A 72089-nucleotide genomic window follows, 5' to 3' on the forward strand; every position below is an offset into this window, starting at 1 on the left:
AATAAAGTAAAAAATCTTTAATATTTATAAGAACGTTTGCAATCTCCCATGCAGAGTTATCTGTCTTTGCTCCCTCTCTCTGCGTGGGACATTGAATGTTTTGCTGGAAAATATGAATGCCCACTCAAATTCAATCTATTAGAAAAATCGAATTATTACAGCAGAGTGTCCACCATGCACTTGTACAGCACTATAATTAATATAGTGCAATAGAATGATAAACAAATGGATAAAAATTATATATACCTGTAACTGTAATTTACAAATATTAAAATAATGTATAACAAAAAAAAAACAGTTTACTGATTTGTATCACTTCTACGATGAGGTTGAATTTATCATCCACGCACAGAAAAAATATATATTTGTACTTTAACGTCACTTTCAGTTAAAGAGATGTGATTTTGTTTTCTTAGACAAAGAAAAGAAAGAGTGCTTGTGACCGTCCACTAGAACTTGCGGTCACCCGATGTTCAGTACTTCAGTACTTTGATTAATATCTTCAACCTAAAGATGTTCTCAAAAATTGATAAAACATAACAAGGGTTTTATATTTTTTATAAATGTCTTGTTATTTTTATTTTATCTTGATTCATTTTGAGAACTCAAACCGTATCAATGACATACTGCACATTAAAAGATTTTTGAAACTGGGAGCTACATGTATCAATACAAAACATGACTTTCTTAATTTATAATTGGTAGCAGGAAAATTACAGAAGAATTTAAGCCTTCCCTTTCGTGTTAAAGTCTTCACAGTTTTCTTTTCGTTATATAGGTGCTTGTATTTTAAGAATTTTGACTAAATATGTTACGTCGATTTCAAGGCGAACAAGATTGCATCAATTCAAGATTGTTCCGCACTTTGAGGATAATTTGGATTGAATCACATGAACTTCATGCCTCGCAACCTATTAATAAAAAAACCGTTTCGCTTTAACAGTAGCCGAGAAAAAGGGGACCGATATATCTAAAAATGGCAATATTTAACGGAAACTGTCAAAACATATTTTAGAATGATAACATTTAGATTCAAAAGAATATATTTGTATGAAATTTTATATTTTTAACAGAAAATTTCTTAAATAATGATGTACAGTAAAACCCTTTTATGAACATTTGGCTTAATTGTGTATTTAGCTATATTTATCGAACCATTCGCGTTCATAACTAAACGCATCGAAGCTTATCGTTTATACCGTATATCCAGTAATAATATTCATTGAATTTATGACTCTCCGTTCGGAAAATAGGTTGATGTTTCTAGTTTATACGACGATATTCGTTGAAATATTGAACAAAAAGATAAATTTATATCAACAGGCCGTACGGTGACCTATAGTTGTTTTAATGTCTGTGTCATTTTGGTCTTTTGTGGATAGTTGTCTCATTGGCAATCATACCACATCTTCTTTTATATATATCAACAACTGTGGAATAATGTATTGATTATAAATGTACTTTGTCGGTAAACGTGAAATTTATTTGTACGAGCTTTAGAAACAGGACGAAAAGCGAGGCTTACCGAATTTTCTCCTGTTTCGCAGCGAGAACTAATAGATTTTATATTTCTGACAATGTACATATATTGTTTACAATTTACACCTGGTATTTGAGCATAAGTTGTTTAAATCTTAACCATTGTCTTTGATTTTTACAATTATTGAAACGCGGACTCGAAGAAAACCCCAAAATGAAGATTACCCAGAGAGAAATATATTACCGATTGATCAACATGGAAACGGGTAGCAGGAAAATTTATTTGTACATGTACAAACAAAGTAAAAAAAAAAATTGTTTATCTGTTATTTGTATACAATAAATAGCTTATTGCAGGATAAAAGCGAATTACTTAACTGTAACCATTTTTTTTTAAACTGGTGAAAAATTAAATGGGGTAGAAAAATAAATAGATTAGATGACTATGCGGTATGGGTGTTTTGTTAAAGGCCATACGAAGATCTATATATTGTTATTTATTTCTTTGTCATTTGGTCTCTCGTGGAGAATTGTCTCATTGGCATTCATACCACATCTTTTTTTTTATAGATAGTCAGGTTTTTTCTGAAATTCAAAAGGAAAATTATGTTAGGATGACCATTTAAGAAACAAAATTATTTATTTATTCTTATAGACAACAAAATAAACGATATGCATATCACTTATAAAAAAAATGATAGAAGAAAACATTTCAATTTATTATAATATTTATTTGTTTGTATCGTTCTTGATGACACGGTTCGAAAAGTTACCGGACCAAATACGGATAAATGAAAGTCATTATCTGGAGTTTCAAGTTGCGGGATTTAATTTCGAGTATGGCCAGTGAAGGTGAAACAAGGCTGATAACACTTTCATTAAAAAAAAATATGTGTATGCGTCATTTTTGTAGATTACAGGATAATAAAATTGAGAATGGAAATGGGGAATGTGTCAAAGAGACAACAACCCGACCAAATAAAAAACAACAGCAGAGGGTCACCAACAGGTCTTCAATGAAGCGAGAAATTCCCGCACCCGGAGGCGTCCCTCAGCTGGTCCCTAAACAAATATATACCAGTCCAGTGATAATGAACGCCATACTAATTTCCAAATTGTACACAAGAAACTAAAATTAAAATAATACAAAACTAACTAAAGCCAGAGGCTCCTGACTTGGGACAGGCGCAAAAATGCGGCGGGGTTAAACATGTTTGTGAGATCTCAACCCTCCCCCTATACCTCTAACCAATGTAGAAAAGTAAACGCATAACAATACGCACATTAAAATTCAAAGAAAATAAACAAAATGACAATAATACATAAATAACAACAGACTACTAGCAGTTAACTGACATGCCAGCTCCAGACTTCAATTAAACTGACTAAAAGATTATGATTTCATCATATGAACATCAGGCACAATCATTCCCGTTAGGGGTTTAGTATCATACCATCATAACATATATAAGAAGAACATAACCCGTGTCATGCCAACAACTGTTTTTAGAATAAATGTGTTTAGTTCCGATGCAAAGACCTTATCAGTGACTCAATATTAACGCCAAAATATGCAATCTTTAATGACTTGACAACAGTATCGTAATTATATCCCTTCTTAATAAGTCTATTCAAAGGTTTTGTAAGTTTCTGAGGTGAATACTGACACCTTTGTGCTTTATAAAGAATATTTCCATAAAAAATTGGATGTGAAATACCTGAACGTATTAGAAGTCTGCATGTTGAGCTATATTTACGAATGATGTCTTTATACCGATGATAAAATTTGGTAAATGTTTTGACTAGTTTGTGATATCGAAAACCCTGGTGTAATATTTTTTCAGTAATACATAAATTTCTCTCGATAAAATCTAAAACATTGTTACATACACGAGCGAATCGTACAAGTTGAGATATATAAACACCGTAAGATGGTGACAAGGGAACGTCACCATCTAAAAACGGATAATTAACGATAGGAAATGAAAAATTATCCCTTTTATCATAAATTTTAGTATTCAGCTTTCCATTAGTGATATAGATATCAAGATCGAGAAAAGGGCAGTGGTCATTGTTAGTATTAGCTTTATTTAAAGTAAGTTCAACAGGATAAATTTCATTAATATACATACTGAAGTCGTCATTATTGAGAGCCAAAATATCATCCAAATATCTAAAAGTATTATTAAATTTGTTAATCAAATGTTGTTTCGATAGGTCTTTGCTTATTTTTGTCATAAATTGTAACTCATAACAATACAAAAACAGGTCCGCAATAAGTGGTGCACAGTTACTCCCCATTGGAATTCCGATAATCTGACGATATACGGAATCCCCAAAGCGAACAAAAATGTTATCTAGTAAAAATTCAAGGGCATATATAGTATCAAAGCATGTCCAATTAACATAGTTTTTTTGCAGTTTTTAATATGAAAAAAAAATCTTAAACATTTGTAGGTTTCCTTAACTGCTACACGAATCGTGGGAGACGTCATTACATTTGTAGCATTAATCTATTACACGTTTCTCGCTAGATGACAACCCTACTTGGAGGGTAATAACAAATCATCCTGGTCTCTTGTGAAGAGTTGTCACACTAGCATTCGTACCACATCTTCCTTTTTATATCGTATTGTTCCTTTCGGTGCACCTCTTGAAAACTAAAGTCGTGTCTGTGTATTTGTTATAATTTTCAACAAGTAAAGTAAACAAATTTTCAAAGCATGGATGCATAACGCAAACTCTTGCGTAGAGCAAAATAATTTCCCATAAAACTAGATACATTGTATGTATATATAGCATTTTTACACCAATCAATATAATTAATATAAAAATCCACAGTTTGTTAGAAAGGTCAAACTTTTAATTTTCTTCATTTTCAAAATGCATATCATTGATGCGTTTTGTTTTAATCTTTGTCAAAAAAGCGTTTACCAGAACGTAATAGGTGTTTGCACATAACGTAATAGGTGTTTGGACATAACGTATTAGGTGTTTGCACATAACGTAATAGATGGTTGGACATAATGTAATAGGCATTTGCACATAACTTACATGGTGTTTGCACATAATGTAAGCGGTATTTGCACATAACGTAATAGGTGTTTGCACATAAGGTAAACGATGTTTGCACACAGGGTAAACGATGTTTGCACACAGAGTAAACGATGTTTGCACACAGGGTGAACGATGTTTGCACATAAGGTAAACGAGGTTTGCACAAAACGTATTAGTTGTTTGCACATAATGTAAAAGGCATTTGCACATGACGTAATGAATGCTCACAGAGAGTATCAATTGTTCGGCAAAACGCATATGAATTATACCATGATGTATTGGGTTTTTCACTGGAGATACATATGTATAAACAAAACATAATGCCAAGATACTATAATATCATGAGATTTACATAGTACAAATGTGTATCAAAACAAACGCTTTAGAACATTTGACATAACAATAACACTTGAGACAGGACGCAATTATTAACTGACTTACGTAAAAGAAGAATAGACACAGCATAGATAAAATATAAGAGAATGAAAAGGTGGTTGATCATAAAGTTTCGAACTATTCACAGAATATATAGTAGTTACAGCATAATGTAATGCATATTTTACACAACAAAGTTTAGCAATGACATATCATTTGATTTGTGTCGAACCTGCGACATTAATGTCGCAGAAGTGAGACAAAGCAAATCTTTATTCAGTCGTCGGTATTAATGGCGTCGGCGTCTTCGTCTTTTAGATTGTTATGTTTCTCATTATTTGTTCACATTTATCATTTCGGGATCTTACATAGCTTACTATGCGGTAGGGGTTTTGCTCATCGTTAAAGACCATATAGTGACATATAGCTGCATACTTCTCAGTGATTTGGTATGTTTTGGAGAGATGTCTTATTGGCTATCATACCACATCTTCTTACTTTCATATAAGTATAAAGAAAGAAGACGTGGTAGAATTGCCAATGAGACAACTCTCCATAAGAGACCAAATGACACAGAAATTTACAATTATAGGTTACCGTACGGCCTTCAACAATGAGCAAAGCCTATACTAGCTAGTCCACTTTAAAGACCCCGAAATGATAAATGTAAAACAATTCAAACGAGAAAACTAACGAACTTATTAATGAACAAAAAATAAACGAAAAAGAAATATGTAACACATCAACAAACGACAACCACTAAATAACAGGCTCCTGACAGTGAGCAGGCACATACATATAGAATGTGGCGGGGTTAAACATGTTAGCGGGATACTAACCCTCTCCTTACCTTTGACAGTTGTGTAACATTACAATATAAGAATGAACTATAAAAATCAATTGAAAAAGGCTTAACTCATCAGAAAGATACAAATAGAAATAATACACAGAGTGGACATTACCGGGAACTTGTATATCCCAACAACAAAAAGACACGACGCACAATTCTGAGAGTTTTGATGTGCAGTAAATAAAACTTGTTTGTCCTGATAAATTTGTAAATCTCCATTTATGTTATAAACCGTGTATCGTAGAGGAGTTTTCTTTTAGATCAAGATAAAGCATCTACAGAAAAATCTTTTTTTTAAATCTTGAAATTTTTAGAGTCAACAGCAATCTCAGGCAAAGAGAGAGGGTTCCTGGGAATCTTTCACGAGTTTAGTATAGTACTGATTCCATTTGAGAACTAAGGAAAATGAACGGCCTGACTAAATGGTGGGGTATATCCCCCTTATGTCAGAAATATTATTTGCTTGTACTTTTTTCTGATATTTGACTACCTTTTCATACAAAATAACTCACACAACCGAAGCACATTAAACAAATGAAATATGGAAATCAATTTAAAAATAGACCTATGTTTTTCCAAAATAGTCACGTGTGTTTACCTCATCTTCAAATAAACAAGTTGTCGACTTAATCAATGAACAAGTTGAATTCATCATGTCGACTTCTTATTACTATGTCATTACATTTATATTAGCAAGTCGACATTGTAAAGCAATTATTTCTTTATCAATGACTACCTCGAAAAAAGTAAAAACACAAAAATATTGAATTTCGAGGAAATATAAATAAGAAAGTCCCTAATCATATCATTCAAGATGCAAAATCAAAAGCTTAAACACATCAAACGAATGGATTACAACTTCCATATTCCTGTACAGGCATTTTCTTATGTAGATTTTTTATACATGGTTTATTAAACCTGGTTTTAAAGTATCTAAACCTCTCACTTGTATGACAGTTTCATAAAATTATATATTGTAAACGTCGTGTGAACAAAACAAACAGACATAATAGATAAAAAATGTCAAAAATAGGGGTACAGTAGTCAAAATTGTGTTATAACCTTAATGACTATAAAAACAAACAAATATGTAACTAAGAAGCACAAAATGGCATATACACCAAGCATATTAGCAAAAAATGGAAGACAAGAATAAACAAATTTAACGTACAGTGGGGATCGCTTCTAACTTCTCATCAGAACTGTCTGAATAATCTGTCAAAACACGGTTCTAAACTGTCCTAGAACATTTCTACATAGGGTAGCACTGTTCTATGTAGAACTCTCAGAATCAGATTAAGGTAGGTAAAACTGACCAAATCAGTTCTAGTTAGAACTTTCATGATCAGATTTAGGGTAGAACTGTTCTAGTCGTAGAACTGTCAGTAAAACTGACCATATCCCTTCTAACAATAGAACTGTCAACAGAGCTGACTAAATCAGTTATAACCGTAAAACTGGCAGCAGAACTGTCTAAAACTGTTCTAACCGTAGAACTGACCAAAACCTGTCGGGATTGTAGAACAGTTCTAAACAACGTCACCTCAGTTAGGATATCTCACTGGTCACCATTCAGTGTTATAATTAACGAGAAATGTTAAAACAGTGCTGTGATAAGAATATTTTAATATATATCAAATTCTTTTGTCTTATTTATATTTAAAACAAAGAGTTCTTAAAACTGTTATATGGATAGAACTGAATAAATAAACACTAGCCGTAGAAGTGACCAAATTAGTTCTAATCGTAGACCTGCTCTAGTCGTAGAACTGTTTAAAACTAGGGTAGAACTGTCAGTCAGTTTCAGTCAGTTCTAGGTAGAACTGTCTAAATCAGTTTTCGGTAGAACTGACCAAATCAGTTCTAGGTTAGAACTGTTCTAGCTAGAACTGTATAAAAGGTGTCAGGATGACAGTTCCACATACTGTCCTAGAACAGTTCTCCTGACAGATGAGAGGTTTGAAGTGATGTTCACTATAGTACAATGTATATATATATGTATAAAAAAAACACGCAAAAAGACATGTAGACAAAGCACACCAGCAAAAACGAAAGACAAGAATACAAAAATGGTGTACAATAGTAAATTATGGGATGTCTATAAGTACAGAGCCATGCCATATGCATATAAGAAACACCAAAAAGACACACAAAGACAATGGACATGCTTATAAGAGTTCCCGTCTTGCAAATAGTTGTGTAAATCACAGAAACACACCATAGATACATATAAGTCCATGTTATAATCGATTATAAATCTGCAATGACACTAACAGACAAACACTTTCAATAGTAAGTTACATTAGAGGAATAATTTCAAACTAATTCTATACATATAAAGAAGATCTTGTATAATTGCCAATCAGACAAATATCCACCAAAATTCAAAGAAGTGGATGTAAGCAATTAGAGGCAACCGTACGGTGTCCATCATTAAGGGAACACACTTATTCTGTTTAGTCGGCTGTGAATGTCCCTACATCGAAAATATAAAGCAATTTCAATTTAATAAAACTTACAGCCTATTTTATAACAAAACAATTTACGAAAACAAATACAACATGAACAACCAGCAACAACTGAACTACGGGCATCTAACCTCGGAAGTTTACAAAAAAGAATATGGCGTGGTTTAACATTATTGTGATCACTCAACAATCCGCTAACCTGTGACAGTGGTCTTACAGCACAATATACGGACGGTAATATAAAAACAATTTGCTTAACTAAAAAAATGGTATGAGTCACAAAAGCAACTTGTTTAACCTGTTTAACCCCGCCATATCATGTATGTATGTATGTGTCTGTCCTAAGTCAGGAGCCTGTAATTCAGGGGTTGTCGATTGTTTAACCTGTTTAACCCCGCCATATCATGTATGTATGTATGTGCCTGTCCTAAGTCAGGAGCCTGTAATTCAGGGGTTGTCGATTGTTTAACCTGTTTAACCCCGCCATATCATGTATGTATGTATGTGCCTGTCCTAAGTCAGGAGCCTGTAATTCAGGGGTTGTCGATTGATGATGTGTTACATATTTGTTTTCCGTTAATTTGTTGTATTCAAATATTGCCGTTTGTTATTTCGTTTGAATTGTTAATCAAAGTAATACTCACAATATAAGTTGTTGTTTGAAAATGAACATTTTGTTATGAATCAGAACACAACCATTATACCATGAATTGTCGATTTTATATCATGTTTCTCCAAGTCTCAGGGGGTAGTAAAATAAATTGATACTGGGTCCACTCAAGTAACTTTCATCATTAAATTATGGACATTTTAATATCTGTTAGTAAATTATTTATACGTTTATTCAAATTTAATGGGAATATAAGAACAAATGATATATAAGAGTCTTCTGGTGTTCTGAAATTCAAACTTTTAAACTTCTTCTAAAATATTATTTCAGAGCAAAACGTGTACTCTTTTACACAAGTGGTATGTCCAAAACGTATGACTAAAAGCAGAAACATATAATTATAATTTTCAGCGTTTCGAAGTATAGAGGAAAATTAATGTACTAACGGTTCTTGCAAAAAATGTATGTATGGACACGTGATAATAATTATAGTATCACGTGAATGGTCACTTTTCGCGGATTTATTTCCCTTTTAGATCATCCTCTCGCCAACTTCGAACTGGTGAAGATGAACACCGATTTAGACGATTCAATTAAGGCAGTTATTCTACATGAGATGAAAAATGCAGTTTCCTCTTTACAGCAAGATCTTCTAAACAGCATAACTACAGTGATGGATAGTAGGCTTTCATCTTTCCAGTCAAAACTGCAACAGTCACAGCAGAAGATTTCCCAAACTCAGATAGCTAAGCTTGAAGAAACCATGACTGACAATTATAGTTTTCAGCGTAAAGGAAATGAAAACCAGTATCGCCATGAGGTGAAAGTGTTAACCAAGTTGAAATAAGCTAAAGCTAACCTGAAAGCTAAAAGAATTAGGAATTGATTCAGTGCAGACAGCAAAGATAAAGATTGTTGAAGGTATTGACTTATTGCGTGAAAGGCAAAAACTTATAAAACTGGCCGACTCTTCCTAGTTTGGATGGAAAGTCGTCAGTGATTACGTAGCTAATCCAATCGCTGACGACTCAGAAGACGAAAAGAAGATGATGAGGGCTCAGTCTAGAGCAGAAAGAAAGAGTAAGGCGGAAAAGTTAAGAAAGGCAAACCAAGACTAACACCTTATAGCAGAAATCTAGTCTTGTGGGCGATCGGTGATCGGCATTTATAAATTGTGTTTGATATATGTTTTGTTATATATTAGTATAGTGTGTACTACATATTATATGTCTCTGCTAAAAACAAGAATACGAGAAAGGAAAAACGTGGTGAAGAAAATGTAGGACCAATAACTTAAACAGTACAACTAAAAAAAAGTCATCGTTATTATAATCGATGACTGACGAATCAAATTTAACGCCAAACTATATTATTCCACTGCATGTTGATTTTGATAGTGAAATCAACATTTGATTGGTTGAAATGTTCACACGTGACGTCGAACAAAACTTCATATTCACCTCTGAGTATCATATTCCCCTTGACATGTCGGAACTAAATCGTGCGATGTTTCGCGCGGTTATGTACATAACGTCTTGACTTCTTATTTTCTAAATAACTTAATCAAATATCATTATCCCGTACTACAGAAGCACTGGAATGCCATGCAATAAAAAATTTCAACTTGTGCGCACAAGTTACCAACTTTCGCACACAAGTTACTCGTGATCTTATAGACATGCGCTGTTTTACTAAAGAGACGACTTTATGGAACGCCGTAGCTGCCGAATACAAACATATGTTTATATACATGAATCCACATACTTTTCAATATCTGCACATGTTTTTTTCTATGTATACACATACTTTTCATATATATGAACATAGTTTACTTTATATGCACACACTTTTCTATATATGCATATATATGCGCATATTTTATATATCTATTTGCACATAGTTAACCTCACATGCATATACTTTTTTTTCTATATATGCACATACTAATTCTACATATGAATATACAAATGTAGTTCTGCATGTGAATACTTTTCTCAGTATATATGAACATAGTTTTCAATGTATTCACTGAATTCAACACGCCATTAGTGGTAATAATCCTTGTGTTGAATTGTAATACAAACGACTCATACAAAATCCAAAGTTATGGCATTAAAACAAGTGACTATAGATGAAGACAACAGCGCCATACCATCATACATACCAAAATAATATTGCATTCATATATCATACATTATTAAGAAATTCTTAATAAACATTCCTTTTATGATATTGGAACTCTTAGTTCAGTTTGAAAAAAAACCAGAAAAGCATAATATGAATTGTAATTCTCACTTCGAAAAACTATGTTCATATATACTGAGAACAGTATTCACATGCAGAGCTACATTTGTACATTCATATGTAGAACAAGTATGTGCATATATAGAAAAAAAGTATATGCTTATGAATATAAAAAAGAAGATGTGGTATGAGTGCCAATGAGACAACTGTCCACAAGAGACCAAAATGACAGACATTAACAACTATAGGTCACCGTACGGCCTTCAACAATGTGCAAAGCCCATACCGCAAAATCAGCTATAAAAAGCCCCGATATGACAATGTAAAACAATTCAAAAGAGAAAACTAACGGCCTTATTTATTTAAAAATGAACGAAAAAAAATGTTAATATGAAGTTAACTATTTGCAAATATATATTAAAAAAAAATGGTAAACGATGTGCATATGTAGTAAAAGAATAGGAAAAGTAAGTGCATATAACGTAAACTATGTTCATATATATGAAAAGTATGTGTATATATAGAAAAAAACATGTGAAGATATTGAAAAGTATGTGCATTCATGTATATTTAAACATATGTTCGTATTCGGCAGCTACGGCGTTCCATAAAGTAGTCTCTTTAGCAAAACAGCGCATATCTATAAGATCACATGTAACTTGTGCGCACAAGTTGTGTAACTTGCGTGCACAAGTTGTGTAACTTGCGCATACAAGTTGTGTGACTCGTGCGCACAAGTTGTGTAACGTGGTCATCTAATTACCTATTAAGGTGACATCGAAGATTGCCGAAGGTAATATAACCTGATATAATTATAGACATATTCATAGAAAGCAAACTTGTGCAATTGCATTTTTTCAAGGTCTGCTTTGTTTTATAATATAGGTAAAAAATATACGTTCACCATCGTTTTTGTGTATCGAATCAGTCAATCAATTGATTCTGAGATCTCCCTTGTTTCACTTTCCATGTTGACATTCGTTTCCTTTTAATAAACTAACACGTCTACTTCATGCGTAACTCATCATTAGCTAAGGGTATAAAGTGAAGGTCATATGAATGCAGATACAACGAGGTCGAATTATTCACTTGCAAGTGAACAATTCATTAGCGATGTTTCTTATTCTATTTTGACGAGGTTGAACCATACAGGCTGCTATAGGCGAATTATCATTTCCATATGTCACTGTTGTTAATGATTGAACTAAACAAAAACCCATATATTTTATTTTTATTCATATCTCTTAGCTGATACCCCTTTAAATGTATAATTAACTTAGTTTGACGGCCGAGATGAAATTACGACTTCTGTATCACGATTAATACCGACATTTAAAGAATTACATTCTACCTACACGATATCGTCGATCTAACGACCACATTTTGACAAGATAAGGCTACGTAATGAGTAATTTGTTTTTAATTTCAGATCTTAAATTCTGACCAAATAACTTGATGAAATCATTCGTTAAAAACACAAGTTATTTGGCGGGGATAAGTAGATTAAAAGTAAAATCACAAAAATACTGAACTTCAAGGAAAATTCAAAACGGCCAGTCCCTAATCAAATGGCAAAATCAAAAGCTCAAACACATTTAACGAATAGATAGCAACTGTCATATTCCTGACTTGTTACAGTCATTTTTTTGTGGATTGAACCTGGTTTTATAGCTTGGTAAACCTCTCACTTGTACATGTATGACAGTCGCAACAAATTCCATTATATTGATAACGATGCGTGAACAAAACAAACAGACGCAATATGCAAAAAAGCCAAAAACAGGGATACAACACTGTGTTATAATATCAATCACCACAAAATCAAACAAATATTTAACAAAGAAGCACAAAAAGGCATATATCAAATTTAACAACCTCATTTATTGCTTTTTATTTTCTATTTTAAATCCAACCATAAAGGATTGCAAAATTTAAAATAATACTTGTACCGACTCATTACCCTGAAAGACACATGGTTAAGTTTACATTAACACTGAACTAGAATCGCCCGTTTGACGTACAGTAATTGATCAGAACATTAAAACGTCACACAGGTAGAGATATAAAATAATATTGTCGTTCAAAGTATGATCACAATATAATGTAAAGTTCTTTAAGCCATATCCTCTGCAGAATATAAATCAGAAATTTCTTTTGTTCTTCATGACGACTGTTTATATGCTTATTTGTAATTTCTTCTAAAACGTAGCCTTGTCATTATGTATCAAAGAAACAAAAATGAGCATATAGTATTAGCATTTAGCCAATATGCAAGACAAGCATACAAAAATTATCATCATAGAACGTTATAAAATGATGTCGAGATGTATAAGTACGGAGCCACGTCATGTGTAACAAAGAAACTGACAAAAAGTCGCACAGACAAAGCACATTACCAAAAATGAAAGACAATACAAAAATTATAAAACAATAACACAATTATTATGTACAGAGTCATGTCAGATATCATAAAAAAACAGACCTAACAGAAAAAATGTAATATTAATAAACCACTGTTACAAAACGAAGTAAACCATGTCAATCAAAGAAACTCAAGCTAGGGTGATCTGATAGGGGTGATCCGCCTCATATTACTCCTGGTAGAACAAATGAGCTGGGATGGAAAACAATTAATTTGCTTTTTGACTTGTAAAAACTTACTTGCAAGACAGCAGTCACTGAGTGTAACAGCGAAAAAGAAGAGGAAGATATCCTTTTCGAATAGATTAAGACTGTGCGGTCTTTCATACAAATTAGAATTAAACAATGTGTTCATAGTACACAGATGCCCTACTCGCAAATTTGACATGAACATAAGGAAGAATATATCATAGGGAACATGTGTTCTAAGTTTCAGGTTATTGGACTTCAACTTGGCTTCATCAAAAACTGCCTCGACCATAATTTATAACTTTAAGCGGGACAGACGGACAGACGAACTGTAACGTGTAACCGGGCGATCAATGGATCCGTATCTGAATAATTTAGGATTTCAAGTGTTCAACCTAAATTTGCACCACAACAAGTTGTCCTATTTAAAACATTTAACATACCCTTAGATGAATTCACAATGTCAAATATATAAGCTACACAATGCACATAAACTAAATTACAAGGTGAAGTTCCTCATTCACTTTGTATAAACACAATGCCTTATTATAGAATATATACACACAATGTCACTATGCAATCACTTTGCAACATGTATTAAGCCTGAGTATTCACAATGTCACTAATATATCACTATGCAACATGCATCAGACACTTTATTACACAATGTCACCAACGGATTACTATGCAACATGCATCAATTTATATCACACAAAACGTATAAACACATTATCAAATATATACAACATCTATTAACAATATCCACCAATTTGTAATATCACCTTTGAATATTCAATAAACCACTATAACACAGCGACACAATAACACTTGCACAATGCTTCAATGCACAAGGAATGTATATGAACACAGCTCAACTCACACACTAATTATCACTATGAATCCGAACGAAATGAATATATTCCAAACTGGTAAGATTTAAACACAGTGCACTTTCACTTAAACACTTCCACAATATAACAACTTGCAACACCAGCAAGATTTCACAATGTATTCTCACTAATACACGTCACAATGTAACAACTTGCAACACAAGCAAGTATACACCTTGTACTTTCACTGTACAATAACTTATTATATAAGTTCACTTTATAACACAATCACTATTCGAAATATTCACATATAAATCCAAACACTATAATTTATATCCTTTGAATCACTAAAGCCACTCTACTTACCAGTTGGAATATTTAATCCTAGTTAACTGTTCAATGGTCCACATAAAACTGACGAAGTTTCTCTGTCTTGAGCTGCCTTATATACTACGATATGGAACGGTCCATTATACGTGAAGGGGTGAAAATCAAGACTATACCAAAATTAGGGGTGTTTTAAGTAATAGATGGTGCTCCAACTATGGAGAAACTTGTATACATATAGAAGCACAATTAATAAGGAAAGACAACTGGAATTTCACATCGAAATAAATAAACTATGACCAATTTTTGTTACACTACCCACGCCTCAAAAATCATGCGTCCTCGCATGACTCCTTGAATACATCTAACATGCTGATAAAACATCTATCAAATTGGTCATTTTTCATACCCAAACTCTTACCATAGTGCAGTCACTATTTCCATTGGACATATCTTCTGACCACAACGACGTCAGGCTACCCTTTTGTCCATCAGGTCTTAGCTGATGACATCACAAGGCACAACCCGTAGAAACAAAGTCTACATATGTCCTAATTCCAGTCAGCCATATCAAACATATTGAACTTTCTTCTATGCACAAACAATATTCACAGTATTTCTCTTTAATTTCCGAATAAAACAATTTAAAACTTTCTATTTCAAAATATCCCTGTTTCCAACATTAACCTCCTTCCTCATTAACGTCTGTAATTTTGAGCGTCACTGCCAAAGATTAATTTTAAAGGTCCCGAACAAATTTTGCCTCTGCAGCGGCCCCAAAGAGCCTACTCTTAACGAAATCTGCAGGAGGGGTCTTTTACATGCACAGGGCGTGACATTTGCCTGTACATGGGGCCTCGGATTTAACGTCCCCATCCGACGGACTCACAATAATAAAAACACCAAGAAGAAAACATGGCAGAATGGTATGATTTATTTCAGTCATTTCTTTTGACTGAATAAAAATAAACACAATGTAGCAACACAATCATATAATAATCAAAGTCAAATTAAACTATGAAATCATGAAATCACAAATTCTTCATTATTCACTTAGGAACCTTCTTTTCAACAACTTTCACTTGTTTGCCATCTTTCAGATACTTTGTAATTGTCTTGACGTACACAGTCTTCATATCTTCTACATTACAAGTACACTGACATCTGTGAGGTATTGTATTTGATCCCAGAGTCGCTGTATTAATACTGGTTATACCAGGCATTGTCTTGACAAGTTTTGTTTTTAGATCCTGTACTGTAGTTGTTTTCCTTTTCTTTGGTGCAATTATAGGCATAGGATCTGTTTTCTTCCTGAAAATTCTTCCCATGTTCACACTCTCATCTATTTCGTCCACAGGCTTCTTTGGCTGACTAACAATAACTTCACTTGGTTTATCAACAAGTTCTAGATCATCATCATCCTCATCACTGGAGATATCGTCATAATCTGTAAACAGACTCTTTGAGTTGTCCAACTTTACAGTATCTACAAAATTTTCTCCTTCTTCAGGTTCTGTAGTTATTTTTGTTTTATGTGTGTCCATTGTTTGAGTTGATGACTCACTTTCACTTACAGGTTTGTTGTTGTTTTCATCTTTACTTTTATCTTCAGAGACAATCTCACTCTCAGTGTCCTCGGAATCATCCTTATTATCTGTACTGCAATGAATCTTCTTAAAGTGCCTGGTGAGATTAGCTCTCTTGTTTGTGTTGTATGAACATAACTCACAGAACAGCCGTGAATCTGTACATTCAATCAAATGGCGGTTTCGGTCTTCTTTATTTCCAAATTCAATTGGGCAGAATGGGCATTGAAACTTTTCTTCCAAGGCTGGTGTAAACACCACCTTCCTTGGTGTTTTCTTGGTATTTGGCATGATGTCCTTCTGAAAATACAGCAATAAGAACACACTATTAATCTTTAGAATAAACTATAAAACAATACCAACTATATACACAATTTTATAGACATCATGAAGACTAACTTTATATATATATATATACACTTAAGATACTTATGAACGCCTAATCACCACAGTAATCTTTCATCCATACAGGTTTGAAACGCCTTCTCTTTTCAGGCTCATGACTACTTTCTTCCAAACACTTTGTTCCTAAGTCACTTGTCACAATCTCTTCTTCATTTTGCATGTTTCCCCAACCTTCCGTACTACACACATCATTAACTGTTTCTTGTTCCCGACCGTTCTCACTTTCTATTGCCTCGTCTCGGAGCCTTTGCATATTCTTCTTGCGGATTCTATCAACATGAATAACCTGCTCCTTTCCTCTATAAGCACAGTTTACTCTGTATGTAACTTCTGTACACCGATCTATTATCTTAAATGGACCTCTCCAGAATGAAGTAAACTTCGGTGATCGTCCACTTTTTCTCACAGGAAAATAAACATACACTTCGTCATCCTTTTCAAACTTTTGCCATGACAGCTTTAAGTCGTGATATCTCTTTTGTCTACGCATTGCTGTCTCTGTATTCCTTCGTACTATTGAATGAGCACTTTCCATCTTTTCTTTCATTTTCCAAGCCCACTTATTGGTTGGTACTTCTTTTTGTGCCTGTGGCATCTCGTACATAATGTCAAGTGGAGTTGAAACTTCTCTACCAAACATCAAGTAGTTTGGCGTATAACCTGTTGTCTCATGTTCTGCACTGCGATATGCCATCATGACATAAGGTAGATATTCGTCCCAGTCATCATGATTGTCGTTCACATATGCACTTAACATTTTCGCAAGTGTTCCATTGAATTTCTCCACCATCCCGTCGGATTGGGGGTGATACGGGGTTGTTCTTGTTTTCTTTATGTTTAAAACTCTGCACATTTCATGAAACAAGTTGCTCTCGTACTGTCGTCCCTGATCGGAATGAATGTATGCTGGCATTCCAAACCTTGTTATTACTTCTTCAACTATCAGTTTTACTACCGTTTCAGCCTCCATATTCGGCATCGGAAAACTCTCTGTCCATTTTGAGAAATAGTCTGACACAACGAGGATATACTTGTTTCCATTCTTTGTTTCCGGTAATTCTCCAAGTATGTCTGTTGCTATTCTCTCCATTGGGAAACTGCTTTGAACTATTCCCATTGGTGCCCTTTTTGTTGGAATTGGTCGTTTCTTTCTAGAGCAAAAATCACAACCCCTGATGTACAATCTTACATCTGATTGTAATCCAGGCCAGTAAAAGGTAAGTCGTATTTTTTCTAATGTTTTTCTTGTACCCAAATGTCCTGATGTTTTATCATCATGACATCGCTGAAGAAGCCAGCGTAAGGAGCCATGATCAGTCCTAACTACGAATCTCCTCCCGTAAAGATAGTGTTTATAATGTTTTACAAAGTTTACAACTGCTAGGAGTTCTTTTCTTGTTACACAGTAACGTCTTTCAGCCTTGCTTAATGTTCGGCTAGCATAACCTATCACAACTTCAGATCCTTGATCATTGAGTTGTGATAAAACGGCACCAATTGATTCATTACTGGCGTCTGTATCTAAAATAAAATCCTTTGTGAATTCAGGATGTGCCAGAATCGGGGCTTTTATCAAGTGGTTTTTCAAAATGTCAAAAGATTCCTGGCATTTAACACTCCATATATAGGGCTTTCCTTTTTCTGTAAGAACGTGTAAGCACCTGGCTATACTTGCAAAGTTTTGTATATACCGTCTATAATAACTGCAAAGTCCCAAAAACGAACGTATTTCAGTCACATTGCTTGGGATTGGCCAGTTTTTCACAACGTCAATTTTTGAAGGATCTGTGGCAATCCCCTTTTCTGATATTACATGTCCCAAAAATAATACCTCTTTTGCACACAGAGAACATTTCTTTGCTTTAAGCTTAAGACCAGCTGAACCTAGCCTTTCAAATACTCGATCAAGATTAACTAACATGTCACTAAATGTTTTTCCAGCTACAATTACATCGTCTAAGTAAATTAAACAAATGTCCCATTGCAACCCTGCTAGAACTGTTTCCATTAATCTTTCAAATGTACTGGGTGCACAGCATAGACCAAAGGGCATAACTTTGAATTGAAACAAGCCTCGTCTTGTAGCGAAAGCTGTTTTGTAACTATCATCAGGGTGCATTTCCACTTGCCAGTAGCCTGAACATAAGTCCAGCGTTGAGAACCAGGCACTGCCGGCAAGTTGTTCCAGGGAATCGTCAATACGAGGGAGAGGATATGCATCTTTTACCGTAACCTTATTCAATCTCCGATAATCAACACAAAAGCGATAAGATCCGTCCTTTTTCTTTACTAAAACAACACCTGATGCCCAAGGACTATTAGATGGTTCAATAACTCCTTTTTTTAGCATATCATCAATGTTCTTATCAACTTCCTGGCGTAAATGCACTGGAGCGCGCCTAGGAGGTTCTTTAACTGGTTGTGCATTCCCAGTATTGATTCTATGTTTTACAAGATTAGTGTGGCCTAACTCCTTATCAGATTCAGCAAATAAACCTTCATATTTGCTGATAAGTACTTTTAACTGATCACTTTGTTGTTCGTCTAGATTTTCACAAGCCTTCTCATATAAAGCCTTCAGATCCGAGCGAAGTTCAAATGATTGCTTGTTTTTCAAATCCGACTGGGTGTTTTCACAAACAGATTCAATCTTATGTACTTGTCCAATTGTTGAACCCTGGTACACAACCTGCGAGTCTTGCTTCATATTCAGTAACCTAACAGGAACACATTCATTAACTTTTACTAAAGTTCTAGCTATCAAGGGCCCATCGTTTTTCGCACTGTTTTCCGGTGGTTCAATAACACCCTCAAAACTATTCAAATTATATCCCCCAGGAAAACATACCTTTCCGTTTACCACCAATTCTGAGGAGGGGGGAATACTAACTGTTTCTGATGACACAACCCGATAGCAACCTAAGGGTCCCTCAAATATTAATTGTATCTCAGATTCTCCTAGAAAAAGCCTTTCAGACACAACGTCCAATACGCATTTGTTTGCCTTAAGAAAATCTAGTCCAAGTATTCCTTCGGCTTTGATATCCGCTACAAGTGCTTCAAACTTGAATGTCTCCTTTCCAATTAGAATACTAAAATATCCTTTACCGTACAATGTCAAAAGTCCACCATTGGCTGATGTTATGTTTTGGGATGTTTCATAAAGTTCAACCTTACAATGCTTTGGCAAACTTTCATAAAATTTGAAGGATACAATAGACAACGTTGCTCCTGTATCAACAAGAAATTTACAAGATCGTTTGTTTAAAATTGTATCAACATACATACCGGCGTCTTCAATGATTGAGACCCTTGATTTAGCATTATGATTTTGACCTCTGTTTGTATGTAATCTTCTTGTTGTATCCCTTCGCGACGGACTTCGACATTCCGCTTGAAAGTGTCCTAGTTTACCACAATTGAAACACTCTTTATTTCGTTTATAGTTTGTTACCCATCTCTTATTGTCAAAACTGTTACCTGAACTTTTCATTTTTTCTAATTCACTTTGTAAGGTTTTTATCATTCCCTCCATTGTTTTCATTGACATCTCTATTTTTTCCATAGCACCCGTGTGTGCTCGAGAATTGATATCAGTAGAATCAATGTTTTCACTTTGATTTGTAGACCGCAAATGACCACGATTCACTCGGTTGCTAGTTTCAGCTTGGTTAAAGGCTTCTAATTCTACTGCTAAGCGAATAGCTTCATCTAAATTAATGGGCCGTGATTGCTTTATTTTCAATCGCATTTCTGAATCAAACAATCCATCAATAAATTGATCTTTTGCCAATGTATCGCGCACTTCACGCGGAGCTGTTGGGTATGCAAGGTTAGAGAGTCTCCTTACTGCTTGTCCCATTTCAGGCAAAGTTTCAGATGCCTTTTGTTTCCGTTCACGAAACTGAACTCTGTATAGCTCTGTTTGACTAGTCGGAGCAAAACGTTCCTCAAGTGCATTTACAAGTGTCACAAAATTACTTCGCACATCTGTGGGTAGATCGCCTAATACTGCTTGCGCTTGGCCTCGAAGTGAAACTGCTAGATAAAGACCCTTCTGATTTTCGGTCCAATTATTAACTAATGCAACCATATCAAAATGAGACTTGTAGTCTATCCATGAACTTATCCCGTCGTATGTTGCCGGTTTGCACTTAACACCTTGATTGTGGGGTTCACTATTTCGACACTGTTTGTCGATATCTGTTATCTCATTTTTAGTATTTACATTACGTTCACGCTTTTCGGCACAACTATTGTCACTTTTTAAAATTTGTTTATTTGCACTCAGAGGCAAAGTATCTTTTTCAGAAAAACTATCACTTTTACTCGGTAGACTTTCAACAAAACGTACTTTCGGTTTTTCAGTCCTAAACACTACCGTATCTCTTGTTAAAACATTCTCCTCACTACTCATATCAACACCACTTACTACTCCTGAATCTTTTTCACTTTGCGTAATAGTAGATTTAATCTTATCACTCTTGGGCGTTGAATGCATAAAACTATGTTTCAAACTGCTTTCTAATCTTTCAATAACATTGTTTAATTGTCCAATATCTGTATCAAATTGATTTTGTGCCATTTTATATTATTGAACAGTACTCACCTTATGCAGTTTTCTTCAACTTTAATTTGTATAATACTTCTTGTAACTCTATCTCTACTTTAACTACAAAAAGAACAATAACACTTATCTATAAAATATTCACAACTGGATCAATCAATATATATGTATTTACATTAACGATTTAGACACATGAAATCCCACCGCTTGCCACCAAATTTGTAACGTGTAACCGGGCGGTCAATGGATCCGTATCTGAATAATTCAGGATTTCAAGTGTTCAACCTAAATTTGCACCACAACAAGTTGTCCTATTTAAAACATTTAACATACCCTTAGATGAATTCACAATGTCAAATATATAAGCTACACAATGCACATAAACTAAATTACAAGGTGAAGTTCCTCATTCACTTTGTATAAACACAATGCCTTATTATAGAATATATACACACAATGTCACTATGCAATCACTTTGCAACATGTATTAAGCCTGAGTATTCACAATGTCACTAATATATCACTATGCAACATGCATCAGACACTTTATTACACAATGTCACCAACGGATTACTATGCAACATGCATCAATTTATATCACACAAAACGTATAAACACATTATCAAATATATACAACATCTATTAACAATATCCACCAATTTGTAATATCACCTTTGAATATTCAATAAACCACTATAACACAGCGACACAATAACACTTGCACAATGCTTCAATGCACAAGGAATGTATATGAACACAGCTCAACTCACACACTAATTATCACTATGAATCCGAACGAAATGAATATATTCCAAACTGGTAAGATTTAAACACAGTGCACTTTCACTTAAACACTTCCACAATATAACAACTTGCAACACCAGCAAGATTTCACAATGTATTCTCACTAATACACGTCACAATGTAACAACTTGCAACACAAGCAAGTATACACCTTGTACTTTCACTGTACAATAACTTATTATATAAGTTCACTTTATAACACAATCACTATTCGAAATATTCACATATAAATCCAAACACTATAATTTATATCCTTTGAATCACTAAAGCCACTCTACTTACCAGTTGGAATATTTAATCCTAGTTAACTGTTCAATGGTCCACATAAAACTGACGAAGTTTCTCTGTCTTGAGCTGCCTTATATACTACGATATGGAACGGTCCATTATACGTGAAGGGGTGAAAATCAAGACTATACCAAAATTAGGGGTGTTTTAAGTAATAGATGGTGCTCCAACTATGGAGAAACTTGTATACATATAGAAGCACAATTAATAAGGAAAGACAACTGGAATTTCACATCGAAATAAATAAACTATGACCAATTTTTGTTACAGAACGAAAGGACGAATGGACGAGCGAACGGACCCACAGCACAGAAAACATAACGCACCTCTACTATCGGGGCATAAAAACTGAATGTGAAGATGAATACACGTGAACAACCAATCTGCAAAGCCCCCACACACAAATTGCTAAATACATGTCAGCTGACAATATAAAGCAATACGTAAATTACATCTCGCTACGGAGAATATTTTCTGGTTACACAGATTCTGATTGACAACAAACCGTATCATGTAACAGGGCCGTAACTAGCGTTCCAATTCAGGGGAGGCAGGGGTTTGGGGGCCGCCGATTGAGGCCCCTAAGCCCCCCGCCGATTTTTCTCTCTCAGTAAAATGGCTAAAAATGACCCGTTTTCCTTCGATTTCCTTTCATTAAGAAACATCAGTATTGCTTGAACCTGGAAGCAATTTTTATGCAAAAAGAAGCTGAGATTGCTGTTCGGTGTGAGCCAAGACTCCGTCTTGAAGGCCGTACTTTGACCTAAAATTGTTAACATTAAATACATTGTGACCGCAGATTTTTTCTCTCAATAAAATCAGTGGCTAAAAATGACCCGTTTTCCTTCGATTTCCTTACTTTAAGAAACATCAGTATTGCTGGATCCTGGAAGCAATTTTTATGCAAACAATAATCATCTGTATTTAAAGATATTTTTGTTGAGAAATCAAACTGGTAAGTTAAAAACAACCATATAAAGCGATATCATAGAACGCAAGATATCTTTTTTATCAAGGACCTTGAATTTCAATATTGTTGAAAGCTCAACAGACATGTATATAACTACAACCAGGGACTTTGAAAGTTTCTATACTAGTATATACTTAGTATAGAAAGTCCCTGCTACAACGAATGGGAGTGTTTAACTACTAAGGCATTGATCAAAATGTTCTATTACGATCGGGAGACGTTAAAAAAAGATCCAACAGCTGATTCAGCCGATTCACAATACAAAGGGAACTTCCTCTGCTTAATTGAGCCCCTAAATAAATGTGAATAGTTAAGTTTTATTCAAAATTGTCGAAAGCAAAGTTTCATATATCTGTTCTCGTACGAATACTAAATAACAGACGGAAGGCCACACAAAAAAATAAAATAAAACAAATACTGAAACGGTTCACTATCGATCGAAAATCCGGAAAATGACATATATCACGTATCATGAGAACACTGTTAAAACTGTAAACTTAGGTTGTTTATAATATAAATTCAAGTTCTTCGTGTACATATTGTCAATATTTCATTTTATTACTTTAAAAAAAGATTTGGTGTAGAAAATTCAGGGCAGCAACTGCCTCCCCTGCCTCATAGGTAGTTACGGCCCTGTGTAATTTTCGGTAAATCTTTCGCGTGTTGGTCGTAGTTGTACAATCGGGATTTGTATAGCCATTTTAAACCCTGTTCAATTAGACTTTACTATTTAAAATGATCATGATAAAAAAATATATTGCAGTGAGTAAAATATTTAGTAAACTTTATTGTTAAACACTAGCATGAAAACATAGATGTATACCGGATTGTGTTTACAAAAGATATCTTCAAGACTGGTTCCCTGACCGTCATATGTTTGACTCTGAAGTACCCGTATTTTGCAAGGGAGATAACCTGCCTACATATCTTCGTGCTTTTACATGGTTGAAATATGAACAAAAAATCATCTTATTTGGTATACATAGCTATCCAATAAACTCCATGATTTATAATATATATACATGGTAGTCAAACCCTGTCTTTTGATAAACTTCCAGTCTCTAAGTAAGGCGTATGTAGGTTCGTAACCAGGAGAGGATACCATATAAGGTAATACATCCGTGGGCCATTTACAGATAAGAAACCCAGAATGGTGTCTCATTTCTATACCTAAAGCTGCTGCCACTATTCCCAAGTAACTATCCTCTGTAGGAATAATCTTCACATATAATACTCCAATTGCTAACATTTTTACGGTTTTCATATTTGTCAAAATTGTTCCTCCAATTAAATGTGATGGTAAATAAGCGAACGGATATTCCTCAGGTGAAAGGTAAACTTTGGAATTATTATCTCGCTGTGGTCTCTGAAAATTGACTTTGTGTCCAATCATTACTAAATCTGATGGTGCAATCTGGGAAAAGGCAATATCATACACATTCATTGTGTTAACTAACCGATCATCATCTACGAAATGTATAAATTCTGGTTCAATATTAAGGTCCAATAACCATAACATGGAATATATAGTCTTATAAACAAGATTTTCGTATGTATCAGCAATATTGAGCTGAACAATATCATTATATTGTTTTAATTCTTCTTCAATGAATGGAGTCTCAATGTCTGTATAGCCAATTATGAAAACTATTTTTGTACGTAGTTGTTTTACATTTCCCCAAGTCTTACGTATGACATATCGTTGACCAAAGTTCAAGACATGTGATTTAACCACAAACATCATTTGTAGAGAATCGCAAGCTGTATTATCACAGAAATGTTTTGAAGGGTCGATCTTATAAGCATTGTCCTTGACGAAGGAATTGAAGGGCTTTACATTTGTATTGCCTGTCTTTCGAATATCGTTCATTATTTCCCTTGAATTAGGCATAAAAAAATCCATTTCCATATAAGTCACATTCATGCAAAGCATTGAATATATCCACAAAAAGAAACAAAAACCAAACAAAAACACTAGAATTCTCAGGAATCTGAAAAAAAACCAAGCATGTTATAGATTAGATAATCACAAAGGTAGAATACGTTAGTGTTTGCGTAGGACCAATCATCGTTATAATAAAGCTCCTTTTTGCCTCCAACCTTCATTTAAAAGACAGAATTGATTTAAAAAACTTATACAGTAGCCAAACCGAATATTTATGTTGAGGGCCCTAGATACATGTATAACCGTGGATTTTAATTTACTATCAAATGTCATGTTCAGTGGTGTGGTTTCTCGTTTTTTTTCTTCAAATAGTTAAGACCGTTGGTTTTCCTGTTTGAATGGTTTTACAATAGTCATTTAATTTTTGGGGCACTAAATAAATTTTTGTTCGGTATGAGCTACGTCTCCGTGTTGAAGACCGCAATTTGACCTGTAATGGTTTACTTTTATAAATTATGGACTTGGATGGAGAGTTGTATCATTGGCACTCTCACCTCATCTTTTTATATCTATTTATAGTTATAAAAGTAATACCAAATTAAATGAGATTCTGGTCTTAAAGACAAGTGAGACTGCCAATATAGATATCTGATATCTACTATGGCTTATCGTCACAATGTAGACGCACATCCAGTCCAACTTCGTTTGCCGTTTTTTTCTCTTTCATCCGGGAACAGCATATCTAACAATGTATATGTTCCTGTTTATGATTGCTTATATGTTTTCTGATGGGGTTAGTGTTGTTCCATCTTTAGTTTTCTGATGGGGTTAGTGTTGCTCCATCTTTAGTTTTCTGATGGGGTTAGTGTTGCTCCATCTTTAGTTTTCTGATGGGGTTAGTGTTGCTCCATCTTTAGTGTTCTGATGGGGTTAGTGTTGCTCCATCTTTAGTGTTCTGATGGGGTTAATGTTGCTCCATCTTTAGTGTTCTGATGGGGTTAGTGTTGCTCCATCTTTAGTGTTCTGATGGGGTTAGTGTTGCTCCATCTTTAGTGTTCTGATGGGGTTAGTGTTGCTCCATCTTTAGTTTTCTGATAAGGTTAGTGTTGCTCCATCTTTAGTTTTCTGATAAGGTTAGTGTTGCTCCATCTTTAGTTTTCTGATAAGGTTAGTGTTGCTCCATCTTTAGTTTTCTATATTGTATCTGTATACTATTGTTGTCGTTTTAAGGTTTTTTTTAAAAATTTCCCGTGAAACTGTCAATTCGTTTTTGGGTTATGAGCTTGATTGATAGAAATGCACGCCTCTTATTTAGCAGCCTGTTTCTCAAATATGAAGGCCCGGTTTGGTGTAGCCAAAATTCCGGTCACCAGTGCAGTAAGGTCTGATGTATAAATGTAGGTATTTTGATCCCGCTTCTATAAAATGTTTTGACATGTGAGGTGATATTGATGTCCATGTTTAATCAATTAATCTGACATTTTAAGGCATGTACAAAATATGACTTGTTCTTCTCATAATCGTCAATAGCATCATTGCACACAGTACATTTGTCCGTTTGTTTTATTTTACTTTTAAATAAAAATACTTTCATTCCTTAGATGATGTGTTTTATTTTATATTGGAACCAATGAAGTTTTGAGAGTGGTGTGTTGTAAAAATATATATACGTCTAGTATATCTTTCGTGAAGCCTTTGTTTTATAGAATAATGTTCTTTTTTAGGAGAATTGTCAAAAGATGCATTATTACAAAATAAAAATTGAGAATGGAAATGGGGAGCATGTCAAAGAGACAACAACCTGACCACAGAGCAGACAGCAGCCGAAGTCCAACTTTGGGTCTTCAACGCAGCCGGAGGTGGTCCTTAACTGGCCCCTGAATAAAATTTTGTACTAATAGTTCAGTTAAAATGGACGTCACACTAAACTCTAAAACATATAAATGAACTAAAATTTAAAAAAAACAACATACGAGACTAACAAAGGCCAGTGGCTCTTAACTTGGAACAGGCGCAAACATGTGGCGAGTTAAACATGTTTTGTGAGATCTGAACCCTCCCCCTATACATCTAGCCAATGTTTCACATTACTTCATTGCTGTTTAACCCATTTAGTTTACTTAATGGCAATTATGTGCAATGTAGCGCACATAATAGGTAATATTTCTCCGAAACTAATACTCACATGGTACAAATACATTTTTTGATTGGTGCTTTCTTTATCCTTATCCTTATCATGCTTTTCGTCTGCTGAAAATGAAAAGTAAACTATTCTTCAAAGAAATGTATATAGCATTCTGTCTGATTTTTATAGTTGACTTCGTTCTTATGTTGTACTGTTATACCACTGTCCCTGGTTAGGGGGAGGGTTGGGATCCCGCTAACATGTTTAACCCCGCCGCATTATTTATGTATGTACCTGTCCCAAGTCAGGAGCCTGTAATTCAGTGGTTGTCGTTTGTTTATGTGTTACATATTTGTTTTTCGTTCTTTTTTTTTTTTTTTTTAAATAAATAAGGACGTTAGTTTTCTCGTTTGAATTGTTTTACATTGTCTTTTCGGGGCCCTTTATAGCTGACTATGCGGTATGGGCTTTTCTGATTGTTGAAGGCCGTACGGTGACCTATAGTTGTTGATGTCTTTGTCATTTTGGTCTTTTGTGGATAGTTGTCTCATTGGCAATCATACCACATCTTCTTTTTTTTTTTTTATATCGTATGCATTCTAAATAGAAAGAATACGGTACTAGAAAAGGAACGAAATCTAACAACCAAAACGTAAGGGAGTAACCATTTAACTCCAAGGGAGGGTCAGACATTATATATGTTTTAACATTTTATTTTAGTCTTTTGACGCCTTTAATCCTTTTCCCCCGAAATATAACACTTTGAGGTACATTTGTATAATAGGGAAAACCTGGATTCAGATAGTTTTTTTGGTCAAATTATGACATGAATATAGGATGAGGGGCCTGATTTGGGGGGGGGGGGGTCTCATCACGATTCACGAGTTGATTTTTCTGTCAATCACGATTCACAGAAAATAAATTTCCATGATCACGGATCCTGAAAATACAAAAAAAAAACAAACGGGAAAATACCCCATCAGACTCCTCAAGGCTGACGTTGTAATTCAGATGAATGATATATAGATTTTTGGTATATTTTGAAGTTAGCTGTAGTGTTGATTCCCAAACATACTCTCACAGACGAACTACATATGTGAGAGCTGGTTCTGGGTCTTTACATGATGGGGGAAACTAGCTGTGTCAATGACTAGGATGGTGCATGGCATTACTGCCGATGTAGAGTCCAGGCCGGGATCGACTGACAACTAGAATATCAAGAAACTCGCTATTCATTTAATAAACAAAACATCAAAGTAATTACAATAAAATTTTAAAGTACAATTTTAAGGTTGAAATAAATTGAAAACAATAATAAAATACTTCAAACAATTCTAATTAATAAAACATCAAATAATAACAATAATAATTACTGTTAAATTAAACCTTTGAATTGAAATATAAGTTACTTATAAACTTTATAATATATTTTTTCCAAAATAAAATTCAACACATGAAGAAACAATTTTAAATCTAAATCATTTTTAAAACCAAGAGACTCACCTACAATATCAAGAAACTGGCTATTAATTTTATAGCGGCTTGATCAGTGTATAATATACTAATTTCTGAACTTATAGTAACCTTTAACTGACTGTAGCAAAGAGGATTACAAAATTAAACAGGTATAAGTGAGGATTAAAAAACAAAAGCATGCAGGATAACAAAAGAATTTATAAGTTATTACCAAAAATAAGAATGCATAGGTATAGTTACAAAACCAGGCCAAAACTACAAGTTACATAAACATGTTTTTTTTCTTTAATTTATTATTTAAGGTAGCAGTGTATATAAAGTGCGAATCCAGCTAGTTCATTTTCACTGTCATATGCGGGTATGTCTATTGTAGAATAAAGGATCATGGGAAAACTGTATTTGTTTACGTTTTGAAAATACCAAATTAATTGATTTGAAGGAAAGTTTTTACATATTTTCATTGTGATATGTCTTTATTATGTACAAACATAGCATTAAAGTTCAAATAAGTGTTATAAAAGCAACATAATATAGCATATCGGTTTTTGAAAGCGATCCATTTTAACTATAGATGCGATGAATTATCACTGTTAGTGCAGTCATTTCTGATGTGGAATTTTCGAAGATGCGAGGAATTTTTATTGTAGAATTATGTGATAAATACACTTGAAACAAATGAAAAAACTTAGTTGATGACTTTAGAATTTATGATAAATGTATTTTCAAATTGAAATTCAAAAACCTCATTCATTCTTTATCAAATATATAGCTTTTCAAACTTGTAACAAAAACGCTTATCAAAATGTCATATTGTATTCTTCAAATTACGTTTTTCCTTGATTTAAAAAAAAAATTAAAAAATATTTCTGTATTTTTTTTAAGTCAAAGATTGATATTGCGGAGTTTAAGTGCAGTCTGTGTAAAATAGAGACGAGTACATTTGAGGACGTTATCTTCCACGTAATAAATACACTTGCGAACAGAGAAATATGCATCATGTAACGCAATGGTGACAGAAAAGCTTATAAAAGATTAACTTTCCCCAGTTGTACCCTCAACTGCTTCAATTTCCATATTCTGAAAAAGACAGATTTGGTAGAACAAATGTTCTTGTCTCGATTGTTGCTTGCATGATTTTAACTGTATAAGGTGAAACGGTATGTGACATAAATTATCCACAGTCATTAAAACATGAAATGTAAGGTGTAGGCGAACTTTTTTGTTTGCATTGGTACGTGAAGTAGAGCACCCTTGATACAAAAAAAAGTATCCGTACTGAACAGCTCGATACAGGAGGAGGATTTAGGGGGACAGGGGGTTGCCCCCTTTTTGGGAAAACATTTGGTTACATTTATATGGAATCACTGGAGCGGGCCCCCTCTTAGGTAGTCATTGGACCCCTACTTATAAAAATTTCTAGATCCGCGAGTGGATACTACCACAGAGGTCAAACAATGTACATTTGGGTAATTGTACACAACATGCATGCTACAATTCATGTTTGATGATCTTAGACCCTTTGGACCTCTATGTGGTCTATTTCGGTAACTTGGTAAAAATCCCCAAACTGGATACAAGGTTAGATTCAGCATGTCAAAGAACCCCAAATATCCATTAGGTCTTTTGTCTATAAAAATGCATGCATGGGATACATTTGTTATTGAAGGCATGACTGTAACAATAGGATGAAGATAAAAAAAAATATCTTTTTCTGCGGTCTCATTGCTTATACTATGCAGTTCTCATTTTTTTAAATTTTCCGTGTCCCGCTATACTTTATTTCTCGTTTTCACGACACAATCAATATTGTTACTCTTATTGGAGTACTGTTAAACTGTGACAAACACATTAATGTTCCGTCTGGTGAAAGAATATTTCACTCATATAGACTAAAATTGAGAATGGAAATGGGGAATGTGTCAAAGAGACAACAACCCGACCAAATAAAAAACAACAGCAGAGGGTCACCAACAGGTCTTCAATGTAGCGAGAAATTCCCGCACCCGGAGGCGTCCTTCAGCTGGCCCCTAAACAAATATAAACTAGTCCAGTGATAATGAACGCCATACTAATTTCCAAATTGTACACAAGAAACTAAAATTAAAATAATACAAGACTAACAAAGGCCAGAGGCTCCTGACTTGGGACAGGCGCAAAAATGCGGCGGGGTTAAACATGTTTGTGAGATCTCAACTCTCCCCCTATACCTCTAACCAATGTAGAAAAGTAAACGCATAACAATACGCACATTAAAATTCAGTTCAAGAGAAGTCCGAGTCTGATGTCAGAAGATGTAACCAAAGAAAATAAACAAAATGACAATAATACATAAATAACAACAGACTACTAGCAGTTAACTGACATGCCAGCTCCAGACTTCAATTTAACTGACTGAAATATTATGATTTCATTATATGAACATCAGGCACAATCCTTCCCGTTAGGGGTTCAGTATCATACCATCATAACATAAATGAGATTAACATAACCCGTGTCATGCCAACAACTGTTTTTAGAATAACTGTGTTTAGTTTCGATGCAAAGACCTTATCAGTGACTCAATATTAAAGCCAAAATATGCAATCTTTAATGACTTGACAACAGTATCGTAATTATATCCTTTCTTAATAAGTCTATTCAAAGGTTTTGTAAGTTTCTGAGGTGAATACTGACACCTTTGTGCTTTATAAAGAATATTTCCATAAAAAATTGGATGTGAAATACCTGAACGTATTAGAAGTCTGCATGTTGAGCTATAATATAAAACAAATGTTTTGTGCTGATGTTCATGTAATATTTGCCACTGAAATTTTTGCAAAAATGAAGAATACAAGTAGAAAAAAAATACTGGTCATTATAGTTCAGAGCTAGGTTCGAGTTCAGAGATCAATGTTATCACTATCGACAGTGATAAAGGGAGATTGTCGGATCCCGATCAAGACTGAAAAGGACAACCAGTTTTTTTTAATTCAAAGGTAGCTGATTAACTCTTGATTCTTTGGTTCTTTAATTCTTTTTAGCCAATATGATATAGCAGATAGTGCTTAATTTGGCACACAAATTCAATCAATTATTTTCAAATTTACTATCATTAATCAGGATTGGCAAAAATAGGTGCATTTACCACAATGAAAGATAAATGTGATAAAAGAATATACAATAAAAAAAAGAGAGGTAAAAAAAAGAAACCACTTACTCTTACTCTTAATTTCATCGGATCTCAAAAACCAGAATTTTTACCCTATCTAAAAGTATAGCTCAGAAGTTTTTAAGTGTAACCTGAGCTTTAACTAGAAATCTTACTGGAATAAATATTCGAAATCAAAATAAAACTTAAACTTTAACTCAAATTTTAACTGGATCTCGAACCTAATTTGGTTTGATTATGTAGCATTTCTACCGAAAACGGTGTCATTGAGGGCTTTTTTTTTTAAGTGCCGAGTTTGTGGCTTTTTAAACACAGCATTTCAGTTTTTATCTTACTGGTGCAAATAGACAATTTAGTGAATTTGTTCTGTTTGTAATTTAAAGGGAACGTGTTACTTTTCAGCCAAGATACCCCCAATCTTCCGAAGTAGAAGATTCTTAATCTGCAAGCCGTAAATTATTTCTTTACAATGTAATACGGCATGAGGCACACACTCGTATTCCCAATGCAGCAAATGCAATTAAAATTTTTTGATGGCTTCAACATTGACAACTACTTTAAAATAAACGGTTACTGTATGTCTAACAATGAATAATCAAAATACCTTGAAAAATGTTATTATATTTTGTAATGAAAAGGTTTAAACCAATAGTTCCAAGCATTGCAAGAAATGCTTCTATGCTAGCAGCGTCGTTCTATAAGCCAATACTTGATAATACGATTTTTTTCCGTTGTAGCGGAATTAAAACATCGGTGACCCTCCCTTTGTTATTTATGTTTTTTTCAAATCTCCCCTGAAGCTACAAATTATGCAGAAGTTTGAAAGAAAAAACATTAGTAGATTTACTGGAAAAGAACTTTTCAATCTTTAAACTCATTCTTTCAAATTTGTACGGCAAACTATTAAACAATATTAACATATTTACTAACCTTAAAAGACAATCCAGTCTGCTTACTAAATCTTAAATCTTATGAACCAAATAGTTTTGCACGACTTTAGATAGCAGAACTAGACTTAAATTGATACATGACTCAATACAAGTGTGGACACAGATGAGTGTGGATAGTATGTTTGGATGTTTGAAGTGTCTTATGACAAAAGGAGTTCTATGTTTTTCGTATATGGTGTTATTAACTGTGTTGCACGATGACAACTAATCTGAGCATTAGGAGTGTTGTGTATTTAATATTTATTTCATTAGTTTTTATGCTAAAGACGGGCATGGAAGAGATAGTAATTGCATTAGTTACCAAATGATTATGTTAGAATATGTTCCACATGTTTGATTTTGAATACAATTTGTAGCTAGAAGAGCAACGAATGATATATTAATTTTTTCATGTGTTTTTTTTTTCTAAACGAGATGATATCTAGAAAAAAGTAAAATCACAAAAATACTGAACTCACAGGAAAATCAATTCGGAAAGTCTATAATCACATGCCAAAATAAAAAAAAAACGCATCGAAAACGAATGGACAAGAACTGTCATATTCCTGACTTAGTACAGGCATTTTTAAATGTAGAAAATGGTGGATTGAACCTGGTTTAATAGCTAGCTAAACCTCTCACTTGTATGACAGTCGCGTCAAATTCCATTATATTGTCACCGATACGTGAACAAAACAAACTGACACAATAGGTAAAAAGGTAAAAAAAATAGGGGTACAGCAGTCAACATTGTGTTATCATCTAAATCACTACAAAACAACAAATGTAACGAAGAAGCACAAAAAGGCATACATCAAATTTAATATCGTTTGAAATTCGCACAGGTAAACATGAAATAGTTTTGTCGTTCAAAGTATGACGGGATACATAAATACAGTCACGTAAAATAGATATAACAAAAACAGACTTAACAGTAAAAGTAATAATAATAAATAAAATAATCGTGTGGTTCAAAGTATGATGGGATATATAAGCACAGAGTTACGTCAATCGGATATAACAAAAAACAGACTTAACAGTAAAAGAAATATTAATAAAGACAAATAAAAGAATAGAACAAGGACAAATGAAAGAACTATAAAACACGTAGTTAAGATGATAAACAACAACAGTACGCATAATCTATACATCAAGACCATCGTGTATTATTTGTGAAGTTGATACAGAATATTTATCAACAAGGTCTTGGTACCTTCCGATGAACTTTTTTAGAAAAAGGACGAGACGTTCTTTGACATACCCCTGGTTCATCAACTTTCTACTCAGACACTGATGACGTTTTACAAAGTCTGAATAGGAGCTGCAAGCTCTTGAATATCGAATAAGTTGGGAAATATATATCCCATATGCAGGTGAAGTTGGTATATTGCTACTAAGGTGGGGGGAATTTATAATTTTAAAATAAAAATCGTCTCGTTTGTCATAAATTCTGGTACTGAGATGACTGTTTAAGTCAAATTCGAGATGTAAGTCTAAAAATGAGGCGGAAGAAGCCGTGTCTGTTGTTTCTTTAATCTCTAGTTCTGAAGGATATATTAATGGAACCCAATCAGAAAAGTTCGGATTGTTTATAGAAAGAACATCATCAATATTTCTGAAAGTAAAATTAAATAATCTGGCTTCTTTGATCTTCTTGTTTTTGACAAGTGTCTGGAGGAACTCCGATTCATATGAAAATAAGAAGAGGTTGGCAAGAAGAGGCGCACAGTTTGTTCCCATAGGAATGCCGATAATCAGTTGTTGGAAAAGTTTACCTCAAAACTCAACAAATATGTTGTTGATAAGAAACTCCAGCATACTGACCACTTGTTCTTCTGTGTAGCATGTTTTACCTTTTTGTTTGTCACTATTAACGAAATATGCCTTATGGAATCCCAAAGTAATAAATTTATAGCGTATGCTACCATTTTTATGTTGAAAGGCATTGTGGATTATTTCTTTTAGGCAATTTTTAAAATTTCACATGGGGAATGGTGGTATACAGGGTTGAAAAATCAAAAGTTTTGATAGAACTAATTTCAGAAAAGACAGATATTTAAAATTGTCTAGAAGCTCTTTAGAATATTTAAGAATCTACATATGGTTAATACCACTACGCGAGTAAACAGTTTCACAGTATTTCTGAAGACCCTTTTTCACTGCGGAAAGAATTTTAGTCAATCTAATGGACAATTCTTTAGTGGAACATGAAGATGAGCCAGCAATATACCGTTGTTTGTACGGAATTTTATGAAGCTTTGGTATCCAATACAAACAAGGTAAGTCCTCTGATTTGGTGTTCAATGTAATGTTTATTGAAGCCATGAAGGACTTATGATTTGCTAAAATCTCATCCTTGTCAAATGATATGTCTTTGTATGTGGGATTACCTGAGTGCTCCTTTATACCCAATTCTTTTACAAGACATTCGTAGTAATACGATTTACATACAAAGACAATATTATTTGAAGCACAACAACATACTTATCATGAAGAGATGATAAATTTCATGGCCTCTTTGTTTCTGAAAATGGACTTTGGTCGATCGTTCACACAGTTTTTCAACTTGTGAATGCGACGTTTTATCAGAGACCTGATAGTTTTAACCCATTCTGACAAAGTGTCCAGTTCAACTTCTTCTCGCTTAGCCCATGCTCTGGCGTAGTCCTCAATGGAATCCATAATTATTTTGAAGTTATGGTTCCAATTGATGTGTTGGGGTTCTCTAAACTTAGGACCATGAGAAATCACCTTTCGGAGATTTTCATGTTGAATTACGTTTAGATCCCCAGTTATAAAATGACCAGAGTGGTTGTTATTATAAGGCGAGTGGGAACAGTCACATGTCGGAGGGTTTTTAGTTATTGTTCTAAGTCAAGGTCCTGCAATGCTTGTTAATAGTTAAATATTTTAAGTGCAATGGCTAGATTTGAGACCATAATATAAGGAGCCTGTAATTCAGTGGTTGCCGTTTGTTTGTGTGTTGCATATTCGTTTTTCGTTTATTTTTTTTACATAAATTAGGCCGTTAGTTTTCTCGTTTGAATTGTTTTATATTGTCATTTCAGGGCCTTTTATAGCTGATAATGCGGTATTGGCTTTGCTCATAGATGGCCGTACGGTGACCTGCAAATGATAATTTCTATGTCATTTTGGTCTCTTGTGGAGAATAGTCCCATTGGCAATAATACCACATCTTTTTTATATGTATTTGCTTACTATTTGTATGTTTCTATTTAAATTACTTTGTGGTGGATCGTCAGTATCATTAGTAAAAACAATTGTTTATATGCCGAATTGTTCCTCAGATTAGAAAACATTCATTAGTTTTTAGTAATGACAATGCCTGACATGCATGATGCTTGGGGCTAGATGAGCTTGGAAGTAAACCTTTGTGTTGATTTTTATCAATTCTTTGATAATATCTCCTCCAAAGCTGGTCGAAGCAAAAAACAATTTTGACCAATATGAAAATGATTTCACCAAAAGAACCTTTGTGAGCATGCTTCAAAGACTCATAACTGCTCCAAAACTAATCTGATAGAATTTCAAGCATGTCAAGTGGATATTATCAACATCTACTTAATTAGTCTTAATATGTCAAAATATCTAAAAAGTTATAGTATTCAAAAGGTATTGCACAATTATTCTCTTTTCATTTTTTTTTTGTTATATGGATACAAATATAAGTGATACATGTACCAATACAGTATTTGTTGTGGTATGAAAGTGTAGTTATTTACATTTACTGTAACAATGTTAATTCATACAAATCAAGAAATAAACAAATGAATGAAAAATGTTGAACATGTACAATGAAATATAGTTTTAGAAATCGATTAGGCCAGAAAGGACTTGTAATTTTTTTTTAACATAATTGAAGGACCATTTACACTCAGGATACTTTAATAAAACACTTAGACAAAATCCAGTGATATACTTTGTACTACAGGTCCTTCATTAACATCCATCGACCAAAACCATATCTCAATAACATGCCATACTACATGGTTGGATTAGAAGTCCTGATAAAGACATGATTTTTTTTTATCTTATTTTAAGTCTATATGCACAGGTTCAAACTTTCTTGTGGGATAACCATTCAGTATCTAGCAAACCAATTTGCTTCATGCACATATTGATATAGGTTGAGTGCCCCTCTGTTGGAAATAAGAACCCACCTCCACCTACACAAATGTAATTTTAGTCAACTGATGAAGAAACATTAATCAAAGAGCTAAAAGCTTTCAGGAAAAATGACGCCACTGTCTCTAATATTGGGATATTTTTTATGCAAGTCTTGATTTTTACATACCGTAATTAGTTTAACAATGCAACATGTCTCGAAAGCATATAATTGATATTCGTATATCGATGTGTGTGTGTGAAGTGAAGATGACAACTGGCTGGTATTTTTTAAGACAAATGAATAGGTCAAGACTACCTGAATTGTACAAATAAATACCATAGAAAGGCTTGTATATTTCTCACTGCTTCATAGTCCGAACCCCCATCTCCCCACAAATTTTTAGGTAAATAATCTTTTTGTTACTGTTATAAAAGGTCTAATAAAACTTAGGTCATTTTAAAGAATTCTAGTCAAACCGGCACCTGGTTAAATTGGCACCCGGTATAGTCAAATCGGCACCTGGTTAAATCGACACCTGATATAGTCAATTCGTCACCCATGTTAAATATATATTTTTAACAGTATTTTAAGCAAAAAGAGTAAAAATAAGAAAGGGGTTACCAGAATTTTGTTCAGTATTTAAGCAAAAAGAGTTAAATACCTAAGGAAGGGATTGTCCAAAAATATTAACTTTCACATTTATGGGGGTTCATGTACATTTTGTATATATTTATTTTTCTCAACTAAATGTGTATTTTAATCATATATATGAGGTATTGGATATTCTTTATGCATTTTTTAACCAGTGGAGCATTTTACAGGATTGTTGGTTTAATGCTATATAAACTTAAAATTTCCTGAAAAAAGACACCTTAAATTTGCTAATTATTTGGCATGAAAGTTTGATTTATTGAAAGGGACTCATAGTTTTCCATTTTATTTTTCTAATTGTCTCATTGTTAAAACAACAGCTTGGGTAAGGGCTTCGTTGTTTACCTTTATACACAACAGCATATTAACTATGTACTTGGTAAAAGTTATTAATCAATTGAATAGAAAATATTATAACAAATATATTTGGATGCCGAATTGATTTCAAATAGGTGCCGATTTGACTAGATGCCGTTTAACCAGGTTCCGATTTGACTTTACCTTTATACCTTTATACCTTTACCTTTATCGTCGGGTCTTAACATAAGCCAAAGGCTTTTACTGACCCCTCATCTTGGATTGTCGTATACATATGATTTCTCATCTCATAATAATATATTTATATATAATATATTACACTTATATAAAAAAATACTTATTTAGGTGTGCGCAGCTGAAACACTTAACACGAACATACGAATTTAGTTTACGTGAAAGTTTGTCTGTAACGACCACTGTTCACCACGTACCTACGATAGACATTTAAACTGTGGGGTCACCAAAGGTTTCTTAACGCCTTTAATTATAGAATAATTCGAAAAATTAATCAGGAATAACCTTTATGTTTTGATTTATATAATTGATATAAATCAAAACATCGTGTTATTTCTGATTAATTTTTCGAATTACTTTATTAAGGTGTTGAGAACCTTTGGTGACCCCATAGTTTAAGTGTCTTTAAAAAGTACATAGTGAGCAGTGGTCGTTACATACAAACGTTCACCTAAATTGTCCCAGTCAATGGATTAATTTAATGTGTCAATCAATGACCACAGCCTCACTGTTTTGAATTTCATTCTATATGGGATTCCAATTTTCGCCATTTAATGCAGACTTAAAATTGGTCAGAGTCTTTGCCGTCACCGTTAAATCTGACAGGTTATTCCACTGATCCACTACTCCAATTGAAAAAGTATTTAGTCTATGTGTGGTCTTACACTGTTTTTTTTTATATTTTAATGAGTGACCTCTAGTATTATTAGATAGTGCTAAAGTAAATAGGCTCATCCAGTCGATGTCATCTATACCATGCAACGCTTTGTAGACTTGTATCATATCATTCCTATCCCTACGAGATTCCAGGGTTGGCAAACCCAATGAAATGACTTGTACATTTCAAATCCTCTGCGATCGTTTGCGGTATTTTCTTGAGAAAACCTGTTTTCCATCATCACACAGAAGTAGAAACTGCTTAAAAATGATTCTAGAACGCTTCATGATTTAATTCACTTAAAAAACAATTTTTTAACTTGCGATGTTTAAACAGGAAGTTTAAAAAGCACGTGTAAAGGAAGAAATTAACCGGTGAGAGTCGAAATCCGTACAGATATCACTATATTACGCCTTTGAAAGTAAAACAGTTCCATCTTCTTGTAAAACAGTCTTAATTATACCTATCACATTAATGTTTGAAGGGTCTTAAGCTTATACAACCCATATAAGTCGGTATGACGGAATGAACAATAACCGATTACGTTTTGTAGTTTACAAATTCTAAGCTGCTTTAGGGTTGTCTTTTTTTACTATGATTGGATCGTTTCAATCTAGCAGATACCAGTTCATTTCAAATGCATTGAAAAGAAACGAGAAATTTGTAATGAAAGGTTTAGTTTTTATATTAATCAGTTTTAATTTGAATTAGATAGAAATAACTTATCAATATTGATGACTTAAAATTATTAGTTTGAAAAATGATGAGAGCGCCCTCTACAATATCAATGATGGCGGAACGTTAACAACCACCTCGCCGCGAAATTGAATGTGTTCTCTTATTTCTTACTTATTGTACTTTATAGTCCGCAATCCCTATTGAAAGTCCAATTTTGGAGAATAAAACCGCTGACTATACAAGCCTTTCTATGGACAGGTCAACATTTTTGTTGTAAATAAAATAAAGTATGTAAATGGTTCCCTTCCGACTACAACACTTTGTTCGAGTGTAGCGGAATACAAGCAGATACCAGTCAGTTTGTAAAATAGTAAATATGAAACCGAGTGCGGTAGGCGGAGGCAATAATCGACTTCCTGTTGTTCTGGTCAATGGTATCGGAACAATGCCGCTAACGCGTCATTTTCCAATAAACCACTGTTACAAAACGAAGGAAAGCATGTCAAACAAACAAACGCAAGCTAGGGTGATCTGATAGGGGCTCATATCACCCCTGGTAGAACAAATGAGCTGGGATGTAATTTGCTTTTTAACTTGTAAAAACTTACTTGCAAGACAGCAGTCACTGAGTGTAAGCGAAAAAGTTGAGGAAGATATCCTTTTCGAATAGATTAAGACAGTGCGGTCTTTCATACAAATTAGAATTAAGCAAGAATGTGTTCATAGTACACAGATGCCCTACTCGCACATTTGACATGAAAATAAGAAAGATTTTATCATAGGGAACATGCATATATGTGTTTTAAGTTTCAGGTTGATTGGACTTCAACTTCATCAAAAACTACCTCGACTGTAAACTATAACTTTAAGCAGGACAGACGGACAGACGAACGAAAGGACGAATGGACGAGCGAACGGACCCACAGACCAGAAAACATAATGCCCCTCTAAAAAACTGAATGTGAAGATGAATAAACGTGCACAACCAATCTGCAAAGCCCCCCAAAAATTGCTAAATACATGTCAGCTGACAATGTAAAGCTCGCTACGGAGAATATATTCTGGTTACACAGATTGTGATTGACAACAAACCGTATCATGTAATTTTCGGTAAATCTTTCGCGTGTTGGTCGTAGTTGTACAATCGGGATTTGTGTAGCCATTTTAAACCCTGTTCAATTAGACTTTAATATTTAAAATGATCAAGATAAAAAAAAATATTGCAGTGAGTAAAATATTTAGTAAACTTTATTCTTAAACACTAGCATGAAAACATAGATGTATACCGGACTGTGTGTACAAAAGATATCTTTAAGACTGGTTCCCTGGCCGTCATCTGTTTGACTCTGAAGTACCCGTATGTTGCAAGGGAGATAACCTTCGTGCTTTTGAAAAAAGATACCCGAATGACGAACATGGCGGAATAAAGAGAACAGATGGAAAAGAACATAACTTCAACATCAAAGAAAGAATACAAACAGCTAGAAGAACAAAGTATGCACTTATGGGTTCTGGTGTGCACGGTACAAATGGACTTAACCCTGCAATCTCATACCAAATATATAAAACCTATGTAATACCAAGATTAAGATATGGTCTAGAAGTACTACCTTTAACAAAATCAAATATAGAGGAACTAGAGATATTCCATAGGAAAAACTTGAGGCACCTACAGTCACTACCAGAAAGAACATCAAATGCTGTGGTACTGCTACTACTTGGAGCATTGCCTATTGAAACTGAAATACATAAAAGGCATTTATCACTTTTATACTCTATAGTATCATGTGACAACAGCAAAATTAAAGATGTTATGATTAGACAAATTGCCACTAACTATGACAACAAGAAAAGTGTTTTCAGCAGGATACTGAATATACTTGAGATGTATGATCTTCCTTTCATCAACTATTTGCAGAAAAACCTTCCAAAAAGAGATATATGGAAAGAAGAAATAAAGAAAAAAGTAAACCAATATTGGAATGCTCAATTAAAATATGGAGCTCGTAATAAAACCAGTCTAAAAAATATGAATATAGAAAATTTAGAAATTGGAAAAACAGCTCAAGTATGGAATCTACAAAATCAACCAAGACTTGAATTAAGAAAAGCAATTATAAAAGCCAGAATGATGACGGGAGCATATATCTTACAGTCAGACAAACACAAGTTCACACACTTTGTAGCAGAACCGTTATGTCAGCTGTGCAATACAGAAAATGAAGATATTATTCATATGGTTACCTCGTGTCCAGTGTTAAGTACTATAGGAGAGAAATACTATGTAGAGATGAAAATGGAAATATTGGATAGTATTGATCAATTAAATGGAATACTTTCTGCTGCAATAAGTTGGAAATAACACAACTGATACTGGATTGTAATAATTTCAAAGAAACATTGAACATAAGTAGTGAACTCATGACCAATATAGAAGAAAAATGTAGAAATCTATTATTCCAACTTCACGCAAAGAGAATAAAAGTACTGGATGCATTAAACAAAAAATAATATGTGCCAATGAATATATACATAGTACATGTAGTGACAATTATACTAGTGTAGAGGTTTGAAACAAAAGCCTATATTCAAAGTGAAAAAGGACATTGATGGATATATTCTGATAATAATATCAACATGAAGGTGAAAATCACCCGTTTGCAAGCACAACAACAATATATAATGATCATGATATTGTGAAAGTAATTTTAAAACAACAAGTGAATCAGATAAAGTCTTAATTTTTAATATCACCATCATGGCTTTTAATCTTTTTTTAATAATTCTTTTTTTTGTTTTTTTGTTGTTTTTTTTTAATTTCCTTTAGTCAATATTATTTTGTTAATCCTTTTATCCATTTTAATTTCCTAATTTTTTTTTATGGTAAACTGAATAGGATTTTGTTTTTACAGAATAAACCATTGAAATTTTAAATGGTACAAACATCTTAAAATATAGCACAAAATAATTATATTAAAATCATAATGTATTTTCAATATGAATTTTGTTTTATCATACTGAGCAAAGTGGGATATCATATCTAGATGAAATGAAAGATATGTTTTAGATTTTAAGCATTGGCTACTATTTTGATATTTTAACAAGTTTTGTTTTTGTTTTTTTTAACATAAACTCCCTATATAATTTACACCCATGTAAGCATCTATTATGTAGGTAATTTTATTGTCAATGGCATGAATAAGAAACACACATCATCGTCACATGTAAATAAGATAAGCATATGATAATAAACAAGTTAAAAAGCAATATCTGTATATATAACTTTAAAAGACACAACAACAACAAAACAAAAAAGTACATATAATAACAAACATACACATAATGTGCTGTACATAGTTGTAAAGAAAGAAACAAAAAAAAAATATCCACAAAATTACCCTCATATATACTCTAATATCATTAGAGGTGTTCCTGTCTATAGGAAGCTTATACAAAGAAGAAAAAGGCGGACCCACTTTTCTAGCTGCAGAGGAAAATTGTGTTATTTTACTGTTTAAGTCATATCATTTTATATACACATTGTTTTATTAACACCACCTCTCCACCAAAACAATCGTTCATGTTACCTGAACATTAAAACCATCATATTTCACTTGGAAAGCTACGAATCGTGTGTTAAACCGGCATCTACTGACGACGCCATCTTGAGTTACTTGGTTAATTGATATTTACTCATATATACTCCACATTTATTGTGTCTTCGTCTTACATGACCTTATAAGCAACCCTTACAGAGAACATGTTTTTACCTTTTAACAGATTTTATAGCATTTTTAATTGAACCTGTTAGTTCTGGATATTTTTAACGATTTTAACGGTTGCGTTTTACTGCTCATAATTTTTAACTCGTTTAACCGTGTGTAGTTAATTACCTTTCATTGACATCCATAGTACTACCTCATGATATATATCACTCATTTCCATCGATAAGTTAATAAACAACAATGGAGATAGCAAGAAGAAGGGATGAAAGAGGCAAAATAAAACGTTCTGTGTATACCCCTGCCAAGCCAGCACGTAAAGTTGTATTTGTTGCCTCATCAAATGACAAGTCATCTAATGTCAATACAACTGATCACTCAGCTGAATATGCTCTAAATAAAAACAAAGCAATGCCTCAAATCGATCATTCGCAGTAGAACCTGTATTTAGTCCTGGTAACTTAGTGCTTACATTCACTGCCGGTGCCTATGAGGAATTTCAAATCGTGTCCTTGAGTGTGCTTCAGGGTCAGGGGCTCTCGTTAAGAAGGACTAATACCACCGACATAAACAAAGCAGTAGTCTCTGAATATCTGTCGTTGTCAATGATGTACAGAACAAACTCTATGTAATAAACTTTTACAATACCTCGTCTAAAGTAATTTTGAATGGTAATCAGCTACATATGTCAGTTTTTATTTCGTCAACCCTACCTCATATCTTGAATGTATTAGACCACAACGAGGATTTCATAACATTTAACAGTAATAAAATCAACGGTACCAATTTTGTTGCACCAGATGCGCATTTCGACAATACATGTCTCTTCAGTGATGCTCGTGGTCAAAATATTTGAAATCCAAAGCTGATATAAAAGACGAAGAGCTATAATCCAAAAGGTCCAAAAAGTATAGCCAAATTCGTGAAAGGAATCAGAGCTTTGCATGAGGGAGATACATTCCTTAATTTATAATAATTTTTAATATTGTGTAACAGCAAATTTTAATAACACAAAAAATCCGTATTTTCATGCCAGTACCGAAGTACTGGCTACTGGGCTGGTGATACCCTCGGGGACTAATAGTCCACCAGCAGAGGCATCGACCCAGTGGTAGTAATAAAATCAACGGTACCAATTTTGTTGCACCAGATGCGCATTTCGACAATACCTGTCTCTTCAGTGATGCTCGTAGTCAAAATATTTGAAATCCAAAGCTTATATAAAAGATGAAGAGCTATAATCCAAAAGGTCCAAAAAGTATAGCCAAATTCGTGAAAGGAATCAGAGCTTTGCATGAGGGAGATACATTCCTTTATTTATAATAATTTTTAATATTGTGTAACAGCAAATTTTAATAACACAAAAAATCCGTATTTTCATGCCAGTACCGAAGTACTGGCTACTGGGCTGGTGATACCCTCGGGGACTAATAGTCCACCAGCAGAGGCATCGACCCAGTGGTAGTAATAAAATCAACGGTACCAATTTTGTTGCACCAGATGCGCATTTCGACAATACATGTCTCTTCAGTAAAATCAGACAATGTTGCACAGTATATTTTAACTCAAATCAGGCTAGTTGTACTCGAACAACAGACATTAATACTAGTATTCAACAAGATCAGTATCAACAATCTAAACAAAATAGTGCTTCCGAATCTTTAAAATCATTAATAAATGCTTCTGATCAACAACAAAATGACTACTGTCCTACATGTGAAAATCTTTGTAGTTCTGGCGATAAGGCAGTTGAATGTGAGAGCTGTAATAAATGGCTTCATTATAATTGTGAAAATCTTACTGTTAAGGAGGCTGATGAGATAGAGAACAATTTATCACTTCAATATAAGTGTAACAGCTGCAAAACTTTAAAATCACTGCAGTCAGATTAACTTGTTTCTCAGTTAAAACATGTTCCGGAAAACACTGGTAATCAACCAACCATAAGTATTAAAATTGAGAATGGAAATGGGGAATGTGTCAAAGAGACAACAACCCGACCATAGAAAAATACCAGCAGAAGGTCACCAACAGGTCTTCAATGTAGCGAGACATTCCCGCACCCGGAGGCGTCCTTCAGCTGGCCCCTAAACAAATATATACTAGTTCAGTGATAATAATTTCCGAATTGTAGACAAGAAACTAAAATTAAAAAAATACAAGACTAACAAAGGCCAGAGGCTCCTGACTTGAGACTGGCGCAAAAATGCGGTGGGGTTAAACATGTTTGTGAGATCTCAACCCTCCCCCTATACCTCTAGCCAATGTAGAAAAGTAAATGCATAACAATACGCACATTTAAAATTCAATTCAAGAGAAGTCCGAGTCTGATGTCAGGAGATGTAACCAAAGAAAATAAACAAAATGACAATAATACATAAATAACAACAGACTACTAGCAGTTAACTGACATGCCAGCTCCAGACTTCAATTAAACTGATTGAAAGATTATGATTTCATCATATGAATATCAGGCACAATCCTTCCCGTTATTGGTTTAGTATCATACCATCATAACATATATGAGAAGAACATAACCCGTGTCATGCCAACAACTGGTTTTTTAATAAATGTGTTTAGTTCCGATGCAAAGACCCTATAAGTGAATCAATATTAAAGCCAAAATAAGCAATCTTTAGTGACCTGACAACAGTATCGTAACTATATCCCTTCTTGATAAGTCTATTTAAAGGTTTTGTTAGTTTTTGAGGTGAATACTGACATTTTTGTGCTTTATAAAGAATATTTCCATAAAAAATTGGATGTGAAATACCTGAACGTATAAGAAGTCTGAATGTTGAGCTATATTTACGAATGATAAAATTTAGTAAATGTTTTGACTAGTTTGTGATATCGAAAACCCTGGTGTAATAATTTTTCAGTAATACATAAATTTCTCTCGTTTAAATCTTAAACATTGTTACATACACGAGCGAATCGTACAAGTAGAGATATATAAACACCGTAAGATGGTGACAATGGAACTATTAGGTCACGTTCAGAAAATAGCGATACTTCTACAAACCTGAGTCATCCCACTGTCGTCCTGGATTCCACTCCGCCTCGTTTAAATAACTGTAATGTATATCCTATTCCTGTGACCATCAGTGCCACCCCAGCAACATGTAATAACACTAACATTTTAGAAGAGGAGATAAAAAATTTAAAATCTCAACTTGGACTTAAAGATAAGCAACTTAAAACCAAAGAATCTCTCATCTGTAAACAAGATTCTGAAATAAAATTAATGAAAAAAGAATTGGCTACTAACAGAGCCCTCACTATTAAATTAAAGCAGAAGATAAAAAGGATCTTGAACGTTCCTTATTGATACAACAACAAAACCCTAGCAATACGGTACATGAACCATCTGCGTTTAATCGAGAAGATAACTCTTGATCATATGCCATGGAACAACGTGTGCGTTCATTAGAATTTGAACTACTTAAACAAGACAATAAAATTTCAAATTTAGCTGATAAATTCATTGACTTTAAAATAGATAATGGACGTAAACAACCGAGAACAAGAAAGAAGAAACAAAAAGTGATAAATAATCAAACGGCTGACCAGTTTAAGTATGAGAAACCTTCAAATGACTCTTGTACAAACATTTTATTTGATTCTGAGCTTGAAATGCGTGATGACGAGACAGGAGATAAACAATCGCCCAGTCATAGTATATCGTATACTGAACAGTCACCTTTTTTAGGCTATACTCGTGCGCCGAAAAGACACCTGCCACATATGAATTATTCTCCACCAAAGAAACCTATGTACCACCTTCCTCCGACAAGACATCCGAATCATGTCCGTCAACCAAATGTCCATCGACAATACCAAGCGATCCCAAGATTTCAGATCCAGAGTCCACAATTTCACCCATCGAATCAGTCAAGAATTTAACTACACATTTGTTAAATATTTTATCTTTTAACATTGAAGGCCTGACCTCTAATTTAGTGTATCTTTATAAACTTATTAAACAATTTGATATCATCTTACTTCAAGAACACTGGCTCTATAGCCATGAGAAGGATAATTTGTATACTAATTTTACCGATTTTAACTATCATATAAAATGTTTTGACGATGGAATTATTGATGATGTAGTTGACAGAAAACCCGGGTATGCTGGGTTTGCAATTTGCGTAAATAATAAATATAGTCCATATGTGTGTGATAGTCGTGTTTTACGGGGTATCCATAAACCAAAACTGCCTGATGGAGGTAATAGAATTGCTGCAATACGTTTGAACTTTGATGTACCTCTGGTGATAATTTCTGTATATTTACCTTCTCGTAGTAATAATTATAGCCGTGATGACTATCTTTCCGTATTAGACGAACTTATCGAAATTGTCACAAAATATATAGAGACTAATGCTTATATTTTAATTGGTGGTGATATGAATGACTCAATTTTCAGGAACCATCCTACAGATAATGATTTAAAAAACTTTCTACGTAATAATAATCTACGTATTCCTGACATCTGTGTTGAGTGTAGTACATTTTTTCATTTTGAAAATCGTGATGAGTCACAAATTGACTATTCTATTCAGAATTTTGATATTATTAATACATAACTGTACATATAGCCGAGAATCAGCTAACACTTCTACTCATGATCCGATAATGGTATCAGTTTTAATAAAAACTTCAGATAAACCAAATGCTATTCCAAAAAGCAAACATTTGCAGCGTATTAACTGGAATAAGATTGATAAATGTGAATATCAGAGATTATTGGAATTAAATTAACAGTCAAAAATAACTGAAATAGATAATCTTTCAATTGAAAACTTTGATGAATTTGTCATCTCTGTCTGTGAGATAATTACCCAAACTGCTGATTCGCTTTAACCTCCTAATAGTAGAAAACGTGGGAAAAATAGTAGATACTGGACTCCGAATATGACAGATATTTTAAATCGTAGTAAATATTATTATTGCATGTGGAAACAAGAGGAACATCAGATAAACTAAGCATCCATTATCAACAAATGAGAGTATTTTAAAAGAAACTTAGATCAGAACAAAGGAAAATAGAAACTGCTAAGAGACAGTCCAAATTTACTGATATTATGTCGAAATCTGATAGAAATGATAACAATTTCTATACTTTACTTAACAACCAGCGAAACTTGCGCTCTTCTGTGACATCTATTTTAAAATATGACAATAAAATAATTAATACTGAAGAAGAAATTTTAGATACCTGGGCTTCATATTATGAAAAGTTAGCCACTCCGGTCGATAACCCGGACTTTGATAATACATATAAACATATTGTGGAACAGGACATATCAGCCTTGACCGATACGTATACTGAGAATAGAGATACTCTGGCCCCTGTCTCAGAAAAGGAGGTGGTACAAATTATTAATTCACTTAAGAAGGGTAAGGCACCTGATGCCTCTAGAGTAACATGTGAACATTTAAAATTTGGTGGGAAGACTCTCTCTTACGTTTTAACATCTATCATAACATTCTCATTTTCAAACCATATTATTCCAACTATATTCAAAAATGGACTTGCTTGTCCTGTTTTCAAAAAAAAAGGGGAAACCGAAAGAGGATCCTGGCTCCTACAGGAAAATTACTATTACTAATCCCGTTGGGAAATTAACTGAAAAATTACATCTTGTCAGGAATAAGGTCAATATTTCCAACATACAAAGTCCGTTACAGGAAGGCTTTACTCAAGGTGAAATGCCACTCGTGGCTGCTCTTATTCTTACTGAATTACATACTGAGGCTAAAGAGAATGGGAATCCACGTATTATTGCACTCACAGATGCTAAAGGTGCTTTTGATGTGGTGTGGCATGATGGTCTTCTTGGTGAAAATAACAAAGCTGGTCTATGTGGTGACAACTGGCTTCGTTTTAAAGACTGGTATAAAGGGCTGAACTCTAATATTAAATGGCAAAGACGAACGTCCAGAACTTTCCTGGAATCTCAAGGTGTCAGACAGGGTGGTGTTTAGTCCCCAACCGCTTATAAGATTTTCATAAACTCTCTTCTCACTACACTCGAAACCTATCGTATAGGTTCTCATATTGGCTCAATCTACATAGGAGTGCCGACAGTCGCAGATGATGTCACCTTAGTTTCAAACCGTCCATACGAAATACAGACTATGTTGGACTTACAAACTTTTCATGCTAATAAATTCCGTTATCTCATTAGTAGTCAAAAATCGTGCGCACTTAATTACAGATGCGCTGACTCTTATGACTGGTCTATTAACGGTGAGCTTTTGGAAACTCCGGAAAACGCTGTTTATCTTGGTATTCAACGTGATATGCTTTCCCGTCAAGGCACTAAAGAAGTTGTACCTGGTCGCATTCAACTAGCAAGCTTAAGACAGACTGTTTACTCACTGATGGGTGCTGGACTTTATGGTCTAAATGGAGTCAACCCTAAGGTTTCACTTCATCTTATCCGCTGCTATGTGATTCCCAGGCTTTTATACGGACTTGAGGTCATACTGCTTTCGAAAACAGATATTAGTAATCTTACAACATATTTTGTGAAGCTATTAAAACGTATTCAACATTTACCGGACCGTACAGCAAATGCTGCAGTTCTTTTAATAATTGGACAAATTCCTATTGAAGCGGAAATCCACAAAAGAATTCTTGGTATTTTGTAGACACATTATTGATAACGATAACACTGTCGAACATGATTTAGCATTCCGTCAACTTGCAATGAAATCCGAGTCATCAAACAGTTGGTTTCGTAAAGTAGTTATTATCACTGAATTATATGATTTACTGTCACCTCATGATCTACTTGTCAGCCCTCCTTCAAAGTCAAAATGGAAAAAACTGGTTAACTCCTCGGTAAACTACTACTTGATAACCAAACTAAAATCTGAAGCGTCAGAAAAATCGTCTTTAAATCTTTTAAACTATGCTGATGCTGAATTGGAAGCATTCACCCTATGGATCTGAACCTTACTCTACCTGACGTGCCTGCATCAAATCCAAATTAACAGGCAATTTATACGTATACTCTTCAATGTGATAAGTCTTAATTTAGTTAATGACAAATTAGTGCAATCTGTTCGCTATGTGGAACTGAGGAAGAGAAGCGGTTACATTTTATTTTGAGATGCAGTAAATTAAATAATGTGAGAAACAGCTTTATACAGAGTCTAACAACTGTTATAAAAGATGTTGTATCTTCTAAACTTTACGATGAACTATTTTGTTCCGAAATTAACACTTTACAGTTAATTATCGACTGCAACTGTATTTCATTTTCTGACTAGAGGAGATATGTTTACAGTAGAGTGCATCACTAGAGGACTATGCTTTGAGTTACATCATGTGCGATCAAATTTATTGAGGTAGTACTAACGAATCGATATTAATCAGCTTAATGAATAAGTGCTCAAATGTGACAATTGTTAATTTGAAATTGGGCAATGAACACTTTAAGTCCAATGACTTGCGCTCCAGTTTCGGACACGTACATATTATTGGAATGTATATTTTCTGTGTTATTATGAGTGTAAATAGAGGTGGTGGTTAATGTATATAAACAAACAATATTAGTGCATTGAACAATTTAAGGATATTCATACTGAAAAGTGGGTCGCCTGATATAGGCGGAACAGTACAGACTAAAGTAAAGTAAAGCTTTTACATGGTTGAAATATGAACAAAAAATCATCTTATTTACGAAAATACATAGCTATCCAATAAACTCCATGATTCATAATATATATACATGGTAGTCAAACCCTGTCTTTTGATAAACTTCCAGTCTCTAAGTAAGGCGTATGTAGGTTCGTAACCAGGAGAGGATAACATATAAGGTAATACATCCGTGGGCCATTTACAGGTAAGAAACCCAGAATGGTGTCTCATTTCTATACCTAAAGCTGCTGCCACTATTCCCAAGTAACTATCCTCTATAGGAATAACCTTCACATATAATGCTCCAATTGCTAACATTTTTACGGTTTTTATATTTGTCAAAATTGTTCCTCCAATTAAATGTGATGGTAAATAAGCGAACGGATATTCCGCAGGTGAAAGGTAAACTTTGGAATTATTATCTCGCTGTGGTCTCTGAAAATTGACTTTGTGTCCAATCATTACTAAATCTGATGGTGCAATCTGGGAAGAGGCAATATCATACACATTCATTGTGTTAACTAACCGATCATCATCTACGAAATGTATCAATTCTGGTTCAATATTAAGGTCCAATAACCACAACATGGAATAAATAGTCTTATAAACAAGATTTTCGTATGTATCAGCAATATTGAGCTGAACAATATCATTATATTGTTTTAATTCTTCTTCAATGAATGGAGTCTCAATGTCTGTGTAGCCAATTATGAAAACTATTTTTGTACGTAGTTGTTTTACATTTCCCCAAGTCTTACGTATGACATATCGTTGACCAAAGTTCAAGACATGCGATTTAACGACAAACATCATTTGAAGAGAATCGCAAGCTGTATTATTACAGAAATGTTTTGAAGGGTCTATCTTATAAGCATTGTCCTTGACGAAGGAATTGAAGGGCTTCACATTTGTATTGGCTGTCTTTCGAATATCGTTCATTATTTCCCTTGAATTAGGCATAAGAAAATCCATTTCCATATAAGTCATATTCATGCAAATCATTGAATATATCCACAAAAAGAAAAAAAATCCACACAAAAACACTAGTATTGTCAGGAATCTAAAAAAAAAACCAACAAGCATGTTATAGATTAGATAATCACAAACTTTAAGGTAGAATACGGTAGTGTTTGTGTAGGACCAATCATCGTTATAATAAAGCTCCTTTTTGCCTCCAATCTCCATTAAAAAGACAGAATCCATTTAAAAAGCTTATACAGTAGGTTAACAAGCCAAACAGAATATTTATGTTAAGGGCCCTAGATACATGTACATGTACATGTATAACCGTGGATTTTAATTTACTATCAAATGTCATGTTCAGTGGTGTGGTTTCTCGTTTTTTTTTTTCAAATCGTTTAGACCGTTGGTTTTCCTGTTTGAATGGTTTTACAATAGTCATTTAATTTTTGGGGCACTTCATAAATTGCTGTTCGGTATGAGCTACGTCTCCGTGTTGAAGACCGCAATTTGACCTGTAATGATTTACTTTTATAGGTTTATATGGACTTGGATGGAGAGTTGTGTCATTGGCACTCACACTTCATCTGTTTATATCTATATATAGTTACATCAAATAAAAGTAATACCAAATCAAATAAGATTCTGGTCTTAAAGACAAATGAGACTGCCAATATAGATATATATATGATCTCTACTATGGCTTATCGTCACAATGTAGACGCGCATCCAGTCCAGCTTCAATTGTCGTTTTTTTTTCTCTCTTTCATATCTGGGAACAGCATATCTAACAATGTATATGTTCCTGTTTATGATTGCTTATATGTTTCCTGATGGGGTTAGTGTTGCGCCATCTTTAGTTTTCTGATGGGGTTAGTGTTGCTCCATCTTTAGTTTTATGATAGGGTTAGTGTTGCTCCATCTTTAGTTTTATGGTTGGGTTAGTGTTGCTCCATCTTTAGTTTTCTATATTGTATGTGTATACTGTTGTTGTCGTTTTAAGGTTTCTTATATTTTTCCCGTGGAACTGTCAATTCGTTTTTGGGTTATGAGCTTGATTGATCGAGTTGCACGCCTCTTATTTACAAAAAGACGTCATTGAATTATTAAGTTAATACAAACAAAGATAACAGGAATAAACAATGATACTTTTATGTCTATGAAAAATAAAGAATGAATATATAAGAACAAATCAATTTGGTGTATTTACTGTCTTCTGATTGGTTAAAATTATTAGTTTTATTTTCAATATTGTCAATTTTTATGGCCACGCCCACTCTGACGTTGTGTATTCATACGCCAACATGTGTGTACGTTGTTATTGTTAATATAAATAATATAAAAAGTTCTTTGAGTCTTATTTTGTATGAAAATTTATTTATAATGAATGGCAATAATTTATTTTGATTTTATTGAACCATAAAACTAATTTTTGACTCTTCACATTTTACATAATCCGCTTCGCGGATTATTCAATGTGAAGAGTAAAAAATTAGTTTTATGGCCCAAGACCACAATTAATGACCCCGCTTTTCGTTGTCCACGAATATACACTGTAGGTCCTTTTAATTAGAGTGTATTTTTCCTTAATTTTTTTTCTTTCCTTTCCTCACTCATTCCTTAAATCTTTTTGGGTGGAAATGAAAGAAGAGAGGTCAAATAAATTTTTGGAGGTTGTACTTTAACTGATTTTGATATGGAATGAGTGATTAGGTCAAGTGCAAAAAGGTGATATTTACAGTTTTCGGAACATCTCTTGACTTGTCAATAGGGGTATGGATGTGTATTGGCTAAATTTGTAAAAGTGATTGCTTCAATCTTTCTGAATTTTGGATATATATTTGGACTAGGACAATACATTACACACACAAAAAATTGGACAAAAGTGCATGGTGCAATTTTTTTAATGATGCAAAAGGTTATAAAGAACTGATAGAGGAATTAATTGTGGTCTGTGGCCTTATGGTTCAATAAATTCAAAATAAATAATAGCCATTCATTAAATAAAACAAAGGGTATCGGGGTGTCCATCCATGCCAAGATATCAATTAAAAAAACAAAACACACACAAAAAGCAAAGGAACAGCGCTTTTATCGCTGTATTTCCTTAAATCACAGTGCGGACTTCAACACGGAGCTTAAAAAAAAATCTCACTTCACTGCAAGTTTTAGACGGATCTCATCATTGGCAAAAATACTTAGGAAGGACATTGTCAGACGTTACACCTCATTATCGGGCAAGGTTAAAAATGAATGGAAAGTAGTATTTATTTAAAACAAAATAGTTCCCACGCATAGTTGTAGTCTTTAACTATTTAGCATATATTTCAGTAATTAAGGTATAGAGGACTGGTGATCCTTGTAGAACACACAATTTACTGATAATTTTGAATGTACACAAACATTATGAATGAATTCTAAAAATGTTTCTCAAATATGAAGGCCTCACACTGGTTTGGTGTAGCCAAAATTCCGATCCCACTTCTATAAAATGTTTTGACATGTGAGGTGATGTTGATGTCCATGTTTAATCAAAAAATCTGATATTTTAAGGCATGTACAAAATATGTGCTCAATATCGTCAATAGCTTCCCTGCACACAGTACATTTGTCCATTTTTTTTATTTTACTTTTAAATAAAAATACCTTCATTCCTTACATGATGTGTTTTATTTTATATTGGAAGCAATGAAGTTTTGATCTTGGTGTGTTGTAAAAATATATATACGTCTAGTATATCTTTCGTGAAGCCTTTGTTTTATAAAACAATGTTCTTCTTTAGAATTGTCAAAAGATACATTATTACAAAACAAAAATTGAAAACGGAAATGGGGAATATGTCAAAGAGACAACAACCTGACCAAAGAACATACAAAAGCCGAAGGCTAACATTGGGTCTTGAACGCAGCCGGAGGTGGTCCTCAACTGCCCCTGAATAAAATTTTGTACTTATAGTTCAGTTAAAATGCACGTCACACTAAACTTGAAGTAAAATGGAAAAAAAAAACATACGAGACTAACAAAGGCCAGAGGCTCTAAACTTGGAACAGGCGCAAACATGTGGCGAGTTAAACATGTTTTGTGAGATCTGAACCCTCCCCCTATACATCTAGCCAATGTTTCACATTACTTCATTGCTGTTTAACCCATTTAGTTTGCTTAATGACAATTATGTGCAATGTAGCGCACATACCTATTGTATATCAATAGGTAATATTTCTCCGAAACTAAAACTTACATGGTACAACTACATTTTCTGAGTGGTGCTTTCTTTATCCTTATCATGCTTTTCGTTTTGCTGAAAATGAAAAATAAACTATTCTACAAAGAAATCTATATAGCGTTCTGTCTGATGATGTCGTATCCATTCTAAATAGAAAGGTTAAGGTACTAGAAAAGGCAGGATCAGACATTATATATGTTTTAACATTTTATTTTAGTCTTTCGACGCCTTTAATCCTTTTCCCCCGAAATATAACACTTTGAGGTATAATAGGGAAAACCTAGATTCGGATTAGTTTTTTTTGGACATATTATGACATGAATAAAGGATGAGGGCCTGAAGGGGGTGTCTCATCACGATTCACGAGTTGATTTTTCTGTCAATCACGATTCACAGAAAATAAATTTCCATGATCACGGATACTGAAAATACAAAAAAAAAAAAAAAAAAAAAAAAAAAATCAGTGGAAAAACGGGAAAATACCCCATCAGACCTTGAACGATGGCTGTCAAATAATACAAGGAAAACAGAGTAAACAGTATTGTATCAAGCATGTTTTGCCCATGTCCGGCCTACATTTTGTATATATTTTCGAGTAACCTGCTAGAGTCCGATTCATTCGATTAAAAAGAAATATCGATCTAATTTAATATTGATCTCTGACTTCGTAATACTACATTATGAAGTATAACAAAATCAGAAATCAATATTTATATGAAGTATAACGAAATCAGAGATCAATATTTTAATGAGATTGAAGAAATCTGAGTTGTCTTATTATTTTTGGCAAATGGATCAAAACTAGAGTTGAAAAAAATAAATATAATAAATGCTGAATGTACTTAATGTTTTTACTACAGGGTTGAAAAGTAATGGGGGTCAGTATAGGAATTCAGTTCGAATCTACATTGTTTGTAAACAAGGCCATGTGAATGCCCAAAAATGCCGCATGACTCTATGTTTTTATTAGTGCAAAAGATAGGGCTACATTTGCACTTTCATGAATGTTATATGAAAGTTTCCAATTTCTAAAGGTAAATCAGGTATAAATTTAATTCCATACATAGATTAGCATTAAAGTCAATGGGAGATTTTTTACTGAATTTACCCCATTAATCTGTTCCGTAAGTATCTGTTAATTCAAAAATGTTGCGACAAGTTTATTACTTAAAAAAAATATCATTGTATAATTGGTATGAAACATAAACAAAATTGTAAAACGGTTAATTTATAAATGTAGTTTATAAATTAAAAAAAGTGCAGATAAATATTTTTTATCAAGATCTATATAAAAAGAAAGGCATTTATTTACCTGCTATGTCAAAACAAGAAAATGTGGTATGGCTCCCAATATAAAAACTATCTTTAAGTTTCAGACTAGATATGAATGTTTCAATTTTAATTCCGAATGTGTAATAAACAAGTTAGAAATGACAAACAATTATATAGTTGATATATGTTAAAGAAGGGGAACACGTTACCTAACTGTCTTGTTTATTTTTGTAATTAACTTTGAAAACTGAACATCGAACCTTCGTGAATCAACATGTTTTACACAATTTGAACAATAATTTCCATGGTTTTAAATCACTATCATTAGTATTACAATATTCCACATAAAAATAATTCATTGAATTTGTGAGCCAATTTATTGATAAATATTCTCTTGAACTTCTGTGCATTTTCCCATTATCCGATTAAACTTTTTTCTAATTTATTAATAAAATGTTATTCTTAAATATCACGCATTTTTCCATCATTATATTCAGCACAAACAGTTTGTTGGACGAGTTTGCATCTGGTAATTCTAAATCGTATTGGTCATTACTGAAAAATTAGATAAGACATCGGGTTATTCTACTCATATCACTCAACTTAACAATGAAAATGACGAACTACTGTCACTAGTCACTGAAAATTACGATAAAGCATGTCTTTTGAATAAGTATTTCTGTTCCATATCTACTGTAAATGAAAATAATGATAGATATCCAGAATTTCTGACTAGGTAAAATTCTAAAATTGATATTTTCTATATAAACTCAAATCAAGTCATTGATATTTTGCAGACTTTAAAATTGGGAAAAGCATCAGGTAATGACTTAATTAGTCATCAAATGTTAAAAAAAAACAAGTTATACTGGCAGTGTACCCTTATCATTGTTGTTTAATTTGTCATTTGAAAAGGCAGAGTTTCCTAGTCAATGGAAAACAGCTATTGTCATGCCGTTATTCAAAACCGGAGACAAATCACTGATTTCCAATTATAGACCAATCTCATTATTATCAGCAGTTAATAAAGGTTTTGAAAGAATTGTGTTTAAAAATTATTTAATCACTTAATAGCAAACAAGTTTTTATACAAATTTCAATCAGGTTTTATTCCAGGTCATTCTACAGTTCACCAGCTAATAGAAATTTACTATAGGATATGCATGTCACTTAGGAGATAACTGTATTGTATTTTAAGCTCCGACGGCATCAATTGGGGATTTGATGGTCGCAAATTAAGTTTACTGGCGACGCGTTAGCGGAGACAGTAAACGGGTATTTGCGACCATCAAATCCCAAATTGATGCCGTCGGAGCTTAAAATACAATATTGTTTATCTCCATTCTAATGAAACTGACAGAAAACAACGTTAAAACATGTTTTTAAAATCTGGTATATGCCGTCTGCGCTTGCGCGTACGTCCGATAGAATCAATTGTCAATTGATGCCATGTAAATAAGTGACGTTATCCAATCAAAATGAATGTTACAAACGTTGTTGCATTAGAATTGACGATCGCTGTATAACATCTCTTATATTATGTGATATCTCGAAAGCTTTTGAAATCATAGGATATGGCATAGTGGCCTCTTAATAAAACTAAAAGCGTATGGTATTGATGGAAATCTGTATAAATGGTTTGAAAGTTATATTTCAAATAGAAAACAAAGCGTTTTTGTTTCAAATGCCTATTCGCCTTTTGATAATACTAATGCAGGAGTTCCGCTAGGCTCTGTATTAGGTCCCCTTCTATTTATGTTTTATGTAAATGACATAGCTGATAATTTGACAAGTCTTGCTCGATTGTTTGCTGATGATACATCTCTTTCTTATTCCAGCAATAACCCTTATATTATAGAGGATGTCTTACATAGCGATTTAGAACAAATTTCAGTATGGTCTAAAGATTGGCTTATTAATTTTAACCCTAATAAGACAAAGGCTATGATATTCTCCTGCCATACTTCCCCAGATGATATTGAAATAGAATTTCAAAACCAATCAGTAGAATTTGTCTCCTGTCATTAACACTTAGGGATTACTTTTGATTCCATACACATATAGAAAACATTTTAAAGTGCAAGCACAAGATTAAATGTTTTAAAAAAAAATTGAAATATGTATTGAATAGAAATTATCTTGCTCGTATATATTTAACTTTTATAAGACCCGTTATGGAATATGCATGTGAGGTATGGGATGGTTGTACTCAACAAGAAGTTGACAATTTAGAACATGTTCAGTTAGAAGCAGAGAGGTTAGTAACTGGGTTGCCCGTGTTTGCTAGTCGGGAAGCTATATATTTTGAAACTGGCTGGCAATTGCTTGTGGACATGCAGAAGAAAGTCCAGAAATCTCAATATGTTCTATTCTTTACATAATGGGACTGCCCCTGATTATCTCTGTGATTTAATGCCCCCGCTTGTTGGTCAAGTATCTAACTACGATTTGCGAAACAGTAATAATTATGTAGTACCCGGTTATAGACTAGACATAACTAGAAAATCCCGTTTCCCATCCACTACTATTTAATGGAATTAGCCTTAACCCCGACATACGTACGTCCAAAAATATAAATATTTTTAAACGAAAGATGAAGTCCAAATTGATACAGCCACCTTCCTATTTTAGTTGTAGGGATAGAAAACTTAATATCATCCATACACGTTTGAGAAATATGTGCAGTTTTTTAAATTCAAATTTACATCGTGTTAATATTAAACCCAGTCCCGCATGCAGCTGTGGCCATCCTGATGAGGATAGTATACACTATCTTTTACAGTGCGCTTTTCACAACGAAGCAAGAGAAATACTGTTTTCAAAATTAGAAAGATATGCTATATCCATTGAGCTTCTATTAGCTGGTGACAGTGACCTTTCTTTTCAGCAAAGCAAAGACATTTTTGAGTCCGTGCAATCTTATATCAGAATAACGTAAAGATTTAAAACAATCAATTAACATTCTAAATTTCTACTTTACAAACTTTCACTCCAGTCCAGTTGTTTCATTATTATTCCTTATTATATTGTATTTTTTCTCTTTTTATTTCTAATTTTCGTTTGTAGTATGTATTACATGCATTCTTACTATGTTTTTTCGTCATTATCTAATGTACTTTGTGTTTATATTTATATTGGGAGAGGACGTCTTAAAGACTTTAATGTTGTTATAGCTTGTGTCCAATCCCTTTTGCTACTTTTGCAAATGAAATATGTTTAAACTAAACTAGCACAACTTCTTGGAGTTTTCGGTCATCAATGCTCTTCAACTTTGTAATTGGGTAGCTTTTTAATTATTTTGGTATGAGCGTGACTGATGAGTCTTATGAAGACAAAACGAGGGTCTAGCGTATAAAATTATAAGCATGGTACCTTTGGTAACTATTTACAGTACTGTACTGTTAATTAATTTATAATACTAGAACACACCGCGGGCATATACAGCTTGTGATCTGTTATAGGATGAGTTTTTGTAAAAGATATTATGTATGGATATTAAGTTCATAAAAGGTATCAAAAGCCCGTGTGGCACCGTTAAAGTCCACAATTCCTCTAAAGTCCACAACACCGCTAAAGTCCACATCAAATTTCCGCTAAAGTCCACAACGCCGCTAAAGTCCACAATAGCAAGTTCCGCTAAAGTCCACAAAAAAGCACCGTTAAAGTCCACACCATTTTTTATTGTTCAAAACATATAATTCGTGACATATTATTCATTATTTTTATCCCGTTAGTACAATACAAAGCATGGGCTTTTCATCTCGGTAGAATTTTACTTTATCAGTTTGATACATGAAAGAAGAACAGTATCTGTATATGATTTTGTCTCATTAACTTTGATCTTTGTATTATGATGATGATGGCCAATTTGGACATCATTTTTAAAAAGTTTGTAAATTCGTTAGTTTTATTATTACTGCATTCTACAAGACTTATTTAGTACTTTTTTTTCTTATTCTTTGCATATAATCACTTTTTGACATAATTATGTACAAAGCAAAGGTGCCTCATAATCTATAACATTTACACGAATTTCATTCAGGCAACAATCAGGATTATATTCTCTTCCTTTTTACAAGTCCTATATTTGTTTTCTTTCTGTTAAATTCAATTATTTTTGTGTTTCTGGCCTTAGACCACAATTATGCTTCTCCTTTGTTACAATGCACCTTTTGGTAAAAGTCAAATTTAATTTAAAAAATGGACCGCTTCAAACATGAAATAAATGTAACTGCTTATATATAGACCATTGTTAGTCTAATAAAATATGCTTCTAGGACAATCCATCAGTGCTTTTTCTTTTGAGAGCCTTATTAACATGCCAATGGTAGGATTTGAATCACTAAGACCGACTGAGGCTAATTTGAGGGGTGATCGGAGGGGTCCTGATCCCAAAATCCCGGCCTTAAAAACATGAAATCCCGAGATGCAAAATTTAAAGAAATTCATATCCCAAAATCCCGAAATCGAAAAATATATTCCCGGATCCTGTAAGGATCAATCCCCAAATCACGAGCTTAAATAAAATAATCAGTACCAATTTTCTTTCACCAGATGCGCATTTCGACAATACATGTCTCTTCAGTGATGCTCGTGGCCAAAATATTTGAAATCCAAAGCTTATGTAAAAGATGAAGAGCTATAATCCAAAAAGTCCAAAAAGTATAGCCAAATCCGTGAAAGGAATCAGAGCTTTGCATGAGGGAGATGCATTCCTTAATTTATAATTATTTCTATCATTTTGTAACAGCAAATTTTAATAACACAAAAATTCCGTATTGTCATGCCAGTACCGAAGTACTGGATACTGGGCTGGTGATACCCTCGGGGACTAATAGTCCACCAGCAGAGGCATCGACCCAGTGGTAGTAATAAAATTAACGGGTACCAATTTTCTTGCACCAGATGCACATTTCGACAATACATGTCTCTTCAGTGATGCTCGTGGCCAAAATATAAAAAAACATCCGATCCCGATATCCAGAAAAAGGTCCTGCCTCCCTTTAATCTTTACCCTACTTTGCAAAATCACTACCTTTGAATTCACTTTCAACAATAAATGCTTTATGCCCCATTTATGGGCATTATGTTTTATAGTCTGTGCATCGGTGCGTTCGTTCGATCGTTCGCCCGTCCGTCTGCTTTAGGTTAAAGTTTTTGGTCGAGGTAGTTTAAGTCCAATCAACTCGAACTCTAGTAAATATAGTGCCGATGTGGCATCCGTGTACTATATATGGACATATTCTTGTTTCAACATGTTTAACTTTTTTCTTGTATATATGCAACTGGTATGAGGTCCGTATAACACTTATCAATTCAAAGTTTGAAACTTTAGATTTTTTGGAATTTTGATCAAAGTTTTAAAATATAAAAATTTCAAATTGTGTAAAAGTTTTGAAAATTTGAAATTTTAACCAAATTATTAAAATATTAAAATTCTAAATATCGTTTATAAATTTGATAGTTTAGAAATTTGATCAAACTTTTAAAATACTAAACCTAACGTGCAATTTTGATTATTTCACTTTTTGAAAGTTTGATTTTTTAAATTTTTGATTAAAATATCAAAAATAGAAAAGGGCCGAAAAGAGAGGTACCTGTAAAAAGCGAAACGAAATATAAGCGGAACGAAACGAAACAAAAAGTCAAATAATCAACATTGTACGTATACGGATTTTTTTCTAAACGCCTTTAGATATAGGGTATTTTGGTATGTGAGTTAACCATGATGAGTAACAGATCAAGTTTAAGTTTCGTTCCGCTCCGCTAATTTTTGCCGAAATTACAGGTTTTGGACTTTGATAAATTGTTGAAAATCACAATTATACGGACTTTTTTTTATAAACTCTTTCAGATATTGGGCTGATTTTTTGCATGTGGGTTAACCAAGATGAGTTACAGATCAAGTTTAAGTTTTGTTCCGCTTTGCTAATTTTTGCGGAAATTAAGGGCTACATTGTATGGACTTTGTTTTAACAATTTTTTTGATTTTTTTTCTAAACGCTTTCAGATAATGGGCTGATTTTTGATGTGCGAGTTACTCATGATGAGTTACAGATCAAGTGTAAGTTTCGTTCCGCTCCGCTAATTTTTGCCAAAATTAAGGGTTTACAACATTGAAAATTGTTGAAAATCACAGTTATACAGACTTTTTTTCTATACGCCTCCAGATTTTGAGCTGATTTATGATATCTGAGACTACCATCATATTAATGTCCACATGTGTTATAGAAATTGCAGATTTTTCAACTTTTTGAGACGGGGCCATTCGTGTCGCTTTGACACATCTAGTTTTACATTAAGTCTGTGGGAGCAACATTGTGACGTTAACAGTGTTTAATAAAATTTAAAAAAAAGTGGCTTCAAGAAATACATAGGATGCAAATGTCTTTGCTGGTCATAATTCCAAAATGTGGTAAAAATCATTCATATTCTGTGGTAAAGGAAAAACTTTGATCACCGACCAAAATATAAAACAAATTCCACAATGATGAATTTTTCAGTATTTTCACCCATTCTCAATGGGAAAAACCCTACATTTCCCCCAATTTGAGAGCAAAATTCTCAAACGATCTACCAAATATCAATTTGAACTACTATAACGGTTTGTTGTACGTCGATTTAAAATCCATATTTAATTGATTTGACAATTTTTATATAAACTTTACTGGTCTTTTTAAGAAACTATTCAAGTGCTTAAACAATCTAACAATTTGACGTTAATCCAAGATTGAGTAGGTTAAATAGATAATTTATGATAATGATGTTTACAAAGAATCTAAGCACTTAAAACCCAAATATTGATACTTCAAAAAGAATATTTCTATATTTATAAATACCTTAGGGATGACATCAATAGATCGATGTAGGATAAAACACTTAAATCAAATAGTTTGGGGGGGGGGGTTGAAATTCTGCAAGTTTTGTATATCTAAAATCGATTTTTACATATATCCCTATTGGTAAATCAATTTTTCCCAAATTAAGTTAAGAGGGGGGGGGGGGGGGGGTCAGTGAAAAACTGTGAATTATTTTTTCTTTGTCCTACATTGAACTTTTGATGTCGTCCCTTAAGGATGTACACCTCTGAGGATCTAAAAAATTTCTAGAATTATCTTAACCTGATTTTTGGGTTTATAAGACTGTTACAAAATAATTGGTGAAGAAAAAATCATATAGTGGTGCACTTCTTTTTTTGCTACGGCCCTTTGAAAATGCCCAATTTTGATGACTTTCCCATTTTTCATTGATTTTTACCTAATTTTGGGCTATTATCCTGAAAAAATCACAGTTCCACAATTAAACTTTTTTTCATACTTTCTACAAAGATGAAGTGGACCAATCTGAATAAATTTTACTTAAAAAAACTATAGGTAGGTGTTAATATAAGAAAGTTTTATCATATTTTAACGCTTTTTTGATTAAATTTTACCACGCTGTCAATTTTGTATTTTTGTGATTTTTCTCAGTTTTAAGAACAAAATGCAAATGATTTCAACTTTTTTGTTATAAATGTTTGAAAAAATATATATCTAACAAATTTGAAAAGACAAAATGATATGGGATGTACAGTCATGATTCCTGTAAAATAATTTTTTGTATTCCTCACCCATTTTCTCAAAATTTTGGCTAAAAATACAGACTTGATTGGTCGTAAAATTTGAAAACTGAATTACTCAAAAACCGTTCATTGGAAATACACAATTTTTTCACAGAGTAATATGTTTGATTACAATTTATTTTAGAATTCATTGATATTTTCCACTTGTATCACATGTTTTGGAAAAAATTCAAGAACGAGATTTCAACGAGACTGAATGAGACTGTAAAGTCAGAAGACTACATCCTTAAGTGCCATTGAAAATAAGCATTCGTTTGTTTTGACGTCGCTCGATCAAGGCTTTATGATTTGATTTTCAACTTTTTGAGACGTGCTATCCAGTTTGAAATAAGTTTTCAACAGGTACAAGTAAACTACAAAACCATTTTTTTTATATATCTATAGAAGAATTTAGTAAACTCGAGGACTCTCAGGTCTTTACTTAGTTTCGTTTTTTTGTGTTAGGGATGCAGGATGGATAAATACTCTGCCACTGCCGGTTTTTGGTTTTGTTTGATGTGACTGTATCTGCTTTGTGTCGATCTAATAAGGGCAGTTTTTCAACTGATTTATTTTATACATATTCAGCAGTTTGTTCTTATGTTGTGCTGATTGCATTTGATATATCCAAGTGAACTTGAAATTAAAGATGCTACCGACACAGATAAATCTACTTTATATTTAGACCTTTTTCTCGAAATGACTACTGATGGTAGGTTAAATACCAATATTCATGACAAACGCGATGATTTTAATTTTCCTAAAGTCAACTTTCCATTTCTGTGTAGCAACATCCCAGCGGCATCAGCATATGGAGTATATGCGTCTCAATTGATACGTTACTCTAGATCTAGCTCAATCAACGTTGATTATGTTAAACGGGGAATACTGCTTTCTCTAAAGTTGCTAAGACAGGGCTATGAATCAATCAAATTAAGGTCATCACTTAAGAAATTTAACGGTCGCCATCATGAGCTGATTGGCCATTATATGACAAAAGTGTGTCAGAAATCGTATCTGATATTCTTCCTCAGTCTTAATAACCTTCCATCATTAACGAACTGAACCAAGAAATATCACGTCGGGTGCCGTACACGGTGCAGGAAATGCTTACCCTTCCGGAGAACCTGATTTCACTCCCGGTTTTTAGTGGAGTTCGTGTTGTTTCTTATCTATTATTTGTAACTGTTGATATAAATGTCTTTTGGTTTTATGAGTTTTTGTTTACTCCTTGGTTTTGATTGTTATTGTCTTATACAACTGTCTTTGGGTAAAGGGAGGATTGAACACTCATCAACAGGTTCTACCCCGCCACATCCTACATGTGCTTGTGTAATATTAACATTTTGTGTTTGGCAATAATTCATAATTTTACTACAACAACATTTGAAAGAGTTGTTATAGTAAAATTATGAATTGCCAAAGACAAAATTTTAATATAAAAGACCAAACTAAAGTGAAAATTATTCAAATTTTACAATTTGGATGCAAAGTATTTTGAAGTTTAAATTTTTACTTTATTTCTAAAATTTCTCCTTATGTAAGTAATATTATTTTTGGAATGTTATTTTTTGATAAAGAAGAATGCAAACAACTTGAATATTTAGATTACATAATTAAGCCAGATAACAAAGAGACATGTAAGCGCTAAATTATTTACTTTGGATTATGTACCTTACATGTAAATTAAGGCTTTTGTTAAACAACCTTTTCCTATTACTCATGTGTGAAATTGTTAATAACACCTGTCACCCATGACTTAATTATTGACCAACCAGTGAAAATAGGTTGTGGTCAAAGGAGCCATACAAGGTACTTTTTGATTGTTGAAAATAGGAGAAAGTTAAGAAATCAGTGATTATGTGACCGCGCCTGCAAGGAAACAATTTAGGCTTTCAACGGTCACTTTGATAACTGATTTCCAAAAATAAACATCTATATTTACTAGAACTATCTCTTATTTTACACCAGGCTCTAAAAGTGATCTGACGCAGCGGAAAAGTCAGTACGGCACTTGTACAAATTAAGCAGCCTGTAGTTCAACGGTTTGGTTGTTATTGTGAGTTCATGTCTGGCATATTTGAATTGTGTAAACTTTTCAGCTGTTGTATAGTTCAAATAGAACTTAGAGTTATCCCCCTTAGAGCTGTTTGTGACCGTCAGTTTTTTTTTAAATACTAGTACTACTAGTAGTAAGTACTATTTTCACGCTTTGCCTGAATTACCTATAATGAGTTAGATTTCATTGCAAAGTCCCTCGCTCTAAATTTACAGTCTTATATAATTTTCCAAAGACTAACCGTTATTGAGGAAATTGTTATTGTTTTATAGAAGTGTAAAAAAAACCAAAACAGTAAATCCTTTCTCTCTTTCAAGTGAGATAAAAAGACCAAAAGAAACAAAAGGTACAGCGATAACAAAATGCCAAGAAATTGCCTCCGTTGAATTTCTGCAAATACCCATGGAGCAAATTACACGGACGATTAATATTGACCATTTGGTATATTGTCGTATTCTAAACGACACGTACATGAAGGTCATAAATTAATTTGTTGAATGAAATCAAATCTTTAACTACTAATGGGTGCCGTAGGAGGTCGACCGAAATTTTTAGCGAGGATTTCTTGACATGTAACAGATAGAAAACTCAGGGTAAGAATTCATAGAACAGAAAAATTGGCAGTGCCAAATATTTCGTGCATATTTGAAACACAGAGAGGATTACCCCGGCATCCTTTGACCAAAAAAAACCCTTCATTTTCATATATGTGCTTTCGGATCTATGTAAGAAGTGTAGTTTCACTTTACATATTAGTAGGTATTCGTCCTCATGTAAGCTCCGCGTGGTAAAAATCACGTGATGCAGGGATATAGTATCTTGCGGTTAGTTTCTTTCTTTGCGGGCGGGGACTCCTAGCAAACAACATGCATGTGTATAACGGCATTGTCGATTTTCTTATTAATACAGAAAGTTGCCTGTCCGGTTCATGAATAGATCGGAAACCTTAATTTGAGGGTTAAAAATAGACAGCACGAAACAAAACAAAAAGAGGGAAAAGGGGGGGGGGGGGGGTCCAAAGGGAATATTTTCATCTTATGAACTCTACATTTGAAAGATTTTTTTTATTTAATTAAAAGAGAGAAAAACAAATGTAAGACAAATTTCGAATGGTCTTTCTTCCTTTCTCTCGAAAACGCAACATTATACCAACGTAACTTGCCAAGACCCTGATGGCCAAAGGAAAATCCTCAAATGATTTTCATAGAATCCAAAGAAGAAGGTGCACAATGTGTGAATAGGTACAGATAGACGGACGAACGATCGAACGGACAAACGAATAGGCAGATGGACTCCCACATCACTGTATATAGCGAGTAGTATGAAAAATGAAAAGAACAGCAACAGGTCAGAAATACAGTACACTTTTAAAAACTAAAGTTTAAACAATATCAGTCCGGGGGTGAATCGGGCTCTGAAAGGGTATTAAAACATGTTTGATAAATATTATCGTTTGCGTACGACTGACTTTTTTTTCTTTCTTTTCGCTACGTTTTAAAAATAAATTAAAATCCTAATTGTTTACTTAAAAGCTTGGTTTGTGTAGATAATAAACTTGCCAATTCGTAAACAAATAACCGTCAGTCACATCATGAACCGCTAAGAGTTAAACATTTATGACCAAATCTTAAAATTTAAAGGATCAATGTAAACATCTCTTAAATTTTTATTTATTTCACTAACGTCACCATTCAGTGAATATAGCTGATGAGATGTCTATATTTGTTGTTCTTACATTAGTACGGTGACCAGACCCAATATTTTTAAAATTTAATCGTCAAACATACTATATGGCTATATCATATATCATTGGATTCGGAAAAATGAGTACTTTTGGAATATCGATGTCGTCAAAAAGAAATGTGGTAACAGTTTTGCATAAATTAAGGTCAAAGATCAACATACTGTTTTCTTTTTTTCTTTCTGTATCTTAACAATTGAAAGATATCAGCAGCATTTTGTGTTGAATTTCAAATCAATTGAAAATGAATTATCTCGAAAATGTAAAAAAAAAAAGAAACATATTACTTAGTAATCGGTTAATTCTGAAAATTGACGTTTTTCAACACTTGTTCTATTATACAAGATCAATACAAATTCCGTTAAAGTTACAGTAGTTACCTTGCCGGGTGACATTCAACCTCAGCAATAAAAGATAAATGTTGTTTTCAAGTAAAGCCTTCTATCCTGAATGTTTATTTTGAAAAAGCTCATGCATGTAATTCATTGCAACCAAAAACCACTAATTAGCTCGAAGAACATTAAAAAATCCAATCAAAATGATCAGAAAACAGATTTCATCCAGGAGTATCTTCTGATTCATCTGTCAAGGAATTTCTACATAATTCTTACCCTTGAAAGGAGCAAAGATCCGTACATGTAAGGTTTTGTTGTGAACAAACACTTTTCACATGAAGATTTTCCTTAACATGAACACAAAAGATCCTGCAAGAATTCTGCTGACATATGCCCTTTAAAATAAACGGGGTGTAATGAAATAATTAATTTTCGCCAACCGTATTTTAAAGGTGACGAAACAGGGGGTTTAGCAATGTTTTATGCGGTCAAAATTTCCGCTTCACAGAGAGGTAACCTGACTAAACATACTTTTTTACTGGTGGTAAGCTTGACGCGAATTTTATTAATATCGTGATGGAATGATTTAAAGAGATCATTCCTCAGATCATACATCTTCGAAACTAAATTCTTACACAAACAAGGGCTTCATCTTCGTCAGTACTCCCAAAACTCTGTAACTGCAATAGTCGTGTGTGTCCTTTCAAGTCTTTTGTAAAAACAATTAAAACGAGAAAACTAACGGCCTCATTTATATAAAAAAATGAACGAAAAACAAATATGTAACACATAAACAAACGACAACCATTGAATTACAGGCGTCTGACTTGGGACAGGCACATACATCCCAGCCCTTCCCCCTAACCTGGGACAGTGGTATAACAGTACAATATAAGAACGAACTATAAAAATCAGTTGATAAAGGCTTAACTCATCAGATGGACAAATATACAATTGGACGTAGCCGGGTACTTGTACATCCAAACAACAAAAAACACTAGGAACAGATCTGAGAGTACTCGCAGTTATCTGACAGCTAGTTCAAAGCCACCAACAACTAATAAATCATTCATGTAAGACTAAACTAGCAATCCGTACACATCCAACTGCGCCTACAACTCGCATGCATGTGTCACTTGTTTGCAGTAGTGAACACACAGAACAATCACACCCGTATCAGAGGTCCTTAGGATTATTCTGTCGCTCTTTCCCTTTTCTGTTAACTTCATGTCAAAGTATAAGGCAATAATTATCATACGAGTATTGGCCCTTGGTGAGTGCTAAGCAAGTTACAACAGTCATTAACATTACTGTCTGAAATAACTTCGACAATTTCGGATTTACAAAGGTTCCAGCTGAGTAAAGCTCAATATAAGGTGGAATCATAGGGAATTTGTCATAGTTTTAAAAAAAAAAAACTACCAAAGAAATTAGGGAGAGCCTGTTGGTTTTCTTTAACAGAAAGAAACTTCTTCCAGTCAGTATCCTTCTCCCTTCAATAATCTGATACACTTTGGTTGAAGGTGTACTCTTTGTGCGGCTTTCCTTTTCAACAGACAACTTTATTGAGCTTTTCGTGTCGTAGCGGTGAAAATATGTCTGCTACTGTGTGCGCTAGCGAAAAGCATTGGGTCATATTTTTATAATAGTCACCTGCAAGGTCACCATTTTTTTTGCTTTTTTTTTTATCATCAATACATTTAAGCAATGCCATACCACCTCTCAGACTGGTGTAAGTTGTGAGTGATGGGCCAAAGGAAGGTAAGGAAAGTGCACACGAGGCATCAGAATTGAATTGATTCACCAAATCAGGTTCAACAAACGACCCATACTCTACAACACATTGCTGGCAGATTCCATCATTTAGTCTTTCAACAGAACTTATGAAGCAACGTTTACTCTTTACAGTAAAGGAGGTGACTGATTAAGTACTTATTCTCTGTCATACGATACAGTTTTCAAAATTAAAAGCCATGTGTTGCCTTTTTTAACTTCTAGAACCTAATCGTAAAGGACTTCCTAGTTCAAACATTTTCCAGATAACTACATATCCAAATTCAGACTTGGTTCTTAATTTTTGAAATGTATAAAAAGAAAAAAACCCATATCAAATAAACATACGAAAATATGAAATCTTTTAAAAAGACATAAAAAAACAAGATAACCAACACGAAATGGGACCATAAACTATCCAAAAAAAATCAAATTGAACAAATGTTAGCAATGAAAAATCGTTGTGATACAAAATATCATTTATAGATTAAAATAATAGTATCGGTCCGGTTCAATTTTTTTACAAGTCGAATTTCAAGTGGAAAACCTGTATCTTCAATTTGAAGTGTATATTTTGTTTCAATGCACAAGTTGAAATAATGCTTCTGAAATAATGATTTTGAAAGTGTTGTTCAATAAAGGTTTGAAATATCATATAAATGTTGTTTATTTTACATTTTGCGAAAAAATAAATGATGAAAATGAATTGAAACGTACTCTATTAAATGCAAAATATTCGTAGTATTCAATTTTTACAAAAACTCCTCAATAACGGATTAATTTTGCTAAACTTTTTTGAAATTGTTAAAATAATGTGTTACAACAATGTATATAATAACAAAAAGCATATCCCGAATGTTCTTTTAGAATTTAGGCCAAAAATCTTTTGAAAGTATTTTTTTTCTTTAAAGTAAGGGAACGAACTTCAAAGCCCATTTTACAAAAATTGCACCGTACGATTTTTTGACGACAAGTCAAAATGTGAAGTGAAACCTTTGAACTACCAATACTGTGATTTACAGCCGTATAGTCCGAATGACGATTAAACTCCTTAAATAAGCGACTTTTCCTTACTTGGTCACCGTACTACATGTTTAACATTTAAAATAATGTATAACTCCAGTCCATAGGTCACTTCCCCGCTCATTTACATGTTCAGTGAGGTTCGGACTCCTTGGTTTTTTACTATACAATATAATGTAAAATATTTTGCCCCATAACACCTACATTTTGTATTTGTCTTTTAACTTAAGACTTAATAGCTCATGATCATAAAAGGTCATTTGACAAAATTTAAGCAGATTTTTGATTTTCTTTCTTTTGATTTTAGACCCAAATGATACCAATGCAAATATAAGGTAAAACTCAGAGTCAGCCTTTTCCCGCCATATTTTATAAATCAAATATCTCGAAAAGGAGCTCCATGTCCTATCAATATTTTTAGCTTTAATTTTGATCCTTAACTTATACTCTTCCAGCTTAAAGTATCAATTTTGATTTCTTGATTTATCTAATTTTACCTTAGATCACCTAAGTACATCCTTAATGATGATCATACCTGCTGTTTCAAGTTAATTCGACAAAGATCTACCTTACATCAAAACTTTAAGCCATCACATGTCCATTTTGAGTTAACCATGATAAATGGGTAAACATCCTAATATGGCATTTACATTTTAATACATTAAGCAGTTTAATTCATAATAACCATCTGTACACAATTAAGCGTATGTAACTACAACCTACACAACCAAAGCCGGAACCTACTTTAAAGCAACACTGATGCAGGACTGACGAACCTACAATAAGGACGGATAGATAGACTGACGGACGTATGCACTTACAGGAACACATATTTCCCCTTTATTATCGTAAGCGAGAAACAAAACTATAATAAATGCTTTTGTTTTTTGTTTTATTTTTTTCATCACTGTAATCAATAAAAAAAAATGTTAATCATATGTACATATCATAATTTGTATTAATTATTCTGCTCTTCATGGGCGTCATCCTTGACAAATACAACTATAATTCTTATTCTTATTCAAA

The 72089-nt window shown here is 33.5% G+C and overlaps 4 protein-coding genes across 5 annotated transcripts in view; all 4 read right to left on the bottom strand.

Annotated features, from left to right (window-relative positions):
• Nucleotides 1-15899: 15899 nt before the first annotated feature.
• LOC139500432 (uncharacterized) lies at nt 15900-16727 on the bottom strand. Its single transcript, XM_071289170.1, has one exon. The coding sequence runs from the start codon at nt 16725-16727 to the stop codon at nt 15900-15902; it is 828 nt and encodes a 275-aa protein (XP_071145271.1).
• Nucleotides 16728-24237: 7510 nt separating this feature from the next.
• On the bottom strand, nt 24238-25443 carry LOC139501758 (beta-1,3-galactosyltransferase brn-like). Its single transcript, XM_071290902.1, has one exon. It carries the CDS (start codon nt 25401-25403, stop codon nt 24435-24437), a length of 969 nt encoding a protein of 322 aa, XP_071147003.1. The 5' UTR covers nt 25404-25443; the 3' UTR covers nt 24238-24434.
• A 25673-nt stretch (nt 25444-51116) lies between these two features.
• On the bottom strand, nt 51117-52064 carry LOC139500433 (beta-1,3-galactosyltransferase brn-like). Its single transcript, XM_071289172.1, has one exon. The coding sequence runs from the start codon at nt 52062-52064 to the stop codon at nt 51117-51119; it is 948 nt and encodes a 315-aa protein (XP_071145273.1).
• An 11308-nt stretch (nt 52065-63372) lies between these two features.
• LOC139501986 (tyrosine-protein phosphatase non-receptor type 11-like) overlaps nt 63373-72089 on the bottom strand; it is a 462346-nt gene continuing 453629 nt past the window's right edge. For both annotated transcript variants that reach the window (XM_071291305.1, XM_071291306.1), the window contains exon 14: nt 63373-63601. In XM_071291305.1, the coding sequence (XP_071147406.1) occupies nt 63515-63601 (87 nt within the window). In that variant the 3' untranslated portion in view covers nt 63373-63514. The remainder of the gene's footprint in view (nt 63602-72089) is intronic.

This window comes from Mytilus edulis, chromosome 13, assembly GCF_963676685.1.
Source record: "Mytilus edulis chromosome 13, xbMytEdul2.2, whole genome shotgun sequence".
NCBI lineage: Eukaryota > Metazoa > Mollusca > Bivalvia > Mytilida > Mytilidae > Mytilus > Mytilus edulis.

Bases quoted from the DNA above. Each gene is read 5' to 3' on its own strand.
- LOC139501758 (XM_071290902.1), bottom strand. From the start codon at position 25,403: ATGCTTTGCATGAATGTGACTTATATGGAAATGGATTTTTTTATGCCT.
- LOC139500432 (XM_071289170.1), bottom strand. From the start codon at position 16,727: ATGCCAAATACCAAGAAAACACCAAGGAAGGTGGTGTTTACACCAGCC.
- LOC139500433 (XM_071289172.1), bottom strand. From the start codon at position 52,064: ATGACTTATATGGAAATGGATTTTCTTATGCCTAATTCAAGGGAAATA.